General features: G+C 42.8%; 4 protein-coding genes across 4 annotated transcripts in view; 3 read left to right on the top strand and 1 right to left on the bottom strand.

The window, feature by feature from the left end:
- The window catches only part of DBI (diazepam binding inhibitor, acyl-CoA binding protein), a 3,024-nt gene extending 1,934 nt beyond the window's left edge, over positions 1-1,090 (top strand). The window contains exons 3-4 of the mRNA XM_030952314.1: positions 4-66; positions 798-1,090. Coding sequence (XP_030808174.1) covers positions 4-66; positions 798-871 — 137 coding nt within the window. The 3' untranslated portion in view covers positions 872-1,090. The remainder of the gene's footprint in view (positions 1-3; positions 67-797) is intronic.
- Positions 1,091-9,546: 8,456 nt separating this feature from the next.
- On the top strand, positions 9,547-13,718 carry TMEM37 (transmembrane protein 37). Its single transcript, XM_030952441.1, has 2 exons — positions 9,547-9,621; positions 10,440-13,718. The coding sequence occupies exons 1-2, from the start codon at positions 9,601-9,603 to the stop codon at positions 11,010-11,012; spliced, it is 594 nt and encodes a 197-aa protein (XP_030808301.1). The 5' UTR covers positions 9,547-9,600; the 3' UTR covers positions 11,013-13,718.
- Positions 13,719-18,226: 4,508 nt separating this feature from the next.
- On the bottom strand, positions 18,227-37,903 carry SCTR (secretin receptor). Its single transcript, XM_030952365.1, has 13 exons — positions 37,779-37,903; positions 34,109-34,235; positions 29,818-29,928; positions 25,857-25,960; positions 25,465-25,562; positions 24,358-24,490; positions 23,383-23,536; positions 23,234-23,294; positions 22,621-22,690; positions 19,880-19,971; positions 19,648-19,786; positions 19,432-19,473; positions 18,227-18,420 (listed from the first exon to the last, which is right to left on the bottom strand). Exons 1-13 carry the CDS (start codon positions 37,818-37,820, stop codon positions 18,244-18,246), a joined length of 1,350 nt encoding a protein of 449 aa, XP_030808225.1. The 5' UTR covers positions 37,821-37,903; the 3' UTR covers positions 18,227-18,243.
- A 5,639-nt stretch (positions 37,904-43,542) lies between these two features.
- CFAP221 (cilia and flagella associated protein 221) lies at positions 43,543-60,964 on the top strand. Its single transcript, XM_030952547.1, has 24 exons — positions 43,543-43,678; positions 44,098-44,198; positions 45,198-45,284; positions 45,390-45,485; positions 46,375-46,475; positions 47,404-47,507; positions 48,410-48,569; positions 48,979-49,099; positions 49,186-49,297; positions 49,517-49,625; positions 50,354-50,441; positions 50,937-51,026; positions 51,890-51,985; positions 53,165-53,255; positions 54,804-54,931; positions 55,376-55,456; positions 55,868-55,975; positions 56,093-56,248; positions 57,687-57,845; positions 58,237-58,331; positions 58,857-58,946; positions 59,154-59,273; positions 60,057-60,086; positions 60,691-60,964. The coding sequence occupies exons 1-24, from the start codon at positions 43,543-43,545 to the stop codon at positions 60,812-60,814; spliced, it is 2,583 nt and encodes an 860-aa protein (XP_030808407.1). The 3' UTR covers positions 60,815-60,964.
- Positions 60,965-70,215: the final 9,251 nt, after the last annotated feature.

Below are 70,215 nucleotides of genomic sequence, written 5' to 3'. Positions count from 1 at the left end.
CAGAGCGCCCTGGTATGCTGGACTTCAAAGGCAAAGCAAAGTGGGATGCCTGGAGTGCATTGAAAGGTAAGTGTCTGATTAAAGAAATTAATAAAATTACCACTGGCAAACTAGTCAGAAAGACGTGTAGTTCAGGATAGAAACAGGATAGTGTTGCCTTTTAATACAAGAGTTCTAGAAGTTCAGAATGCCATGATAATAAATTTTAATTACCTCTGTAAAGCAGAAGTAATCCTGAAAAATATGGCCTGTGTGAAGGGGAATTAGGGTGCAAAATGCCCAGCTGGCCTAAGATGTTAAATAAAGAATAACAATAACAGCAGCAGAAATCTAAAGTTATTTTCCTGGTCCCAGCCTAGTACCCCAGAGACTGAGCTCTCCCTCCAGCTGTTATGCATCTTCCAGTTAGGAAAGCTTGGGAAGACAGAAATGAGCTCTCAGCTCTAAATGAGGAGCCAAACGAGCGATCTGATCTGTGACAATGGGGCTTTTTCTGGTGTTTTAAGGAATAGCTTTCCTGTGATAATTGTCAATGGCATTAATAGAACTAGTACACTGGTTAGTTGCTGTCTGTGCAAAAACAACTTTGCTTGGAAGCACTGTGTTTTCATGACTGATAAATTTGTTAAATTTATTTTATAATTTGTTAAAACTTCAGCAGTGGATTCCCAGCCAAGTGACCTTCCTGGCTCCTTTGCTCTTGGGTGGCACAGACCAGAGCAAGGAATTGTGTCTTGTAAAAGGTAATTTTTAATCTGTGAAAGATGTCTGACTGCTTCCTGTGCTCTGTCCTTCAGGAATGTCCAAAGAAGATGCAATGAAAGCTTACATAGCAAAAGTGGAAGAACTAAAGGGCAAATATGGCATCTGAGGACTGGATAAATCAGCTACATGCACGCCTGAAACCTGCCTTATTTCTAATGTGGGAAACTGGTTTCTAAGAGTAACGTTAGATACCTAGTATGTCATAGTCAGTTCTCCTCATGCCTGTAGTTCAGGAGAAATTATGTACCTGGCTAATGTACTGACACGGTATAAATTCCTTCTGGGAACAAAATCTGGAACTCATTAAAGTGCATTTGGTACTTTAGCTGTTGTTCTGGTGGTCCCTTGGCGCTCACGGTGAGCTCAGCCCGTGAGTGCCGCCGAGCAGAGCCGCCTCCCCCGTCCGTGTGCCGCTAGAGGGGGACGGTCCCCTGCCTTGGGCACCACCGGCTCCTGGCCAAACCACTCCTCTCGGGCCGGTGAGTGACAGCCCACAGGAGCTGGAGCATCCCAGAGCTTATCTGGAAAAGGTTATCTCTAATGCTGTGTCTGCTAGGAACAAGGTGCTCGATACTTATTGCCTGGAGCCTTCAGAGACTTAGTCAACCACTGCCAAATCATCTTTCATAAAACACTTCTGGGACATGTTATTTCCCAACAGCAACGTTGGGCTTCTAGAGTAAAGGCAAATACTGAACACAAAGCCTTCCCTGGGCAAGGAGAGATCCCAGAGGCAGTGGAGCTGATCCTCTTGATGCTGTAAAAGCAAGAGAATCAATTTGATGTTGCCATGCAGTTGGCTGCAGCGAGGGCTGAGTCCCTATAGATTGACTGAACACTGGCAAGACTGCTCAAAGAGAAAGACTTAGTGATCATCAGCAAAAGTTCAGTTACAGAGCACACAGTTGTGACTGTCTCTAGGAGGCTGATTGCTTTGGTCTGCCTACTGTAGTCTCTTGGAGCTGCTGATGATGGAAAAGGAAGATTTTGCTTTAAAAATGCAACATTGAACTATTCCACCATAGAGCATTTAAGAATGAAATCACAACCTTAGACAGGAATAAGGCATTATAATTTTGGTTAGCATCTGAATAGGTGAGGACTTAAAGCATTCTTCAGATAAGCAATTGATTTATGGAACTACGTAGGGATGAAAACTATCATGTTTCTGCCTAGGTAAATACAGTTTCGTAGCTAGTTCTACATGGTGAGTAGTGGATTTAGTGATTACTTCACATGCTTTCAAAAATTTTAACATTCCCATTTACTACTTGTAATGGGAAATGCACTTAAAGCTGCTTTTTGTCCTTTAAAATGTGTTATGATAGAGAGCAAAAAAAAAGGCAGTTTATTCTTGGTCTTCCTTGTTCTTCTGGGTGAGTAAAATAAGCATTTGGGGTTTTTTTACCTGCTCTTGTATCCTCTGTTACTTGAGATTGTCTTAATTAAATTCACTTTGCAAGAGAGGGGTAAGAGCAGATGTTCACCATGAGAAATACTTTTACCTCTTCTCTAGCCCTAAAATCCACATCTTCTACAGCTCCATCTTGACAGCTGTATTTTGTGAAGCTGGTTACCTTTGAAGGATTCTGCCAGCCTTTACCAGAACAGAGCTCACACAGCAAATGCTCCCACATTGCTCGTTTGCTGGAAGCTGGTGCACTGTGAGCACACTGTGCTTTGCCAGCATGTTTTCTGTCAAAACAGGTGTACTCAAAAGTTTTTGACTGCTAAAGTAGTGGAGCTGGGTCTAAAGGATGAGCTGGGGGTAGCAAATTCTATATCCCAGTCCTCATTGTGATTAGTTCCCCCTGTGACAATTAATTGTTACATTGCTGCTCTCCTTTCTTATACCTCTAGCATTAGGAAAACATCACTTTGTACACAGTGCTTATCCCAGAGAGGGTTTGCTCTTAGCCAGGCTTACAAATAATGGTATTTGCCAAGGAATACAAGTGACAGAATTTTGTCTTTATTTGGACACTTAATTTTTTACTGTAGTAACACCTTTCTGCTTGCAGCTTCACCATCCTTGAGAAAGTAACATCAGTGGTCTTACTATTTAGCTTGCCCTTTGGCAATCAACTGAGTCTTTCAGGAGCAAGCTGAAAACTTCAAGGTGTGGCAATAGCTCTGCAGTAAGTGGCTACAAAAGGCACAAGGCAGAAGCAAAGGTACTGGTGGTGGCTGTGCACAGTGTTTGTGACAAGAAGCAGCAACACAAAATTTGGCTGGATGGGTAGTAATTGTTGAAATAGACTGAGCTGAGCTAAGGGGTTTGTTGTGGTTGTCTAGCAGCAGGATGAGTGTCTGTAAATGTGTAAGGATGCTGGGCTGCTTGAAAACGTTGCTGACCTAGTGACCACCTAGTGCTTGCAGGTGAGGTGTGTGAGGCACCTGGGCTGCATAAATAACACCTGGGCAGCAGTGACACCAGGGCAGTGGTGGTTTAAGGGCATCTACAAACAGACTTGTAGGTAGAGGTAATTGCTTTTATTAAACTAATAAGGTGGTAAAAATAGACAACCATTATCATATACAGTCTGGAGATCGGAAGCAGAAGCAGCAAGCCTCAAACCAAAATATAATTCAGAGCCATTGCTCGAAGTACTTGTGGTGGAGGATCAGATGTTTTTGATGGCTGGGCAGTGCTGCAAAACAGGGATTGTTCTGACACCCGCTCAGGGAGTTGCTGCTATTTCCTTTTTGTTAGATCAAAGAAAGGCCAGCAACATCCTGATGCTTGCAGAGTTTGGGAAGGAGGAGAGAAGGAGACGTGCACTGAAGCCAGCCCAACAGGCAGGAGGTCAGAGGCCAGCTGGCACACACACACTCAGCTCTGCTCTGCTGAGTCTGCAGTGTGCAGGACAGAACCTGGACTTTGGATGTGGCAATAATAAATGTTAACTCTGTGTGTGATAAGGCAGTGTTCCTTCTATCACGCTTCTATGATTAGCTCTTGCACAGAGCAACACAGAGCTGATTGGCACCCACTGCAGGTAGAGATAAGAAAGGGGATGATGTTTTCCTTGGAAATCTCTTTCTGATGGGTTTTGCTTGCTTTTAACAAACATGTGGAGGTGCAGCACTAATAGCACAGATTTAACAAATCAGTATTGGTGTGTTGCTTAAGGCACATAACAGATTTTTCAACCCTGTGAAGTAAATTTTTCACTTTGTTTAAAAGGCCCTCCAAGGCTGACTGCAGTGTGCAACTGACTCAAAAATTCTTCAGTACTCATCTGGAATGATCCTGTTTCATGATGGAAGCATTTTAACCTTTGAACTCATATGACCCTGCTGATACTGCTAAAAATAAATGACAATTGCATTTGCTGCTGTTCAAAATATTTGCTCTTCCCCCAAGTGTTCAGAGCAAGCAGTATTGGGCAATACTACTTTGGGGTGACTGACCATCTAAGCCATCTTGTGAGATTGATTATAAATTAGGGAAACAGAAAGTGTATTTTGGTTGGGACAGTTTTCTAAATACCACAGTTGTCACCCCAGAAGTAGGTTACACAGTCTTCTGAGTTGTCAAAGCTGTGTAGAAGACAAGTTGATACTACATTGATAGAAGACATTTGAGTGCATTCACAGTAATAAACTCAGAAGGGTAAAAGTTACTGGAACAAAAATAGAATCTAATTTTTTTTCTTCCCCCCACAAGTCTATGAAGTACCTTCCAATCTATGAATTAGCCAATCAGCTGCTCACTTAAAGTGCAAATACCATCAATCCATTTTAGATGGGTCTTCATTATTTATAGAACGAGCTTGTATTTCTTCTAGAATCAGGGTATCTGTGAAAGTTAAACAGAGCTTAGTTGTGTTATCTGTAGAATACAGAATTCACATGGAGCTTGTCTGCAGTGATCTTTTAACTTTCATTCCCAGATACTTCCTGTACACATACATTTATGAGCTGCATCCAAAGAAGCATCACCACTTTCTTTCTACACCCTGGAAAGAAAAACAATTACATTACTTGGCCAGTGCAGCCAGGCAGACAAGCCTTATTTGTCCCCACCAAATGTGCAAAGCACCAACTTGTGTTTCCCAAAAGGCTGAGGCATCAGCTTTTTGGGAAACACAAACCTGAGGCGTGTCATCTCCTTCTAATAAACACTGCTCCTTTGAGTGAGTTCTGAACTTGGGAGACAGACTAACCAGCTCAATGCACTTGCTGCTTTTAAATCTCCTGATATGACTTTTTACTGATAGAAAAAATATGTGACAGCTGAGAAACTAAATTATTTCCCCCAACTTATGTAGTATTGAAGTATGGACCCAAATTTTTCTAGTAGTGCTAAAGACTTAAAATTGGGTTTGGTTTTGGGTGGGGTTTTTTTTTTGTTGTTGTTTGGTTAGTTGGTTTTTTTGTATTGAATGTATATTTCAAAGGAGATTTGTCAGAATGGTCAGATGCAAATATTTTGAGGTATTTCCTAAGCCAATGTAACTATTAACAGAGATCCCTGAAAAAGGCTGATTCTGAAGCAGAATGAGTGAGCACCCAGTGTTGGATCTCTGCAATATGATGCTGAGGTAGGTCCAAAAACTGATCAGAGGTGAAAACACAATTCTTGCTGGGATATAACATCTATTCCTTCAAGCCTGTCTCACTTAAAGTCTCTCTTTTCTTAGACTGAACTGAGATGAGGGATAAAATCACTGTAATGGAGTCCCATATTATCAGCATGTTTCTAACCCAGCTCTGAGTCCTTCAGCAAGCACTGTTTGGTGTGGGTGGGCAGTAGGACCTAGGGCTGGCTGCTGGGTATGATCACCATGGGCAGTAGGACCTAGGGCTGGCTGCTGGGCATAACTGGGTATGATCACCATGGGCAGTAGGACCTAGGGCTGGCTGCTGGGCATAACTGGGTATGATCACCATGGGCAGCAGCCCAGGGCTCTCCTGCACAGCCAGCGGTGATGGGGCTGCAGGAACACGTGGTAGCCCCCGTCTGGTGGCCAGTCTGCCTTCCTGTGGCACAGCAGAGGTGTCCAGGCAGGAGGCAAAGTGAAACCATCTGGCCCAGGAGCTTTCTCCTCTTTAGTGCTTTTACATGCCAGGATGAGTTTGTCCACTTGGCTGCAATAACTTGCAGAGATGGGAGGGAAATCCTGAGGTAAAGTAGTTGTGATAAGGGGCTGGTCTGAGCTCTGTGGGCCTTGGCACAACCCAAACCCCTTTTGGTAGATATGCTTCTGCCTGGGGCACAATTCACCTAGGATGAGTGCCTGAGTTCCCAAAGGCTGCTGGGCTTGAGCAGCTTGCCAGCAACTTGCTGACTTTTTACCCCATTCCAGAAGCTCTGTTTCAGCCCAGCTAGGCTGAACCCAGCCTGAGATGAATGCAGCTTCTTCAACCCGGATTTTCAGTCTACCACCAGGAAAAAGACAAGGCAAGAGAACAGTGACAGGAGACAATTAGCCTCTTCCTTCTTTCTCACAACACTTTCTACATGCTCACTGCTTTGGGAAGATACAAAAAAATAAGTAACATTTTTTCCCCCTTACCTTGGACACCTCCCAAAGTCTTACTCTGCAAGATACTCAGGATCTATTTGTTTCAAAGATCAGGTCCACATCTCTCTGCAGAGATACCTTGAACTAGGGATCTGACAAAAATGAGGGTTTAAATGCCTCATCAGGTGAGTTGCTGTGCCAAGAATTAAAGATGTGATCAGAAAGAATTTTATTAAATAGTAAAATGCATTTACAGAAGTAACTGGCTTCAAGGTCAGATGAAGCTGGACTGGTGGTGCCTCAGTCACTTGTGTTCTGCTTCACCTCTAAGTGATTTCACTTAGAGGGCAAAATTGGGCAATTCTTTCCTAAGCTCCTGATGACACTCAGATTTCTGTCCTGAACCTTCTGCAGGAGAAAAGCTGGAACAGATGCTTCAGTGTTAAACTCTGCATAGTTTTAAATGAGCCAGATGAACCTATTTCTGTGTTGTACAACAGTCTCTGGTAATTTCCATTATTTATGAACACATTTCCCCGAAAACTTTCTCTCCAGGGATAGGATGTGAAATGCCTATTTAAACAATAGAGAAAAGGGACTTTCTAAACAAAATAATGAAACTGGCAATATACCAAGAACTCTACATTAACACAACCAAAAATACTTCTAAAGTGCTTTAAAGGTCATTTTTTCTGTTGTTATTACACAGGTGATGTATTTTTCAGACAAAAAAATGTGTTTTTCTTTTACAGCACTGAGCTCTTTTTCTTGCAAAATACCATTTTCACATATGATTTTCAAAAATAGCATAGAGACATTTTCCCACTTAATTTTTTTTTTTTTGGTCTTTTAAAGTGATATGTTTGGCTTGTTTTGTAATGAGAAATTAAGATAAACTCATTACATTTCAAAAAGGTGCCGAGTTCTCACAGGCTTTCTAAACCCAGACAGCTTTACCAGAAGGTATCTCCAACCAGGCAAGCGCAGAAATGAACCACTCACTGTTACAACCATCCTCTCCGGGGTGACTTCAGGAAAGTGACTCTGAAAGTGCCTATTCAATGCTCATTAAAATTCCAGGTCCAGTTTCGTTGTCATTTATATTTGGGGAAACTAAATTCAATACAAAACATTAAAGCAATTTCTCCTTTGTAGAAAAGGTATCATCCCCTACCACACTTTTTCCTCGAAGAACAGGTTTGGCACATAACTCTATATTTACTGAAGAATCTAAGTATGACAGGGGAGCAATTTTGGTTCCAAAAGTAACCACTTTAATCTCCTCATTCATCAAAGCTTTTTATGCACGTGTTTACTCATGTGAGCCTTACCATGGGCTTTTGCAGGGAAAAGAAAATCTTGCCCAGCAGAATACCCCTCACCATTAAAAGTTAAGATTTTTAACTGCTGAAGTCATTAGGAAGACTCAGATGTTTTAGATGCAGATCTATGCTTAATGATTTTGCTAATTGTGGGCAAAACTGAGTAATGCTTTGCAGCATTGAGCCAATGTTACAGAAAGCATAAGTAACCTGAGATTTTTGCCAGATAAGAGTTGGTATATTTTGTCAGGTCCAAGTCTGCATTTGCTCAGCATGATTACATGCAAGCAGCATTTATTCAGCTCATGCAACAAATGAGACAACAAAACCTGTTTGTGCTTTTTGTGCCAAAAATACATATATATTGCTGAATTTTGAACTTCGAAGTGGAAGAGTATAAGAGCAAATGCATGTAATCAGTCTGTACATGCAATGCAGAAATGCTGTTTAACATGTGGAATAAAGAGCTCAGGATGTTCATAAAGATCTTCTATCAACTGGTGAACCTAAGATGAAAGGGATGTGGCAAGTATCAAGTTTTCTAGCTTGGATAGCACATTCATAAAAAAATATGTTGTTGACCACAAACCCACAAAATAAGTTTTGACAACAGACCTTGCAAAGATTTGCCATGAGTTGCAAAAGAGGAAAATCTCAATTCTGTGTCTGATAGAAATATAATCTAACATTGCATACAACTTTGTAGAGAAACATTTAAACAAAAGATTCTGTGGGAGGAGAAAAATAAAAACATTTCTTTCCACATTTATCGTTAAAATTAAAATATGAAAACTAAAGTAAATGTTGTTCAGAACTCTCACTCTTGCTAGAAAGTGTTACAGAAAACACCCCAGACAGATCACAGCAGACATAAATGGTGTTTTAAAAGAAGCACAGCAAGCCCTTATGAAATTGCATAGAGATTAAAATAACGAGACAATCTATATAGACAGATGATTAGTTCAGAAATAGAAGTTGCAAGAAGGGTAAAGTAACAATAACTTCTACCACTCCATATTGGAGAAGGAGATTCTTCCAACGCCTTTTGGCTAAAAAGGGAATGGCCAAATTCTGACCCCTGTGAATATGAGGGAGGCCCAGAACAGCGACCCGTGGGGCTGTCCACTGGCCCTCAGGCTCTCTGCTGGAGTCAAAATCAGATTTTGGCAGTAAAACAAGAGTTTCTGATGACACAGCAACACCCAGCTTTCTTGGGCTTTTTAAAAGCTGTTTCAGAAAAAAAGAAAAAAAAAAAAGTAGAGTAGTCAGTAATTCATTAGAGCATGGCACAACATGAGTGAGAAAAAGAGCTAAACTTTATGAGTAGAGAGGTTTTTGCTGACAGTACAGGTAGAGATAGGTAAGGCTGGTAGCGATAAGAGCGCGCACACAGCCCAAGGTGCGAGGCCATCGCCGCCCCGGAGCCGGCGCCGAGCGGCTCCGGGAACAAACCCCGGCGGGGCGCGGGCAGCGAGGGCAGCACGGGCTGCTCCTGCACCCACAGGGGACTCCGGGGCCCGGTGTCACCGCAGCCCATCACTGCAGCCCCAGAGACGCGGCCGGGGGCTCCGGGCAGCCTCCCCGTGCCCCAGCGCTCGGCACCGGCATCGCAGCCCAGGCTGTTCCTGGCGGCAGGGCACACCGCGAGCCCCCGGTGACACGGGGGGACACGGGACGGGGTGAGGCTACAGCGCAGCGAGCGGCACCGCCACCGCCCGGCACACCTCCTGCCCGCCAGCCGCGCTTTGCAGCGGGCTCGGGCAGGTCCGTGCCCCGCCAGAGCAGCGCTGTCCCGGCCGTGCCGGGCTCTGGGGGAGCAGCCTCACTCCGCTCCGCTCTGCTCTGCTCTACTCTACTCAGTTCGGTTCGGCCCGGCCCGGCTCCACCCGTCGGGGCCGCGCTGCTGACTCAGCCGCGGGGGGGCCCGGAGGGCGCCCCGGCCCCGCGGGCGTGGCGGGCGGGGGGGCTGCCCTCCCTCCGCCCTCCGGGAGATAAAGAGCGGCGGCCGCAGCCCGCCCGCGCCTCTCGGCGCCGCCGGCAGCATGACGGCCATCGGGGCGCAGGTACGTCCGCCGCTCGCTCCCGCCGCGGGGCTGCTGCCTCAGCCCGGCCCTGCGCGGCCGGGGTCGCTCCCACCCTGCCCGGAGCAGCGGGGCGCAGCCGGCCCGGTTCCCTTTCCCGCCTTCTCCAGCCCGCGGCAGCTCCCCGGGGCCGCGGCTCCCCCTCCCCGCCGCACGTGGCTCTCCCAGGGGGCTGGGGGCTCTTGGCTCGACTTTGCATCACGTCTCGGGTCACTTGGAGGGTGTCGCTCAGGAGGGGAAGTGCGCTGCCCAGGCGGCTCCGCGGGGGCTGCAGCCGAAGATTCCCCCCGCTCTCCCCCCCCCGAGCCCCTGGGGTAGCTGAGCCGTGAGACCCTGGGGTGAGGACCGAGCTCCGGGCCGCTGCTGCTGCCGGCCGGAGGAGGAGAGACCGGCTGGCTGCAGCTCAGGAGGGCAGTGCTGGGAACTCGGAGCCCCCCCCAGCCCGCTGCTGCCGCCTCCCCCGTCCCAGCCACCGGCCTCCATCCTCCCAGGGGCCGGTGACTTCCTCCAGCCCTGCCCCAGCAGGAGGCTGGGGCAGGGACCTGGTTCGGCCAAGAGCTTTTGTGATCCCGGTCCCAGGCCTTGACGTGGGAGCATTGTTTGTGCAGCCAGGGAACTGGGAGAGCTTCACCCACCCTTCCTTTCTCCTGTGTATAGCCTTCCCCTGCGAGAAGGAGTTTGATGTGCACAAGTAAATATTTTCAAATACTGAATCCCACAGCTTTGTCCCTCTGGCTTCGTTTCACCCCGAAGTAGCACTGTTAACTCTGTTACATTTTTTCCTCACTCTCTCCTTTCAGGTGCAGCAGCTGCTGGCACACAGGAGACCACAGAAATCCTTCTTTGAGACACTCATCAGGAGCCTGATCATCCTGTGCGTGGCCATAGCCGTGGTCTTGTCATCCATCTCCATCTGCGATGGCCGCTGGCTCTTTGCGAGGGGGCAGCTCTTCGGACTGTGGCACTTCTGCACCCTTGGCAACGACAGTGTCCTGAAGTGTGTCACAGACCTCAGGCTGGCCCAGGTGGAGGGGCTGAGCGTGGGGGTGATTCCCATCAGGAGCATGGTGTCCTTTGCTGTTGTGGTTGCCATATTTGGGTTGGAGCTGCTCATGGTGTCCCAAGTCTGTGATGATGCCAACGCAAGGCGGAAATGGGCAATGGGTTCCGTTCTCATCCTCGTCTCTTTTTTGCTGTCAGCCACTGGTGTTCTGAGCTTCTCCATCCTGGTGAAGGATCACCTCACCTTCACAGGCTTCACACTGACATACTGGTGTGAGTTCGTTGCTGCCTTCCTCTTCTTCCTTAACGGAATCAGCGGACTTCACATCAATAGCCTCACACACCTCAGGAGTGGGGTAGGCAAAATCTAGGCACAAAGGATGTACCTCTGCCTTTGTGTAATCAGCTTTGCCAATTAGACTGGAAGAAAGAGAGTCTAATGAAGTTTGAAAAGGATGCCCTGTGTTAATTTGCGTGCAAGGAGGGGAAGCATGAGTCAGTCTTGATGCCTGTAGAAGACATACCCACCCACTGGTCAGTGTGGAGAGCTGAGCAGAGACTGGGACTGGCTGCTCCTGCAATATGGTTTTCTGGAGAAGTGGATCAAAGCAGAGGGTGTCCTGCTAAATATGCAGAGATCTGGAAGACTGCAATCTATCCCACATGTTGACCTGAGGCTTGCACAACACCAGTACTGCTGTGGATTTGGTGTTGCTATGCTTTTCCTCATATTCTGGAGCCTGTGAAGAGTGCGATACAGCTTTGGTGTGTCTCATGGGTTTGTTTTGCCTCAGGGACAGATGGTTTCTGCCTGGCCGTGCTCACTGGTGTGAAGCATTGAAACTCTTCACTGGATCTTACTTCTTCATTTTTCTTTCAAAAGAGAAGGCACACAGAACTTGATCTGGTCACAGGTTTTGTTTCCTTCAGCCACGTTCCCTTTACCTGTTCTGTTCTTGGTCAGTTTTTTGGGGACACTTCAGACAGAGTTGCTGACCTGGAGGCAGGGGTAGGTGTTGGGTGATACAGGTGTAGAGGGAAGGGATCTGCTGCTTCCCTCAGGCAGCAGTGCATATCCCTGTGTTTGTGGCCTCTCCCCAGTGTCGCCACTCTCCTGCCACCCCTGAAGGACATGTGCCAACTGGTCAACCTGACTGTCTCACAACCCTTGCACAGTTTACAGTAACAGGGCATTGCTCTTAGGTTTTTTTGGTTTTTAAGGGCAAGAGGGACAAGCTCTGCAGAGGTTTCATGGGCTGTTGTGGCTGGGTACACCATGCAGAGACCACCACAACTCCTGGGATGTGTTTTGGTTATCACGGTTTCCACTGGGGCAGTGCTTATCCTGTAGCTGAGTCTCCTTTAGCATTTCTTGGGGGAGGAGAAAGCCCTAGATCCTCCTGAGCAGATCAGGTCCTTTTCTTCCTCTGACTAACAGTGAGCCAGGGAGGAGAAGCAGCCCGTGATTGCCTAAGGAGGGGCTGATGGGTGCAGCTCTAATCTGTCACCACTGGTAGAAATGTTGAGAGACCTGGCCAAAATGATTATACTAAGGCTGGCCTTCCTCCTGCCAATGTCTGAGTCAATATCTCTAAAATTGCTACAGCTTTGAAGTTCTCCATGGTGTCTTACGTAAAAGGAGAGAAGACCTCGTTTGTAGAGTAGATTGGCCTACATGTGTTCTCCATGTCCAACACACAGCACTCAGCTGCTCACAGTTAAAAATGTCTTCAGCATATTTCAGGGTTTCTGGTTTACTGTTTGCTTTGTATCCACTGGTAAAGCTGCTTATATCCTTGTTTTTGAACAAATGTTTCTACATGTTTCATCCCTCTACCTTGTCTGTTGAGCAAGGTTTTAGTTTCCTGTGCAACAAGTTTGACACAGTTTTTCACTGAAACAGATGCATCGTAGCACAGAGGTCAAAAAGCCTGTGTGCGTGAGCCATGAGTAAACAGCTTTGTCTTTGAAAGCTAAGAATCTTAGGCTGTGTCTGAGCTGGAATGTACCACACTGATAAATGTGCTCCTGTGATTGCTTTCAGGACAGTCTCCATTCCTCCTTGGACTTCTGTAACTTCTCAAGACAACACTCCTAACCCCATTTTGCAATGCAGGTTCAGACTTGGCTTGCTCTGGACAGTGCCAGTTGTACTTTTGCACGTGAATCTGCCCATCTTTCTGTCTGCATGATGCAGAGCTGTGCTACCCAGACAGCTTCTGATGCTCTTGTGATGTTTGGGGCTTTGATGGGGTTCCTTGACCCATTCTCAAGGACAAGGACTTGTGCCCTGTCTCTGGAAGACGGCACTGTGACTGTGTCTGTGTGTGAAGGTGCCTTTGGTTTGCTGAATGGCACTGTTGAAGACATGCTGCTGGGCTGAACTTGCACCTGCCTGTGTGAGCTGGTGCTGTTGGCTTCAGCAGAGCCATTTAGGCCAAAGAGACCCTGCAAGTTCTGGTCCCAAACTGTTGCACTTTGGTGTTCCCAGGTGTACCAGGAGTACCTTAAGTAACCAATGATTCACCTGTGGTGCCTGGGGGTGCCCATGTCAGGCAGGACAGTTCCCCTTTATGTAAGGGTGTTTATGGCTTGTCTAGAAACACGAGTGTAACTTCAGAGCGACCCTTTGGTGACATCCAGACTTGGAAATCACTTCTGAGTGTACATTCTCTCATGCTAGCAGGAGGCTGTGCCTCCATCCCTTTCCTTGGAAGGCAGCCACAGCCAGACTGGGTTCCAGGCTGGTGCCTCCTGCTCGGGTTAGAGGGAGACTGGACAATTGGCCTTTGAGTTCACCCTAGACGTGGTGCAATTGTGAATGATTTTTAGGATGCCCTCTGCCAGCTGAAGAAGAGGCCTTTTGTTGGGAGTAGGGAATCCTCTGGGGAAAATGGAGTAACTTTTTTTTCCAACTGTTTTTTTTTTTAATAGTACTGCTCAATTATGCTGGGAAAAGATGCATTTTGACAGCTAAATATTACAAAACAAGAATTGATTGTCTTGGAGATTCTTATATAGAGCAACCTGTGCAGCAGTTGGTCAACCTGTGCAGCAGTTGGTCACTGTTCATTTTCTGAAGCGTTTAGAAGTGTCAAGCAATATTCCTGAAGTTTGTTAAATAAATTGATTTGAAATAAGTGCTGTAATTCACTTTTTTTATCTTTTGATATTGGGGTGCAGATTTAAGGGGATGAGGGAGGTTTTACATAATCTCCCAGGCACCATTCCGTGTGTTTGCCCAGCTAAAATGATGAAGAAATAACTGCTTGGTGCTCTGCCAAGCTCTGAGCAAGGGAACTGAGGCCACTGCACACTCCCCTCTCCTTTTCCCTCCAGTGTCTGCACCAGCCCAAGAAGCCAGCACTGCTTTCTTGTCTTGCAAAACAAGAAGGGCAGTCAGCTGTGTTTCTTCGTGGGAATTTGAGATAACCTTGTAGGCGCTTTAATGATTTCCTGCTGTTGCATGTGCTCTGTTTACCATCTAAAGAGCTCTTTCCTGTGTCCTTCACCTTCCTGTTCCCACACTGCACCCTGTGTCTGAAGCATCCTTGCTCTTTTCCTCAGCTCTGATTGTTTGGCCTGCAAGGAGTGGTATCTGAGTACAAATGTATTTGTTTTTCTCAGAGCTCACTGTATTAGCAGGTTTGGTTAAGTGTCAGGAAAAGAGCTTCCCAGCTACACCACTGAATTAGTTTATGTAATCCCAAGTTAATTAGCACCTGGTGTTCTCTTTCCAACAGGAGAGGTCGTTGGCCTGTCTCAGTTTAACATCTCTTAAAAGCAGGGTAATGAACATCACTTCTTGTTAATGAGCCGTTTAGACTTAGCTACTAACTTTAATTAGACACTTGTACAAGTGTCCAAGCCATTGCCTGTGGATAAGAATAAGGAAATGTTGATACAGGGCATGCTAGCTAGGGAAATTTCCTGCCTGGACTGTGTTTTTCCAGAATCACAGAATGGTTAAGGTTGGAAGGGTGCCCTGGAGGTCATCTAGTCCAGCCTCCCTGCTCTAGGGCAGGGTCCTCTAGAGCATGTTATTTTGATTTTAAGTCTCCAGTACCTTCATCACCTGTGCTTGTAGGGACGCCAGGAATGAGGTTGAGCCTTGCTTGCTTTTGCAGGCCACAGGAAGGTGATTACAAAGATATATTGCATGACTGTCCTCACCTGCTTTCTCTTTCCCTCTGCTGGGGCCTGTGGTAAGCTGATAATAGTCCTTCTCAACCTTCTAAGACAGCTGGCACATGCAAGAAGGGCCTCCTTTCTGGGTGAAAACAAGGTCTGCCCCAGGCAGTGTCCTGGAAGGGGTGTTGCCTGAATTCCTGAGGCCTCTCACCTTCACTGAACCCAACCCCACTGAATCGGTACCAGCTCTTCTGAAACAGCCCATTTCAGCTCCCCTGGCATTGCACAATGTAATTATTCACTGAACAACTATTGGTTTTTGCTTCTGACAGTTTTGCTAGGAACTTCCTTGTTGCCAGTGTTGGAAAGAAAATCCATTAATGACTTCCTCTTAAATTCATCAGCTCTTAGGCTGCTGATGCTCCTGCTGGCTGGCAGAACAACAACTGGCTCCTCAGGGCACCTGGGCTGAATAGCCAGAGGCTGTCACCAGTGTCCCTGAACAATGACAACTACTTGAGTGAAAGGTGGTACTCAGGTCCTGTTTACTGGTAAAGCCACCATATTACCTTGAATACCCAGGAGCAAGTGCAATGAAAGGAAAGTGGGTGGGCTCCATGAATATGGAGTTTGCGTTCACCCTCTGTGCCTTCATTTCCTGCTTTTGCATTGCTCCCTGAGATCTGCTTTCCTGCTCCTCTTCATCTGCTTACAAACATGTCAATGTCCCCAGAGCTAAGCAGCTCTTCCCTCTAGCATCCTTCAGCACAGATAAACAAGCAAGGTCCCCAGCAGTGCAGGGAGCCTTTGTAGTGATTGCCCAGGAGATGGGGGAGGTAAGAACCCATTGGTGGTGCTGGTTGGCAGCAGCTTCCAGGACAAGAAGAAGTTTTCTTGCCAGCACAAACCAGGACAAGGTCACAGCACCATAACTCCAGGGGCTTCCTGCTCCTGGTATCTTCCCAAGTGGACATGCTCTTCCTCAAGAGCTGAGGGCTCCAAATTCCAGCTGACATCCAGGAGTTTTTATGGAGTTGTTCAGGTCTTCATGCAAACAAGGCTTATGCTGAAGTGAACACGTTATACAGAATCTGGGAATAATTCATTTTTCTTGGTTATTTTAGGCAAGACAAATAAAACTGAAATGGCCATGTAAAACAATAATTTATGCTAGAACTGGGGGTTCTTAAATATAAAAACCAGCAGTATTTTTTTCTGGGGCATCTAGCATGCCCCTATACAAATAGGTATCATGCTAAGCCTGGTCTCCTCCCAATCTTGTGCTGGTCCTCACTATGCACTGCAGGGCTGAGCTCTTACACTGGCTCGTGTGAGAGCCAATAATTGCATCAGATCTAATTAATTACATGTTATTGTATCTCTGAATCTGTATTTCTTCATTTATGCTGGATGGAGGCACTTACATTTAAAACAAACAGCTGCTTTGGCTTGAAGGATGACTGTTTAATTCTCAGAGAGGGAACATACAAGTTATTTCACCCTCCTTGGTCTCATTCTTAGGAAAGAGAGAAAAATTGGGTTACATTTTTTCGGAATGTCTGACTTGGTAAATGAACTGGGACAGAGTGAATCCCTAACAAGTTTGGAGGCTCTGCTTGGCTTGGGTGAGTCAGCAAAAAGCAAGATCTTTAATTCCAAACTTCAGGGAGGGGCTTTCACTTCCCCTTTGGTCATGGGACTGATCCTGCTTCTGTTCTTCCTTCCACTTGTCCTGGCTGATTTTTAAAGGACAAAGCCGCCTTGAAACCCTGCTATTTCCAAAAATATCTTAAAGTAATTTCTTAAAACACTTGCCAGTTTACAGCTTTACATCTCGTTGGTTTTTTCCTGGTTGTAAAGAGGTTCAACTCTCCTACTGCTGGGTGACCTGCATGAGCCAAGAAAGCCAAGCAGGCAGGAGCAACCACCAAGCTCTCCCTGCTGCTGAGTGCCCTTCCTCTCCTGGCTGCCCTCCGTGTGCTGCTGCCTGCAGCATCTGCTGCACCAGGGAGGCTGTGGGATAACTGTCAGCACTGCCAGTGAAAAAAACACTTTTTTCCTGAATCTCAGACTTTCAAAGAGAGCTAACATCACTCAAAAACCTGCTTCAGTACAGGTAATTTAAGCTTGAATGTATCCTTTGAACTTCTCTGCATGTTTGTCTTCTGATAAAATGGCAGAAGCCTGCCATGTAGGCATTTGGTGTGATTAAAAGCTCGTTGGAGCAGTTTTGGCAGAGGGGGTTGGGGAATGCTGCTCAGGCAGCATTTGACATGCCATGCATGTTTTGCCAATGTCTTGTAGGTGATCAGGAGGACAGAGAGGTGATAAATACCATTTGCTTTCAGTTCAAGTATCTTTGCCCTTGAAGAAGCCCAGCCAAAAATCACCCCAGCTAGGGAAATGTGGATACAAAATCAAGTAGGAGATTTGATTTCATTTGTCAGATGGATTATTTTATCCCTTTCCCACTCAAAACAGGGAAATCTGCTTAATTATGTCCTTAAGAGCATAAAGCTGTGATAGCTCAGATACTTTTTGACAGCATATTACAGTGGACAGCCTTGCAGATTTCTGTACACAGAGGGACTGTAGACTCTAAAGAGATTTTTGGTAGCCACTATGGTATGGTTTTTCACCAGACAGTTTCTACTGTCCAGTTCAATTGACCTTCAGATGATTCAAGAGATTTCATTTCTTCCCTTAAAATACAAGCTGGTCAAGTCTCAGAGGTACAGACACAATAGGGATGAGCTATATTACTGAAGTTTTTTTTGGTCGCCCTTGGAATATGTTGTAATAGCTTTGTTACCATTTCAAAATACAGATATCCAAATTGGACCACCATTGTTCCCAAAGTCTCCACTGCTAAAAGAGGCAAAGGCAAAACCCTGTCTGAGCCTGCCACTGTCACTGGAGCAATGGATATGCAGTCAGAGAGGAAACGGGAGCTCAGCTGTGCCTTATGTTCTCAGTGTCCATCATCCATTCATCCATCACCACAACAGAAAGGCTTTGAACCTTGATAAATTTTGGGGATTAATTAATTTTGCATTTCAAACCCATGGAAGCTGGTTTGTAACCTTCATCATACAAAATTCAGTGTCCTCCCAGCTTCTGCAGCAGAAAAAAATAAAGAACATCAGAAAAACACCAGCCTGACTTAGCCTGGAACATGCTGGAGAGCCACATGGAAAATGAAAGGTCACATTTAAGGTAGAACTAGCAGCAGGTGTGGAAAGAAACACAAATTACTGTGGGCAGAAACTCAAGGAAGAGCATAATATTTTGCCCCATCTTGCTTTGCAGAATAACCATGGTGCTGCACAGGATATACACGAAGAGATGTGCTCCAAGAACCGCTGATCCACAGCCGAGTCCCGCTTTGGATACGGACACAGGGCTCCCAGCTCAGCCCATGGGACTCAGCCATGTGTATCTGAGCGTGGGGGTACCCTCAGGTGCACAGAGTTACAGCACACTTGACCTTTGGAGGGTTCCTCTCCTGTGCTCTGCTGGGCTGGACCTCACCATCTGCATCTCTTGGGTCAAGCCGCTCCCTCCGTTACTCGCTGACGTGCTCAGGTGCTGTCGCCAATGCTTCCTTAAATGCCACTGCCTCCACTTTCTCTGAACTTCCAGCTGAACCTAGGTAGGAAGGCCACAAAATACTTAGTTCAGCTAGTTTGTGTTGGAGCCCTGCACTGCAGAGAGCAGCGTAGCAGGAAAATGAGAGTGGGTTACCTTTGGCAAGGTTTGGGCTTATTTATTTAAACCCCAGTTTAAGGGGTTAAGGTAGGGAGTGTTTCTTGACACTTCTAGTGATACTGTTGTTGCAGCCACACAACTTTCTATTTAATTGCAGGTGAAACTGTTCACAGAATCTAGCTGGCCTTAGGAAGGGTTTGGTTTAGATTTTTCCAGAATTTTAATTTTAGATGCAAAAGCAGGACATTTTGGCACTCTAGGGTAAAAAAAAAATAAAAGCAGATTTTCTTTTCAAAACCATTTTTTCTGAACCCTGTTGACAGATCAGTCAGAGTATTTCAAAACCCTCCTTTATTTCAAAGTGACTTTTTCTTAGGCACTGGCTTGCTTTTTTTTCCCCTTCAAATTAGCTCTATATCTTCCAGGTTTGTATGTTTTTCCCCACCTCTACCAGCAGCAGCATTTCAGAGTGCAAGTTCTAGCCCAGTAGCCTGGGAATTGTCATGCAACTACAATGGAAACAATCCCTCTACCAGAAGCTTTACCTTATAAGAATCCTAATAAACTTGGACTGGGTATAGCTTTTGATAAATTCCCTCCTAAGGACTGAGCAAATAAAGCAGCCATGGATGGGGTGGAAGATAATGGTGTCATACGTCAGAACCATGGCTGTCAGCGTGACTGTGTGAGGGATGGTTCTCCCACCCTCAGTTCCCAGACACTAATAATGTTATCTGATTTATGAAAGGGTTGCAGTAGTTGAGAGGTGAAGTTTGCATCTGGCATACAATTACCTAGGCTTGCCTGTTCTAGGAGGAATTTCAAGAGTGATGTTAGGTAGCTGGGAAGAAAACCCTCAGACAAAACGTGTAATTCATTGGGGGATGTATCCCACTGATTAACGAGGCATGCTTCAGCAATAAAAAAGAATGTTATACACACGAAACTCACCTCACCATTAAGAAAACAATAAAGTACAGCCACAACAAAGCCCTAAAAGATAAAAGAACTGTGGTCACAAGATTGCAGTTTCAGCTTTTGAATGGGGATGAGGCATCTCAAGGGAAATCAGCTTGGCTTTGCCATTGAAAACTCAAGTCTGTTGCAGAGTTATATGTTCTACCTCTTTTTCTTATTTTAAAGAAATAATAGCTTGTCAAATATTACCTGGAATGATCCAAGAGCCAATTCAAAAAATAGCTGAATTTCCATTGTGCCACTGCTTGCATCCTCAGGGAAAAAAGCGAAGATGATATAGTGAACCCCAAAGAGGGGGATGAGGAGGAGTGTTGACTTTGCAAGTCTCCTGAGAATGAAAACAGAGGGAAAAGCTGGTGTAGAAGGAGCAAGAAATGCTCAGGTGGCCTTGAATGTCTTATAAGGGATGTGAGGGACATACTTGTATTGGTTGAAATCACTGCTCCGTTTTTCAGGGGAGCTGAGTTTCCTCATCAGGATTCTTAAAATGTTGACAAAGAGAATGAAATTAATCTGAAAAAACAAAAAAACCAAACAAAAACAAAGTAAGAATACAAAAGCAACCCACCAAAGAACAAACACATTATCCACTTAGGTAACTGGCAGGTATCAGCAGAGTCACTTTGGGGGGTTTGGATTGAGCAGAAAGAATAGAGGTGTTGGGGCTGGCCTGCCTGAGTCCATGTTCCCATCCCAGTCTCTGTTCATGCTTCTCCAGCCTGCTTGGCCACCCTTGGCTTGGATGCTGGCTGCTTTCTCTGCTGGTTTGCTGCAGTTTAATTATGGAGATGGTCAGGGCTTGTTATCCAGGCAAATCGCCAAAGGGCAGGGAAACCAGGAGCATCGGTTTGGTCCCACCTGGCTGTGGGGTTCTGACAGCCTCTGCACATCCACTTTGGATGCCAGCAAAGGGGCAGCACTGGAGCTATCACTATCACTTGCTAACTGGGACTACGAGTGCTCTTTGTTCCCTGCTAAAAACATTCCGTGTGGTTTGGGATCACGAGGCAGAGTAGTTCAAAGTGGGGAGCGGCGAGAGTCGACACTGGAGTTCTTCCTTTTGCATTTTCCCCCTCTCGAAGGGTGGATATCAGATAAAAAAGCTGATCTGCTCAGTTTGGGTGCAGATGAGGCAATAGCTGTTTCTGCTCGTTGGACCCTCAGGCAAAGAGTGGGAGTTGCAGGGGAGGTAGAGCCGCCTGAGCGTGTCTGTCTGTCTGTCCCGTGGGGAGCAGCCTCGGGCTGATCTGCCCTTGGCTTGCACAGCCTGCAGAGCTGTACCCCTTCTGCAGCACCCTGCTCGGTGGCTGGCCCTTAGCCCTTCCCTGAGCCGGCAAACACACCATTGCAGAAGTGCATCCTCTTCATGGTGGGTCCAGCGTGCTGGGGGCATGGCAGCCGCGCTCGGGGGTGTGGGTCTCCCTAAAAACCGGGTCTGCTGGAGATGGGACAAACACAGCAAGTCCCTGAGCGCTTTAAAGTTACCAGATGGAAAGGGAGCAGCTGTGGCCGCCGAGAGAGTCTGGAGAGGGCTGGAAGTTTGGGGAAGCTGTGGAGGGAGGGGGAAAGGAGTCGAGCTGGGGGGAGCTAGAGGTGGGGAGCATGAAGGAAGGAAATACTTCAGGGGTGGTGGGAAGCAAAGGAGGTTCAGGTCTGGGTATTCTGGGATTTTTAACCCATTAGGCCAGGGAAGAGCCGTGTAGGTTGAGTAGAGCTTTTCACTGATAAAACCACGGGGGAAGGACGAGCGTTGGGATTCCTGCCCGGAGGAATTGCCCGCAGGCAGCGCAGGAATGAGCGAGAGCCTGGGAGCACAAAGGTGTTTATCGGTGCTGATTTTCTGCCCTTTCAGCTGCTGAAGGCTGTGAGGAATACAGAGATTAGATCTGGGTTTTTGAGATATGTCTGTTTGTTTGGTTACGGGCTTGAGTAAAGCCTCTTTTGAGGAAAACATGCAGTCATGCATGCGGCTTCTGCCCTCAGTAGCTAAACAAGGCAGGATCAGCATTCTGAGGACACTTGGAAGGCGATAGCGGGTGGGGGCCGCCAAAAGATAAACCAGGATTGTGCTTTTTGTCTTGCCTGGGTCTCCATGGCTTTTATATATAGCTGAGTGGCTCCTAGCATGAGGGTTGTTTCATAAAGAAAAATAGATGCCATGACCTCGGTAAGTTAATCCCAAATCACTTGTGAGGTCTGCTGCTTGTCCTGTGGGGATGCAGGGTTGCTCACTGGTCAATAGGAGCAGAACTTTAACCCACCATCTCTGCTGCCTGGGTTTCTGAGAAGTGTGCAAGTGTTGCAGTTTGTGTTTTGCAAACAAAATGGTTCTTACTGGAAACATGAAAACCTCAACCAGCCCTTGGGGTTTCGCTTGGAGTGTCAGTAGGTTACTTGAGAAAACCCAGTTTCTGGGCTAGGGTTTCAGACAGGTCATTGCAGCATGGTCTGACCCAGAGCATCTTCATCGGGCAGAACTATCCCAAGCAGCAGCTCCAGCCCCCTGGTACCTAAGGCTCTGAAGGAGAGTACCAGCAAATGCTCAAAACACAGGTGCTGAGTATTATAGACAGCAAACTGCTCTTGACATCACTACTGCCTTGCACTGGGCAGGCTCACTCTGAGTTTCAATGCCTGTGCCTTAATTCACTGAGCAGTGCCTCAGTGCTGTCCACTAATATGTGGTGCGTGCAGCCTGTGAACTGTTTTCATTCCTGAAAACAAAAGCCAGTGGTCATGTAAGGCAAGTTGGTTTTGGCTTTGCTGAGAGAGGCATTGACCAGCAGACACAAAAGTAATTGTACTGAAATGTACAGCCACTCATTTCTCCTCCGGAGCTTTCCTTGAAACAGTCCAAAACAAGCTTCCACAAAACAGTCAAGTTCATGTGAAATCAACAGGATGTGGAAACCTGATCTTCTTCAGGCACTTGCTTCTTGGGAGCACATTCTAGCTTTTCTTGTGAATTTAGCTTTGGGGCATTAGTTACTAAGTCCTGCTGAGCAGAAGTTACTTAAGCAGTAACTCATGGGTCACACCAGTTCAGACACATGCCTAAGATCAGTTCATTAACACACTTCTAAAGCATGTTGAGTAGATGAGCTGTGACTTCACAGTATTTGAAAATACAGTTTGAATCTGCTTGTCCCAGAAAAGACTTACAAATATAGACACAACTATGGGGCCTCTAATGATCCACCAGGTATTGGCATCAGTGTTAATGTCCCAACACCTGTGAAAATAGAAGGTGCAGTCAGTTATCAAAACACTGGTATCTTTTCAAACAGGTTTAGTCTGTTTTGCACCTTAAATAGGCCCCTATTCTCTTTTCTACAGAACTAATTTCCTGTTCTCACTGAGTGGTACAAAGTGTCTGACAGAAAACTGCCCACCTGCATGGGACGGGAACAAGTCCTTCTCTTAAAGTACAAACACTCTTCAAAATATTGAAAGGGAAAGAGAAAGAAACAAAGTTTCACTGTTCAGAAAGTTAAATACAGATACTGAAAACATGTGGTCTGAATTCATACCTGAATTCATACCTGGCTACCTCCTACCCTTGAAAATGCTCAAATGGAATTGGAAGCTCTTTCTCATGTTGCTTAGCTGTACCTCTACTCACACCCACTCTAAGATCCAGGCTCCCAACACAGCAGGGTGTTGATTCATCTACTTGCTCCCAGCAATTAGAAATGAGCAAGACCCCATGGAACAGCCTGCACAGGGGCTGCATGCTCCCCTGGCATGCCAGCTTCCCCCACTCCACACCACTTACCCAATATTTTCATGGAGCTGCCGAGCAGTTGCCCAGGCAGCCACAAACACCGCTGGGGCACCTGCAATTGGAAAAAGCAGTTAGTGCTTCACAAGTCCATGCCAAAGGCAGAAAAACCCAGTTGTCCTCACTGAAGGGAAAACCAGTACCCCATCCAAGGGCGATGAACCACAAGAGGAACTTCCTTTCCGAGAAGAAGGAAATCACCAGGAGAGTGTGGAGGTACAGTCCTTCCACGAGGAGCCAGCTGTAGTTAGACATGATGCAATACTGAAAGAAGACCATGGTGAGCTTACAGCCAGCCTGAGGAAAGAGAAGATAATTAGCTCCTGCCTGGGTTTGTTCCTACCTTCTAGAAGAGAGAGTGAGCTGTAAATTAATCTTGGCAAATAGAGATTTTATAGCAATTAGGGGACTAAATGGGTGTCCTCGAGACAGGGGTTCACATGACAAGAAAGCAGAGCTGGCACTCCTAAATGCATTAATCAACTGCCTCACTAGAAGAACTGAATGTGTCATGGACACTTGGATTCAGGTTACTGTCTCAGGGGAATTTCACTATTACTATCTTCCTAGTACCAGTAACACAAATATCACCTTAGAGAAGGATATGAATGTATTGTCAATCCTTTTTTTTTTCCCAAGAAAAGCAGTTGATAAAGACAAATTAAAATGTTCTCAAAATGTTATTTTTCTGCAACAAATATCCAGCAAAACCAGTGGGATAAAATAAAACAAAACAAGCCTATTTTTGTTCCTCTCCCTAATTCTTATCTTTTAGTTTAAACCATTGACCATCATCTACAGTGTTGCTCACCCCTCCTCACACCCAAATTTTCAAAACAGTTTGCTGCCAACAAGAAGAAAAAGGCAAAAGCATTTCAAAATTTGGGAGGTCCCAGACTGAGTGCAAGCCATATCTTACTATGAGGCCTCACACTGCAGTGTAAATCAGCAATATTTAACGTGTTCTCAGAGAAGGGACAGAGCATACCTCTCTTCTCCCATAACCCCCCATGATGAACATAAAGCTGGGATGGAGATTTCCTTCCCTGTACACTAAATCCTACTAGGATCCTGCTGGGAAATTGAGGGGTGGAGCAAGCTGGTGAGCAGAGGGTTACCGTGTATGCCCCACAGTAATTTGTGTCCTCAGAGGAAAACAAGACTGCATCCTTGATGAAGTTGGATGAAGCTCTCAAAATGAATGATGTGAAGAGATGCATGTGGATGTAGTTCCTTGTGCAGCGAAGCCTTCTGCAAAAACAGAGAGATCCAGTGAAGTGACATTCCTCACAAACATAAGGAACCAGTGGCTGTAAACAACAGGTTTCAATCCTTAGTAGTGATAAACTGACAAATGAAGAATAGTGTTGTTCTGTCTGTGAAAGGAAGACTAATGCATTTCTCAAGAGGGATATCCTAGAGAAGACCTTAAAAAGCTACAGTCATATCTTCTCTACTCAGGTACTAAAACAAGCTGAATGGTGCCAGGAAAATTGTGATTTCATGCCAATATGCTTGTTCTAGCATCTCTGCCTCCCTCCTTTCTGTAGCAACATGAACCCAAGGTGTTTATTCACACCTGGATGAATTTATTTATTCTGCCAGCACAGTGCACTTGTGCCTGCAGTGTTTTCTGTATTAAATCTTCACATAGTCTGTGTCCAGAGGCTGTGCAGCCTGAATATAAATTTGCAAAGTAGTTGGGTTTCCTTAGCCCAGAGGTGCCGCCCTGACATTTACTGTAAGGGAAATTATTTCACTGAATAAGCAGCACAGTACAAATTCCAGGTTACAGGGATGAGTAAGATAAGCTGCATGTCAGATTGCTAATAGAAACCTGAAACACTTTACCACAAGTCAGTGCAGTGGCACTTAGAACAAAGTTTTAGCCACGGCCTCAAGTGGGGAAAAGAGCAGCAGGGAGAAAGACACTCTGCCCAAGAGACACTGAAATCATGGGAAGACCTCATCAGGGAGTTGGTGCAAATGCCATTTGCAACATGCATCCAGCTATGATTTGGAAAGAAAAGGAGAGCACAATATAATGAGCAGTGCTGACATTTTCTGGGAGACCAGGTTCAGAGATAAATTTTGTACTGATTTCTGTAAAGGTTTTCAGATATACTTCAATTTTTAGCTTGTCCAGAAAGTAAATAGAAGGATTTCTGTCAGCTGAGATGACCAGAAGTCCTGACCAAACACAAACCAGAGATGGTTCTCCTCACCTAAAGGAGGCCAGGACCACCAAAGCTATCATCAACGTCACAAGGGAGGTGCAGTATCCGATGGTGTACATGGTCTTCAGGGTCATGAAATAGGAACGCTGCAGGGAAACATATAATGACATCTTTACCTTGCCTGCCTGGTAGAGATCAGCCCATACCAAATGAAGGATCCCTCCTCCTATTTAATGAATAAATTTTCTTGTAAAATCAGCTACTGAAATTTCACCCTGAGCAACCACTTCAAATCATTTGCAGGAAGTATTCATGCTGAAAACCACCAATAGCAATAACCCCACCTGGGTTAAATCACAACATCAATCAGTCTCTCCTAAAAGTGTTTCTCCCCAGGGCCCCAGAGCAGCAGATCTGTGGTCATGGGCACTCAGACTCACTCTGGCCTCGTTGGTGGTGTCGTTGACATTGTAGCCACAAGCAATGTCAGGTCTCGGGTACGGCTCTGACCAGCCCTCACTCGTACAGTTTCGGTACACAAAACCTGTGTGGTAACAATAAAAAACACAGAATGGGGTATGACCATTTCCAGTTTTATCTTTGCTGTCCTCAGGGTTCAGTCACCATGTAGGGTTGCTTCAAGATCCAGGAGAGCGTGTTGCCCCAGGCAGTGCACTCTGCATAGCTGGAGGCAAAATGCAGCTGAGCTGATTCTGTTGATACTTGCCCAGTGTACTTGTGTGGGTCATAATATTGTTTGCCCACTCAGGGATGACTGTGATGGATGTGTTTTTATTAATTGCAACATAAATAATACTGCTCGGTACATCTGGTGTTTCTTGGCCACTATTCCAAGATCAGCAAACACATGACATTTTCAGCCACAGATTCAAGCTCCATGCAAACCTGATACTCTGCTGAATGCTTCCACCTCCTTACTGTGGTTTGTCATGCTCCAAATAGAACACAAAACTGTAGATGGTCACAGATTTTCAGTAAGATTTAAATGAATACTAAAAGTATTTTCCCACACTGGGCATTATTTTACACAGTTGATTTCCTTGCTTACTTGCAAATTAAAGGTTAGGAAGAATTTCCCCTCTTAAGCTCAACTTCTGGAAAGCTGAGTACTGGAGTCCAACTGTGTCCCTTGGGGCTGTCTTCAGAGAAAAATAGACATTTGCAGAATTCAGCTCATTTTTCGTACTAGTATCCACGAAGGGCAGTTTGTCTGACCCTTTTTTGCTGGGATGTCTGACTTTTAGACTCCTAATGCTGAGTGAGATGAATGCCCAGCAAGTTGCACATGGCTGAATAGGATAGTTTTGAACTTGTCCACATTAATATTTGGCTCTAAAGTGAAAGTAGGAAGTCCTGCCCAACACCACTTACAATGTCACTGGAAGAAAGTGGCCCTAGCAGGCATGTTTGTTACATGCTGAAGAGAAACTTTTACAAAGAAGTAAAACAACTTCCCACTGTCCTAATCTCATTGATCTGCCTGGTAAGAATCATACTTCAGAAACATGGAGTGAAATCCTGGCTTTGTTGCAGTGAAGGCAATGCTAGCAGGCATTTAAAGGGGACGTGAAACCAGCAGTCCTTCTTAGTACAAGCCTTGCCAGAGGGCACCATGAAAGTCCATTTTTTTCCCACACATTTAGCCATGAGGACTTTAGGGTGTCTGGCTCTTGCAAAACACCCCTGCAGTGCTGAGGAAACTGAGGGAGATGCATATCCAGCAGTGTTTGGCAATGGGTAATCTTCTTTGGAGTCCTGCTGGAATTGTCAGGACAGAGTCAGGGCTCCTGCTACTGAGCTAATGCTGGTGACCTGACAGCATGTCTGCACTTGATTTGAACTCACCTCTGTAAACCTGCAAGGCACAGCAAACAGGCTTAGAACCCTAAGTGGAAAGAGCTCTGGGTGTGTCCTTATCAGACTATTATTCTGATGCTGTTTTGAACATCTTGTTCCAGCTTAGCGTCTTTGAAAGGGCCAGGCTTGCTTTATAAGCCAGGTTTTCTGTGTTTTGCTGCAGTGCAGCAACAACAGGAAAAGAAGCAGCTCTCCCAAAATGTTCTCCCCAGCCTGTCTTGGCACCCAGCAAGGGGGTGGCATGGTGGGAGATTCTCTACTTCAGCATCAGCTATTAAGACACACTTACTAAACTTGGAACAAAGCACTGTGCTTGTAAACATGCCTGTGACTGTTTTGTGCTCAAGGCTGTCAAAGCAGATCAGACAAGAGGAGGTGAAGTTCTGTGTGGGTGTGCACATGCTATTGCACAAGAAATTGTGCCAGACACATCGTATGGATGGGCACAAGGAAAATTTTTACAATGCCCCTGAGTTATAGGTGACACACATACTGGGGAAACTGCAGCATGCCCCACTCAGAGCAGACTGGGTATCTGCAGTCTGTCTAAAAATTTGGCTTGGTGTTTACTGGTACTTTGGAATTGCCTAGGCAAGAAAGAATGCTGGCTAAAGTGACGACTGTGGAACTGGGGCTATCTGATGTGGCCTTTGCCTCTGAATCCTCACTATTGTCACACCTTCCTTCATTCCTTGTCTAAGACAGAATGCTCAGTTCTGTTACCTGGTTCCAGATAATTTGTTTCTTTGGTCTACTATGCAGAAAAGGACCAGACAGTCTGGGCTGCAAATCCAAGTCTAGAAGTGAGCACAGAGACCAGGGTTTGGGCAGAGCTCAGAGGCATCCACATGGCTTAACATATGGGCCTTTGGCATTTGTGGCTGCCCATCTGCTTTGTGAGTGGTGAGGAGAGAAAACCCTAGCTTTTCTTTTGAAGCAAGAAGATCTTTGTTTTTCTTTTTCAAATTTGTTTCAAACAGGGCAAAGACAGTTGCAGTAAATAAACTCTGGAGTCACAAGCCAACCACAGTATAAAACCAAAGAAGAAGGTGGCCATGAGAATGAGGTTAAACTATTGCTGACTTTGACCCAAAATGCCAGATGCAGAGACTGAAATAAGATGCTAATGATGATGGACCAGGTCTTGGGGTTCTGTTTTGAACACTGTCACTCTGATTACTGTTTATCAGCTTCTCGATAAAGAGGGCAACTAAAGTTTAAGCTGACTATCTCCAAGATAAGGGAGTGAACATCTGAGATGTAATTATGACCTTTGGATGTACAAATTCCTGCTTTCTTCCCCGGTGAGAGGCCAGAGGCAGGGAGCAGTTCCCTCTAGTGGCTGGACCAGCAGGGATTTCAGTTCCTGCGTTTGAGGGCCGGGATCACTGTGCTGAAGTGGCTGCCAGACGGATGGTTTCCTCAGCGATCTAAGCCTTTGTGTAGTTTATCCTTTGGCTTTAAACTAGCTTAAAGGGCTCAAAGGGCAGATAATGTTCGTGTGTACAGAAAGTAGCAAGGTTTTTATTTTAATCTGAGTGGCTCATGTCTGATTTCATTTAAAAAGCACTAAGTGCTTCTCCTTTGAGTTATGTAATCTTTATTAGACAATCTAATACTTTGTCTCCTGTTCCTCCCTTCATAAAATGAATCTGTCTGCTTTTCTGTAAGTACTGGACCTCATTAATCTGTGTCCTACAACTGAAGAATGCAAAACCCTCTTCTCATTTGAATCATTAACTCCCTAAAGAGAAACATAAACACATTTCTTAGGCATTACTGAAAAGCAGAAATGAACAGAAAGCAGGCTTACTTAATAGCTCATGATTACTGTAGTCTACTGGGAATAAATTCAACTTCATTTCTAGCTTAGATATCCCAGAAAAAAAGGACAAAAAACATTGCTTGAGCTCACCTCTGTTTGAGTGAATTGTTTGGTGAGCCATGAAACCTGAATTTCCATGAGATTATGCCACTTGTATGGATCCTGTCACAGGCAAGAGAGAAATCCCCAGAGCAGATTTCCTCTTAATGAAAGCAAAAAGGGGATATTTTCTGCCTGCCTAGCTGGATGTTTTGCCAAAACTCATGTGAACCTAATACTGTGTGAAGTTTTGTCCTCATCAAGCTCCTCTGGGACCAGCCACTGGCTCTAGGAGTTATTAAAAGGGAAAGACAGAAATACACAGAAGTTGAGTGGAGAAAACCCTTTTCCTTAAGAAACCGTGCTAAAAACTTGATTTTCAGGATATCATTCAATTCCTGCACTTTTTTCCATCGGGCTAGAAAACACAAACACTTAAAAGATCTAGCTACTTTAATTCCAGGCTTTTTCATGTTCACTTTAGAGGGGGAAACAGACCTGCTAAGTAACTATTGTTCTTCAGAAGAAGGAGGGAAAAATATTCATTTCAAGTTCAGACCTGAGCGTGGCATCTTTGTAAAGAAATAAAAAATAAAGTGTTTAATAAATAAGTGTTTAATATAAAATATCTAGGTGAGAAAACATCATTTTAGCATTACCTTTTTTCCCAGTCAGCATCTGAAAGAATTCAGGGCAGTGAGCATTGACAGTCTGTCCCACAGTGGATGAAGGCCAGCAGCTCATGTTGTCCCACATTCCAGCACATCTGCCTGGGGGGGCAACAAGGGAATACCATAGAGCATCTCCCAGTGACATAACACCATGAAACTTCTTCCAGCAATGAAACACTGGGGGACATCTCCAAGCAGCACAACACCATCCAACATCTCCCATGGACCAAGGCAGCTACAGGAACAAAGATGCTCAGTGCTCTGAAAAGCAAGCTGGATGAGACAGAGCAAGTCCTGCTGAGACCTGGATAGGACAGAGCAGGTCCTGATTGCTTCAAACCAGCCCCAGCAAGCTCCCAGACTTGTCCCAGTCTTGTCATTGATCCCATTAGTCTCTAGTAGATACACAAAGCATAATTAGAGTAATTCTGAACTTCACATCAGGCCTTTTGCTACCTGTTTGCTGGTAATTACTGAATGGCCCTGGAAAGATGAAGGAAATCAGATGGGAATTTTTTAACTTATTTTCAGTCTTTCTAAAGCTTTCACTTTGAATAATTATAATGTATTCCTTACATAATATTTTTGTAAATATGAAAAAATGCAACTAGATGACCCTGCTCGAGCGGGGAGGTTTGACCAGATGATCCATTGGTGCCTTCCAGCCTCACCCATTCAGTGATTCTCTGACTAGGAGTTTAAAATGCTTCAGGATGATACTTAAACCACAGATCACTTAAATCACAGACTATTCTGAGTTGCAAGGGACCCACAAAGAGAGCACAACTCTTAAGTGAATGGCCCATTTGGGGATCACATGCACAACCTAGACATTATTAGCACTATGCTCTAAGCAGCTGAGCTAATCTCATCATACTGGGGAAAGGATAGAGAGAAACAGCATCAATTTCTTCCTTTTATTAACATAAACACTCCTCTCTTTCACTATGTTCTCAGGCTGCAGTGAAGTGAACAATGCCATCAGACCACTCACTGAGCTTGGCTGCCCAGACTCACCCCATTTCAGTTAGGTGCAAGGGCTGCTTATTTTAAGGATGGGCTTGTCATGGTCCCCTCTCACAGTCAGGGAGGGAGGGAGACTTTTCCAGCTGCACCCTCAGCTTCACTGCATTGCCTTCTGGCAGGGCTGGTAGAGATGCATCAGGGAGCTAATCTGGTGGCCAATGGAGCAGAGTATGATGGTGATCTCTTAGACATCTTGCTTAGGTGCTGGATGCTGGCATGGATTAATTTTGGCCTGAGGTGCACAGTGTTAGGGGAGAAGACCTACATTTGATCTCTTTGTACCAAAGAGAAACTGCAATCCTACCATTTCTTATTTTGCTCGTCTCCAGGTACAGGCTGAAATCATTCAGATTCATCCCCTTTTGCCTCCACTCCCTGTCAATGGTTTTAGCACAGCCTTCTTTGAGGTTTCTGCAACAAAACAGGGGAAAAAAAGGCCACTGGGGCATGTCAGGACTACCCTGTGCTGCTGTATCCCGACGTGTGCCGTCTGCCCTGCATGCTCCCTGAAAGCCGAGGGGAGGAAGTGCTGACCAAGCACTCCCCTCAAACACTTCATGCTTTATTAAGGCCAACCTCCACTAGCCTGACAAAAATATTTACATTTCTGGAAATGTATTGATTTCCTTCTGTGCGACAGTCCTACTCCTTGAAAATACAGAGCTGCTCACAGCCAGGGCAGCACCTCAGCCCTGGTGTCCTCCCTGTGCCAATGTTTATAAGTCTTGGAAAGGATTTACTTCAAAGCAAAAGTTTAAAGGCAAGCAAAGCTTCACCTTGGGTGATATTTTTGACTTAACATGCTGCATTGTTTGGTTTATCTAACTGTCATGCCAACACCACAGGCATAAAACCCCAAAATCAGACCCAATGCACAGAAAAACCTGGCAAAATTATGATGTTGGGTGGTTTCCATACAGGAAGAGAAAACAAAAACCAGCCGAGCTACTCCTCCTGTAGGTGGGCTTCTTGCCACTCCTCATGGATAAACGCTGGATTCTCCCACCCCCAGCTAGATAAAGAGCCTCAGGGTGGAGACAAAGCACATCAATATCTCCCTCACAGAGTCCTGTGCTCTTTGGGATCTCCCTCAAGCAGCACTCAGAGCATTCTCCCGGCAGCAACACACCATGGTGTCACCATGATCAGGGGTTCCAGGTCTCCAGTAGCTTCCCTGCCCTGCTCCTTGCTCCCAAGAGAACTTCCTTGTCTTCACTCATGCACTAAAAAGAGATAACTGTGAATTGGGTTATGTTAATATTACACTGCTCCCTTTCCCAAGCTAATGTTATCACAAGGGCAGAGTCCCTTTTCCCTTTTATGGCTGGAGGATAAGAAACACTCACTGCTCAGGTACTTGGTGCCTGATTCCCCAGCAATGAATTCCTTTGTTTGTGCCATCTTCACAGAGATGTGAGCACTGCAGCAGAGATGGGATGGTGGGAGCTTGTCTCCCACTTTGTCCTTTTTCCTGCCTGTGCCAGTCAAAGCTTCTGGGGCAGGTGAAGGTGCCCCACAGCCTGCAAAGCCACCTTTATTCCTCCCTGCATGACCCACCAAGGGTATGCACTGAATTCCTCAGCTTTGTTTCTCTCTTCTTCAAACTGAAATCCTTGTATGAGATTTTCTCCACACAGACTTCAGGCATGCAGATACCTTTAAGGCTGGAGGTATTTTCAGGTGTGTTATTTCCCAGGATAGAAGCATTACTCCCTAATTTACCAAGGTAAAAAACCTCTCTTAGAGTTTGGTAGAATTTTAGGTAGAATTACCCCATTAAAAATTCCAATAACAAAAGGCCTTGGGTGAATTTTAAGGTATGGATCCAATTGAAAATTGGATTAAGTCTCCACTGAGAAGCTACTATTTGACTGAGATAAAGCAAGACCATCTGTAAAATCGTACAGCCTGCTAATGCTAGTGCAGGTCCACACTGGCGCAGTCCTGTGGAGTTTTACTTGTCTGCATCTGCTGTGGGGCTCTAGTGCCAAGGAAACACAGAGTTGAACATTAGAGCCATATCACAGGATCAAAGCAGAAAAAAAATAGGCTGACAAACCAACCTGCTCTGCACTGAAGGAAACAAACTATACTGATTTATTCATATCATCAAACTTCTTACATGCAATGAGGCAGACCTGCCTTGTGGAGTACCTGGAAGCCTGCCATAAGGTATCCTGTCACTGCCATGTGGCTGTACTGCCCTGAAGCTCACAGCCATCAGTCTGCAAGGGACAGGCATAAAACAGTACCAGAGAAAAATGCAAGGAATCCTAAGAAACCAGACAATAGATCTTCCCTCTGAGATCTGTCCGTGCGCCAGGTCATAGTGAGACTGTTCTGTGTCTCCAACACTCTCTGTTGGAGAGGAAGGCTTTGAAACACCTTAACTAACTCTAGCTCCATGTGGTAGCCTATCTGTGGCCAGGACAGCCTGCACACAGCACATCTATGGGAGCTCCTTCCCTTCTCATGCTGGTAAGAACCTTGCCCATGTTACAGTGGACAAAAGTCACCCAGAATCAGTTCAGTCTGCGGGATTCTGTGAGTGACACAACCCCATCCTCAGTGGTGATGGCTGGTCACACACTAAAAATAGTCCCATGTGTTGTCTACACCCAGTGTTCTCTCTGAGATGCTGACCCAGCAGCTGCCTGGGGGAAATAGCACACAGTTCACAGGCAAGGTTTAATAATCTCTTGCACATGACCCCAGTTGCTCAGCTGTGAAAGCAAAGCTGTCTACATGATGAGGACTCAGTACCACAACTTTCCCAGGCTATAAAGCTCCTTTGTATGATGATAAATCCTTGCTGAAATTCAAGAACTCTGTTAGGTGACAGGAACTTGGAACAAGGAGGAAGCAATGAGGACCTTCAAGCCACGTGATTGAAATGTTGGCTGCTGGTCTTCATTGATTTTTAAGATAAATATAATTAAGTAAATTTGCAGTTGCCAGGGTGACTTTTTAAGTTATCCTTTTCCAAGAAGACATAAGTGCAATTTGCAAGATTTTGTTGCTGGTGTGTTCCCTAGTTGTGAGGATTGCAGTCAAGCAACTGGGTTAGAGGGTTCCCACAATTCTTCCTGTCATAGTAAGGTCAAAATCCCACTCTCAAAGCCTCGTAACAGATCTTACCTGTTTTTCTGCTCTTAAAGGAGAGATGTATTCCCTATGGGAAGGGATGCCAGGGTATCTGAGTTTGAGTACATGTGAGAGCAGCTTTTATCATGTGCATTTGTTCAGCCTTTACCTGAGCTCAGGAGCAGATCATTTTCAGTTGTTCTGTTCCTTGCCTCCAGGGAAAGAGTCTCCACACACTTTTCTTCCTCCCTTTTCAGGACACTCAGAAGGTCACAGACAGGTGGAATAGCTTTGATCTGCAAATTTTAAAAGCAGCGGAATCACTTTTCCTCTTAAAACTTATAAAATCTCCACAGAATCTATTCTTTTTATGCTCATATTCCCCATGTAAATTTATCACTTGATTGTGAGCAATATTTCCTTGAAATACAGACAATTTTCCCAGTTAAATCTGCATTTTTGTAGCAGCAGCAGGCAAACACAGACTGAGTTTATGTCTTCTCCCTTTTGCTGACATTACTGACATTGAGAAAAATGTGTTTTGCTGCTAAATTAAGTACATGAACAGGATGCTCTTCCAAAAGACTGCAGAAACATCCAGGACACTGCTGGAGTCTCCTAGAGTAACAGAGAATTAATCACTCACCCATGGCTGTGTTAAACCATACACCTGGCAGGTCATTTTCCTGGGCACAAGTGATCCAAATATGCCTGCTGGTTGCAGACCACCCAAGCCTGTTTCCCTGCTACCATCTGGTAGCTGCAGGAGCCACCTGAAAGCAGAATCTCACCCAGATTTTCATGAGAACCTAGATGGCAATTTGTCCTAAAGGTCATTTTCATATCTTCCCAGCCTCCTTTCACATAAAACCATGTGGAAATGTTAATGTTCACTCAATCCTGATGTAGCAATTAAATGTGTGTTTATGTTTTATGCAGCTGGACCAAAATCAGTGAAAAAAACAAACAGCTACAGACCATTAAAAGGACAAATATTGAAAATCATCACAAGATTATTTGCAGGACAAGGTCTTAACAGTTAGTTTGTTCAGAAAAAAAGTATTTTTACCCTTTTCAGGGTAAAAGTTCTTTTTACCAGTGTCTATTCTTTTTGACGCAAGAAATCTGAATATAAGTGGATTCCCATTATAATGAATTAGATAATTTCTGTCTAATGGATAAACCAAAAATCTCTATAAATTCTCATTATGGAATTTTTATGTACATATACATAAATGCATACATATGTACATGTATAATGAAGAGATTAGAAGCCAGTCATCAGGCTCTATTAGTTGAAAATTATCAGATAGACTTTGTTTATGTTCTTTGTTCAAGAAAGTTAACCCTGCAGCATCACATTACTGCTCAACCTAATAAATCTTGTAGTATTGCTGATCACTTTCAGATTAGATTTGGGAGAAAGAACAATCCCTGAAAACCTTGTAATGAGAACTATTACTTTTCTACAATTAAATTTTAGCTACCAGACATTAGAGACAATATTCCCACTATATTGGCTGGAAATTTTTTGAGTATTGTATTTCTGAACAAAGTTTGATCTTTTCAGCAGTGTTATCATACCTCATCTAATTGGTCTGGTGTGTAAACTTGTGTTTAATTTCAGTATCCTCCTCCCTTGTCTTTGTGTGTCATGAAATAAATGAACTAGAAATCACCTGGTTTTGCACAATGTCATAAATTGTCTGGAATCACACATGCAAAGACTTTATATGAAAGAAACTCTCTTCTGATGCCAGGATTTGAATGCTGAGCATTTGAAGTAGCCAATATAACCAGTCTGGGTTGTTAAAATGATACTGAACATATGCAAAAATAAATGCAAGGAAACATGTTAACAATGATCTCAAGAACAGGGGAATACTCCATCTTAAAAAAGCCTTTACGTTGTGTGGGCACTATTTTCCTTTAAGAAATGTGGGTCCTAAGAAAGTTTTTGTTTTAGAAAGATTTAAATTCTGTGTTATTTCTTTATGGCTAGCGTGAGGCCACACACTTTTAGCACTCACAGTTGTGAAGAACATTCTGGTGATCCAATACAGCATTACTTTCTTACACTAAATGTGTTGTTCAAGCAGGAGTACAGCATAGGCAGTGCCTTAAAATTACTTTCTTACACTAAATGTGTTGTTCAAGCAGGAGTACAGCATAGGCAGTGCCTTAAAAAGTGATGTCCTCCTTATTCTTCTAATCAGCTGGATACCCCTTCATGGGAATAGATGTGCAACTAACAGGATTTTAAGCCCAGGGAAAGCAGAGAGCTTCCAGGTGTGGGTTTAAAGACCTTGTTTTCCACCAAGCCTGTCCCTGAGCCAGTCTGTGCCAACACAGGCATCCAAGGGAGCAGGCTGGGTGTGCGCGCTCGGATGTTTGCGGAGCGATGCGAAAGCCGCTTCCCATGGCGCGGCCGGATAACCCCACTCTGCCAGCAGCTGTGCTCAGTCTCACTCTTGTTTACCATCCACAAGTGGGAGCAAACAGCCTGCCCCCGCTGCTTGAGAGTGAGGAGGAAAAGGGGCTCCTCTACGTGCCGTTTCTATGTCTCTTCCTAAACAGTTCCCTGAAACAGTTGTGATCTCCTTGACACTTCACCAGCCACTAAATTAACTCTATCCCAACTGAAACCAGGACAGAGAGAAAGACATCCTCATATTTTGTTTAAAGACAAGATACCAATCCCATTCCAAACAGAGATAACTGTGATTAACAGATCTCCAGAACAGGCAAAATTCTGCAATATTGACAGCAACAGCCAACACAGTTTTTAAAGTGTGAAATGAGTGGATCTAAACATTATCCAGAATTCACAGCCACTTCATTTTAAAATAAGTGGATTTGGTATAATAAGCATTTAAGGATTTAAGGAGCAAAAGATGCCTGGCAAAATCAAAACAGGTATTTTGAAAGATTAGAAGAACCAATAGAAATAGGTGCCCTTGGGGACACCCTGAGCAATGACATGTGTTTACAGAGTCCTTTAGGTAGTACTAAGAACAAGAAACCAAAATTACAACAAAACCATCACAGTCACGATTTTTATTGCAGAAGATGATCAAAAGGCAAAAGGTTTGAAGATTGCATCCACTCTGCAATTAAAATGTCTAGGTGGAGCTCAGGTTTTCTCACAGTTGGAGCCAAATTCCCTACTGGGACAAATAAATTGATTTTTCCATTTGTTGTAATGAGACAGTGATTTGATCCTTTCCTAACTTCTCACACCCAAACCAGACATATTTCACCCTTTGTTTTATATGCATTCAAAATCTGAATAACCTGAGCAGCACCTGGAGATCACAGCCCAGGTTCCACTCTCCTTTCTGACTGATCCCAGCACCTGGAGCTCAGCAGTGACAATCTGCCACACAAATCTCAGTAAAGTGACAAAGCCAGAAAAAAAGAGACAAACTTTGTGGTATAAACATTGCTTCACATTCCTTTAATCTGAGTCCAGGGAGGCACTGCTAGATGTGGGCATTGCCCCTTAAGGGATTGATTGCTGGTATAAATCAGTAAAGCTTCTCTGAATGGAGTTAAATCTTTTCTCCTTCAACACAATACCTGCTGTGTTTGTCAAAGTGTGCTAGTAACACTTCTGTCTTTATAAAGGTGAGGAAACTGAGGCGTCCAGCATCTAGTCATCTGGCCAGTGTCAGTTAGTGCAGGAAGCAGCAGAAGTAAGAAGAAAATTTAAAAATCCCAGGTTCTACACAAATCTCTTTAAACAGAGACACCACAACTTCATGGAATAGAGGTGCTCAGCATTACTCAGATAACATGTGATTCCATGCAAACGGGAATAAATAGATCTGAGCACCTACCGGGACAGCTGAAATCCAGAAGATCGCCCAGATGGTCCACATAGTCAATCACAGTCTATTTTCTTCATGCCTCATGCATCAGAGGTCAGTAGGCTGTTTGTATGCTCTCCAGCGTGGCTCCTAGCTCTTTTCACTTCATCCTTTTCCCTCCTTGCCTTTTTCCCTTCCCAGCTTTGACCATCCTTAGCCAATGTTTCTCTCCAGCTGCTGAGCTCTAGAGAGCATCAGCAGTGACAGGACCCCCTCCTCCCATCCACCCTGCAACTCTCCTCCTCCTCTGCAGAAGCGCCCTGTCCCAAGAATTACAGCACCTCTCTTGAGCATGTTCCGACTGCTGTCTGCCTCCCTTCCTGGCTATTATTCACTGTTATCGATGGGTGTCGCTGGGCAATGATCGTTCCTCATGCTCCCACGATAAGGGACCAAGCAGGACTCCCTTGTAAGTTGTCAGCCCCACAAGGCAGGGGCAAACAATCAAGGGGAAGTACAGTCCTGGAATAAGTGCTCTGCTGAGAAACTGAGTTGGAGGAATGTGCTTCAGGCTGCCTGCACTGCTTCTGCTCTCGGTAGCTCTGCACATGCTTCCCACAGGGAGCACACGTCCCTGAGAGGCAGAAACCAGAAAGCTGGCAGAGTCTGCTGCAGGTGAGCCAGCTGCCTGCATGTCCCACCAAGCCCAGCTGAGCGCAGCTGCCAGAGCCCAAGACAACTTCTAGTCTGGATAAACAGGGTATCTGCTCTTCCCTTCCAGAGAGGACTCCAAATACTCCCCAGATTTCATCCTCTTATCCAGCATCTGAAGAAACAGCCAGTCTGCATTTCATCCAAATGCTATAGGTTGCAAGGTGTCATTGCATTTGGATCCCGCTGGTACCTTGTTGCTGGGATGTAGATTTCAGACATCCTGGGTTTCTCAAAGATAGTTCCTTGGCAAGTCCCCTCACCTGTCAGCAGAGCACTCTTTGTTGTTCCTGGTTTTGTTTCTGTGGCAAAACTATTGTAAAGGGGCTGTGTGCTTAGCTGGGTGTGAGCTCCCAGCTGCCAAGGCAGGCGCTCCAAACCCTTGCTGGTCACATTCACTTCTAGCACAGTACCGAATACAGCTTCAAAAGAGAGCCAAAGTTTGCACTGTGTACCAGTGCTCCTTCTCAAAGCATGACAGTCTTCAGCTTGTCTCAAAATATCTTTTACCACATATTCCAATTTGCCATCACCAGACAGGTCAAATTTAATGAAGAGCTGCCCAGAACACAGATGTGCTTCAGGTTTACCAGTAAAGTCAATAGCTAGGAAAAATATATGGCTAATCGCCTGTGCGCTGAAAATCCTGCCATTGGATTAAACAAGTTGTCTGCTGAGCAGCACAATGGAGGAATTTGGGTTGCCTAGCAAGTGCTGCCTTTTCCATGCCCATCCTGACTCCAGCTCATGTGCTCATGAAGATCACTGAGTTGCAATGCTCCCTCTTGCCCTGCACACCACCCTCATCCCTCCTCACAGTCCCAGAGCAGCAGTCAGGCAAGCGGCAGCATTTGCTTAACCCCACACTGGCTCTGTCTCACTCATCCACCACGCTCACGCAGCATCCTTTCCCCCTCAAATGGCAAATGCTTCAGTCCTTCCCCCAGTCCACACTAAACTTGTAGCGATTTTCATTTCTCGAAAGACATCTGCTTCCCCACAGAGTTTGGCTGAAAATATCAAAGGGTTAAACAAACTGTTGAAAGGGGGTCTGGGAGGCAGACAGACAATGGTTGCTGTATAGTCTGAAGAAACCACACTGACAATGCTGCATCATCTCGGTGGGGCGCCAAGTCCTTCTCTCTCTTCCTTTGGCTGAAGGAATATTTTATTACTCCATTCATTTTGCAGCATCTTCCCCTGAAAGCCAGCACTCTTTCTTGCATTTGTGTAATTGAGAGAGCTTTGCTTCTGAATGTACTTTGGAGTGTGGCACTTTTTCCAAAATAGGCCCAGGAGTCTGGAGAGTCAATGTTGGATTTAAACACCAACAGTGTGAATTAATATTTTGTGATCCTCCCACTTTATTCACACGCAGGCTGAGTGTTTGAAAGAAGATGGATGCAAAATAAAATCTGGGAGATTCTCACCTGTGCAAACCATTGCTTGACTCACAGCAAATGTCAGCCCAGTGGGACAGACAGGGAGAGCTGGGAAACCTAACAGCAGCAGCAGTCTACAAACAATTATTACCAAGATTTCACAGATCCCCAAATGAGATGTTTGTTTAATTCAGCAATAGCTGTGTGCGTTTGCTTTTATACCTACTATGTATACCCCTCATAAATTTGTCACAGCTGGAATTTCTTTCAAGTCTGATATCTGAACCAGGAAAGAAACATCTGAATTTGTTCACATCATTTCAAAAGACTTTTCACTTTAACTTTAGGAGTAAATAAAAGAAATTGCTTTGTACTATTCTGATTGTAGGATTGTTTACTTATCAAACACTTACCAACTTCGATTGTAAATATTTATTTATTAATACTCAAAAATTCCATTAGTGCTTGAAACAACTAAATTTTCTCCTCCCTTTGCTAAATAATTAAATTGTTTGCAATGACTTTACTACAGCTTGACAATCAGGCCACACACTTTTCATCTGACATTTGGAATACAGAGACAAAACTGATGCAAGAATCACCTATTTAAACCCTGGTTAATATTCTTTATTTATATCAGCCTTCCCAAGGAAATCTGAAGGTTTGCTGACTGATAACCCACTCTTTTCACCTACCTTTCCCACTCCTTTGCTGCTTCCCAGGAAACTTTACAGAGTGCTTCTCCAGAGGTGCATCATGTTTTGACCCTCTGATGTGGAAGCAGGCATGGTTTTTGGTTTGCACTCAGCTATCACTGTCCAAACAGACTGATGTACCTGTGAATTAGAAAAACTGAAAGTGAACAATTTTATTCTTAGAATATGAAAGGAAAAAACTCATTATGGGAACAATTCTGGCTTTCTATATTAAGCCTATATTTAAGACATCAGGTCAAGGGTATAGGAATAGTTTTTTCTAACCATAAGCAATTACATCTTACTAAATATGGGAACTGTGTTCTGGGATCTGAATTTTATGATCTGAAGCTTTTCTTGCTTACGTTTTTATCCAAAATGAATGCACTACTTTTGGACACATTTTACTCCTGTGTTAGAAAAACTGAAAATAAATTCTTTTGTTCTTAATCCAGATCACCTGTCTGAAAGGGAAAAGGAAAAAAAATAAGGAAGAAAACTTTGCTTTCTTTGCTTTCCCTTCTCCCCTGTACCCATTTAGGAAAAAAACCCTCATAATTTATGGGCAGTATAAAAAATACACTGAAGGTTTCCAGGAGTACTTTCCAAGGGATGGCTCTTTAGTGCTGAAAGCAAGAACATAAAACTGGGGAAAGGTGAGGGGAGGGAAAGAGAAAAAGAGGGTGGTATTGTTTTTGTTTCCGTTTTTGCTTTAATAATATTGTAATAAACCTTTCAGAATCTGTTTTAAACCAAGTAAGAACAATTTAGGTGTTATTAGATGAGAGCTTTTAAAGGGAAAGAAGCGCCTCTGCTCTGTCTGAGGCCACAATGGGAATAGTGAAAACGTCGCTCACTGGAGACAAGAAAAAGAAAAAAAAAAGGGGGGGAGGTGTTTTTTACTCTTTTTTTGTACTTTTCGCCGTCAGAGGAGCCGGAGTGCCGCTGTTGCAATCCTGCCCAGCCCAACCGCGAGTGGTGCGGCCCAACGCGGCTGCCCCGTTGCCGAGCGACCGCCGCGGGGCCGCCGTGAGGGCAGGGCCGGGCCGGGCCGGGCCGGGACGCGGGGCTCCGGGTGGGCTGGCAGGGAAAACCAGGCTGTGCCGGGGCTCCAGGAGGGCTGGCCGGGACAGCCGGGTTGTGCCGGGTCTCCGGGTGGGCTGGCAGGGAAAACCAGGCTGTGCCGGGGCTCAGGGAGGGCTGGCAGGGAAAACCGGGCTGTGCCGGGGCTCAGGGAGGGCTGGCAGGGACAGCCGGGCTGTGCCGGATCTCTCTCGGGCTGAAGGCTGTGGCAGCGGCAGTACGGGCTGTGCACAGGGATGCATTTTCCAGCCTCTCGCAGCTGGAATGGGCGTCCTTCGGTGTGGTGAGGTGTGCGAGGAGCTCCGAGACGCGAGAAGAGATTAGAAAGCCCAAGCGCTGACAAGGAGAAGGGCGATAACCTGGCCTGAGGGCGTTTGGGGTGAGTTTTGCCATGGGCTCCCAGGATTTCACAGCTCTGTTCACACACACAGTCTCGAAAGACGCAGCTGCCGTGGAAAATTTAAGAACATCAGGTATTCCGTCATTCCAAGACCTTAAGGATTTGTCTTGTATTAGCCCTTTGAGCAACACGCAGTGTGTTATTGAAGCTGGTGAGCCATGATGGCACCGTCACTGTAAATTACTGAAAAGGAGATACCAGGAATCCTTTGAGGAGACTTATGTCTGCCTACACCTTTTCCAACCTTGCATTCCTGATGAGGAATGGTGACCAGGAGAAGGAGGGTGGCAGTGGTGTAAATTAAAGTTGAAGAACACAAGTGGAAAAACTGTAAGCTTTATCCTTGTGTTTAGAAATTTTTTTGCAGTGTTTTTTGTCTGAGTTTGGTCTTGCTACATCAAAAGGAATTTACTCTTGTGCACAATAATGCAGCTCCTCTTGCAGGTTTTCTGTTGTGAGTGGAAAATTTGTGCTTGGTGTTATTGAGTGGAAAATATTATGAAGGCCAGGGTCCTAGCAGCACATTATTTTAAGCTTCTTGCTTATTTATTATTTAATACTGTACAAAATCATAAATCAAAACAGCACTTTATGAGCTTGAAGCACCTCTCAAGTTGTGCCTGAAAGATCTAAAGCAGACTGGAAAATCGGACAAATACCAGAGATGAGACCATAAAACGTAATGGGGGAGGTGGAGTAATGATTCCACTTCGAAACTGTTGAGTGCTGCCTGCTTGAGGGCTGAAAATCCCAGCACAGCTTTTGAATTCAGTATTTGTTCCAAAACTATTATGTCTTTGTGTCCATGCAATTCTCCAGTTCATACAAGAGCCAAGGGCTCTGTGTGCTCTATTTATGAAGATAATTTCTGGTGGATGTTTCATGCCTGGTGTCTTTATTATGTAAAATTTGCACTTGTCATTAGAGAGGTTTATATTCTGATAACTCTGCATACTTAACACAGGATCTGTAATGCCTGTGGCTTTCTGTGTTTACAGTTATCTTCCCTGAACAAATGACCCAGATGATACTATCCAAACGAAATATTCAAATGCCAGATTTCTTATCCCTCATATTAATATTAAAAATTAAAAATTAATCTGCAAGTTAACAACTCAAACACCCAGGAGAGATTGAACGAACATGTCTGCAGAAATCAGTTCAGATAGTGGAATTAACAGAACCTGCTCCCTTCCGCTCTGCTGGGGGACATGGAGGAAGACAGAGGTGTTATACCTGAAAGACAAATGTCCCCAGTAAGCCTTAGAACAGATGCCCAAAATGCTAGGTCTTGCTGTGGGAGCAAGGTTTTCTGGAATCTTTCTCTCCTTGTGCTTAGCACACACAGAGTGATCTACTTCATCAGGGCAAAAAAGTAGTTCCCTCTCCAAAATGTTTTTAGGCAGTTTTAGGCAACAGATACTACCAGTGTGAAAGAAGATATTTTGATCATTATGTTGTTTTCATTTGTCCACAGGCACTGAGGAATTTTAGTGCCATTGAGAGCCTGTTTCTGTCCTAACATGGACCTGGTTCAGTCAGCCTCCCCAGACATCACGGTCACTCGTGGGTCCTTGAAGAAAGTACCCAGTGTCCTGAGCAGCCTCGTGGAGGAACCTAAAAAAAGACATGCTGTCCCCCATCACCTGCTGGAATCAAGTAAGTTCCTGCTCTCTGACTGTTCCCAACCTTGTGGCAATTCTAGGACACACTTGGTTATTTTTTTTGCAACTCCCATCCTGTTGCTTAAATTGCAGCTTCCTGAGAGCCTAAATCATGGGAGGGGTAGTCAGGAAAGAAATAGTGGCTGTGCTGATCCTGGCTGACCCTAAAGTTTTGGGTGGCTTGTTGAAGCCATGATGCCAAAAGATGAACTGGTGGCAGGATCATGGATCTGCTGGGGTAGTGGATGGTGCCATAACTTTCCATTTATAAATTTATGCCGGCTTAAAAGGAGAAATAATATCTTTTTTTTTTTAACTTGATAATAAATCAGTATAGCATAACTGGACTGCTTCAAGTAAGTACCATTCCTGTGTGTTTCTGGTCTCTTTTTTTCCCTGTTTTGTGATCTGTAGAGATTTATTCAGAGCATCAGAGGAGCAGGGTTGTGCAGGCTGAGCCTGCCGTGTTACACTATGGAGGGTATGAAGCTGGAAAACATCACCAACAGATGCTGGTAAGTTCTGGAGCAGGGATCCCCTTGGGGCTCATAAAAGGACAGCACAATCTGAGTTGACTCCTTGTGGTCAGGAGGCCTTTGCCCTGTGGAGTGCTCTTAAAAGCAGCACTTAAATTCAGTGGTCCTGCGGTAACAAAAGAAATGACTACCAGGCTGTGAGCATCACCCTCCTTTATACTCCCTGTTTCCCATGTCTGCATCAGTGTTTGTGATATGTGACTTGCACATCATGAAAAAAGGATTTGGGCTTTAACTCCACAATTGACTTGCTTTCAAAATGTCCTTGGACTGTCACTGTGTCTGTCAACATGTTTACTGGTGGGAAAGTTTTGAAAGCATCTCTGGTCTTTTGCCAAGAGCAATTTATTCTGAGAAAGGAAATTCTGTGCATAGATTTGATTGCCTTTCCTTGTGAATGGTTTGGGTATTTCCTTTTCTGCTCTCTGCTTTCCCTTTGTGTGCCTTTGTTATTCATGTTTTAGGAGTATTGAGACTGAGGTTGGTAGTTATATTGGACTAGGGTCTCTGAATGTAATGAAAGTAAACAAATGCAGGAGGCTTTGCAGGCTGGACTGTCACTGTCCAAAAGTCTGTTGGTTATACACCAAAACAGAACCATGAAGTATTATGTAATTCTTGTTGTTTCAGATGTCCCTAAAAGTGATCAATAAATTGTTTGTTGCAAATAAAATATTTGTTCCTTTTGCATATAAGCAAAACAGCATCAGAATTTGATTCAATAGTAGAATCTTTCTAGCAAAACTAACTGTTACTCCTTGGTTAAAAATTGTGATTTGTTTCCAAAGAATAAAAATGCAGGATGTAAGTTTTGCATAGTTTTATTTTAAATTCAGAGCATATTTAGAATTATTTCTGCTAAAGTAAAAATTATTACTTCTTGCTATGGAAGGTTTTACAAAAAGTATAGTTGGTATTCTTAACTGACCTCTTATATTGTAAGGTGTTTTGTGGTTTTTGTTTTCCTTTGTTCTGCAGAAGCTGATAAATATTTCTACCAATGCAGTAAACCTTCACATAATACCACCCCAGACGATGTATTTTCAGATCAAATACAACAAAACAGTAAGTGCCAGAAAGTCTTCACGCTGCTCTTTGCATGGAGCACAGGTTTTGTGCCATATAAGCAGCTTTTACATGGCTTCTGTCTTGTTCTGGGTCATTTTCTAGCACCGGCTTGTCCCTGGATTGTCCCTTGTGGTTACTGTTGATTTTTGCCCTGATGAATGGAGGTATTACTATGACTGCATCCGAATTCACTGTGAGGTGAGCATTCATTGCAAAACATAGAGTTGTAATGGAATGAAACAAGTATTAGAGCATGATGGTAATGATAAAGGTATAGTTAATCTTCTAGAGACACATAGATTTATTCCCAGTAAGTCTTGATTGGAGTATTTAACTTAAAGCATTAAAAATTTTTGTCTGCAAACATCCCAGAGCAGTAGGCAAGATTATATTACTTATTCTGCTATTCTTTGCCAGTAGATCAGTCTTTATGCCACATTGATGTAATGACTTAGCTGAGCAGCTCAGAGGAGCTCTAGAAAGTTGCATAAAATATGGAAAGACAGAAGGATACTGAAAGCAGGTAGAATATTAATGTTCTGAGGTACAACACAGTGATAATTTTGAAGATGTTTTATGCCCACTTGCTGGCCAACTACTAGAGAAACTTTTTATTTCCATAACAGGCTGAGAAAGTTGGGACTGTTCAGCCTGGGGAAGAGAAGGGTGCATGGAGACCTCATAGCAGCCTTCCAGTATCTGAAAAGAGCTACAGAGAAGCTGGAGAGGGACTCTTCATCAGGAACTGTAGTGATAGAACAAGGAGTAATGGATACAAATTGAAAGACAGGAAATTTAGGTTAGATATTAGGAAGAAATTCTTTACTGTGAGGGTGATGAGACCTTGGAACAGTTGCCCAGGAGAGCGTGGATGCCCCAAGCCTGGCAGTGTTCAAGGCCCGGTTGAATAAGGCCTTGGTCAGCCAAGTCCAGTGTGAGGTGTCCCTGCCAGTGGCAGGGGGTGTTGGGACTGGATAATCCTTAAGATTCCTTCCAACCCTTAACATTATATGATTCTATGATTTACTAATTGTAAGGTATAAATATTTGCACTTGTTAGTTTATTTTTTTGTTTGTTTGTTTGCAGGGAGGTGATACCTTAGTTGTTCCCATGCATGCTTACCCTGCTATGAATGTTGTAGAATTTCCATCATTTATAAATCTGTCTGATGTATCAATTGGTCAGAGGTGAGTTAAGGACAGACATTTGTCTACATTTTGCAAGACATGCCCAAACCCATTTTCTTCTATTCATGCAACATAATGTTGAAAGCCTTAAGAAACTTAGCTACTGTCTGGACTGCAAAATAATTCTGTATATGAACTGTTTCAGGTGCACATTCACTGTAACATAAATGCTGTGCAAGCTAAACATATATGAAAATGGGGCTGGTTATTTTTGCTTCTTGTATTTAAAAGTATTTAATGAGCTAGACTTCATTTTCCTTTGTCTATTGCATGGATACAGCACTGACTGTTCTCATGAACTAATCAGTAACAGTTGTTAATAGGAACTGAGAAGGGGGAAAGAAGAAGGAAGATTCTGTTTATTAGGGCCTAGTTGTGCAGTATATTTGCTATATTAGTTGCAGTTATGGTGATTTCTGAAAATTAGGCCCCAGCACCATTATTTCTACAGTGGTTAAAGTTCAGTCATTCTGATGTGTTGGAGTTTTCAACACTTTCTTTTCTCATCGTCTTTCACGAGGCGAGCCACAGCAAAAGGCTGATTTCTGGTTCTGTACTCATTGTTGCTCCACTTTACATTGTTTGTACTTGCTGGATATTACAGTCTGTAAGAATTTGAGGATGGGCATAAATAACCTCCAGAAAGTAATTTAAAAAAATTTTTCCATAATCAAATTATGTATGGGTAGGAGAAAGTAATGTCCAACATTCAAATCAAGATTTAACTCTTATTTCCTGGGGGAATGAAAGATCTGAAACATTTTGCGATTTTGGCACAGTGAGAAATTATGATTTTCACATTAATAAGTAACCCACTCCTCTGAATGCAGGTAATTTAGTGTGTGGTGTGTATAATACAATTTCCCAGCTTGTAAATGATGAACGACTGTACTTTGATTAACCTAATTTTTCCTTTCTCTCTTTTCAGTAAGGAGTATGTTATCCCACTGCAGTGCAGCTGTCCCATAGATTTTGAATTCCACATTGATATTATTCAGCCTCACAGAGCCTTTACTGTCCAGCCGACATTTGGTAGACTGACTTCTTTAAAATTTTAAATGTTAAATCTGTATTTATTAAGTGTAGTTACTTTGACAGTGTATTCAGTGCTGTACAGAAAAAACCTTTTCCTCAGGCAAAGCTTTTGCAGGTAAATGCTGCCAGTCATTTTCAGCCTCATGGCAAATAGCCATCTTGGCTGTAAGTTTCTTTAGGCAATGCCCAGCTTTGACAAAATCCAAGATGTTCCAAATGGTCCGTGCAGCTTTTATTTTCCCAGAAGAATATCCCCGAAATAGGATCATCCCAGCAAAACTTAAGTCAGAAATTTTGGTAGCCTGAAACTAAGGCTGAAGACCATCTGAGAAGCTCTAAAAAGTTTCAGCTCCTACTCAAAGCCATTGTGCTCAGAGTAATCATAGTATCATAGAATCACTTAGGTTGGGAAAGGCCCTGAATGTTTAGGGATGTGAATAGTGGTTAAAGTGTTTGTGAAAATAATGGAATAAGTAGTAAGGAGATAAGGTCAAGCAGAGACAGGTAATGTATCAAATCCAGATGAGTCCCCTAGCTCGGAAAAGCTCAGAGGAATATGTTTATAAATGCTTTGCCCATGAAAGCAGAAAGTGCCAAAGACTTAAGACTAGCAGATGCAAGTGCAGAATTTCTACATATAAACAGGCAGTCATTTTCACAGCAGTATGAAGTATTATAGCCCTACTGTCAAGTCTCTCTGCTATTGCAAAATATCTTCTATTATCTTGCAGCAGGACATAGTTTTTGAAAGATGCTTTGAGACCAGAAAGATTTTCCATGCCTACTGCTATCCATTCAAACAATTAAGTTGTTTAAAAAAAGTAGCCCAGAATGAGTTCCAGTACACTTAAGTGGGCTCATGTTATATGGACTCTTACTGTTTTTTCCTCTAATCACAGGAATCATTCCAGCCAATGGAAAAGTCAAAGTAGCTGTGAAGTATTCCCCACTGGAGTATGGAACAGCACAAATGGCAATGCAGTTACGGATTTTAGAGTTTCACTCAAAACCCTATGTGTGTGTATTCACAGGAACATCAATACCACATGTGGCTCTGATGTATGTGTGGCTGGCTGGTCTTGGAGTGGTTTTGCCCAGTTCTAAAAGATATTAATGTAATAGGATTTAATACAATTTTACTAAGATCTTTTTAAGCATTGGTTTCTTTGGAGACTTACAATGCACTGAAGTAATTCTACTGTTGATACATGTACCTGCTTTTTTGCACTGTTTGATTAGAACATCCTTAATCTACATTAAATTAAAAAAAAAAACAACAAAATAAATATAATGAGAAGTTACATATCCTTAAAGAAATGTGAACATCCTCATCTTCTATCATTCCCACTTGTTATTCTTATTGTTGAGGCCTTGCAAGATGCAGGGGGTTTTGAGCCTTTTGAACTGTAGACTTATATGTCATTTAGAGAATGCTTATGAAAGGAATATGTGTTCTTCTGACATCTAGAAAAGAATATACTGATGAACAACAAAGTCATCCAGAGAAAAAAGCTGTGTCTGGAAAACCTGTGTTGTGGAGAAGAGACCGGCTCAGCCAACTACAGTCAAAGCCTGTTCAAAAACTAAAGGTGTGAAAAGATAATAATTACAAGTACTTTTCTGGGCTGGAAATCTTCCATGTTTCAGTTTGTTCCTATTAATTTATATCTCATAGGAAATTGAATACCAGAACCTCAGATTCCCCACAGACTTGTCAAATCCGTATGCTGTAGCTACTGTTTTGATTCAGGAACCAGGCAAATTGAAGTTAAAGGACGTAAAAGAAGGTAAAGTAATTAAACAGCATAAACTTGATCTTAGCATTATTTGTAGCTCTGATGAGGAGCTTGGCTTCAGAATTGCTGATGAGATGTGACTGTTATTTCTGTGAGAACTCTCTCCTTAGCTTTATGTATTAATGGGTACAGTTGTCTTAATGGATGTTTTTTGCAATTAAAAATCCAATCTATACAGAGGTGTGATATGGCTTTCTGATGTTCCTGCAGCCCTGTCCCAAGGCAAAGAAGGAAAAAAACCAAGGCAGATGAAGGATGCTATATTTCAACTAAAAGTGAAACAAAATGTTCAGGAAGAGGAAGCAAATCATCTAAAGTGGTAAGTGCTAGTTAACCATGTTAATTAACCATATTAACAAGACTGGGATTTGCTTAACCAAGGCCTTTATGAATGATGTATACAATGTCCACTAGTGCAGAATGCTGCCATTTTGTGTCTCAATATGTTTGGTTTAAGCCTAAATTACTGATATTTTTTTTTTTTTGTCTTCTGCTTAAGAGCAGACTCAGCAGCATCCATAGTAGTACCCAAGGAGGACTTTGATTGCCTTATTGTTCCATTCAAAAAGAAAGCTGCTGAAAACCTGCTTTGCCTAACCTTGTTCTCAGGCATCTCATCTTGTGCCCTTAAGGCCGAAGGAAGATTTTGTCATGGCTGTCAATAAATTGAGGCTAAAATGAATAATGGAATAAGAGCAGAATTACACTTGGAAGTGTTCAAAAAACATGTAGACGTAGTTCTGATAGATGTGGATGTAGTTTAGTGAAGTGTTAGGCAGTGTTAGGTTAATGGCTGGATTCAAAGATTTTAGAAGATTTTTCCAACCTTAATGATTTCTTTATTCTATTGTACATCAACTGGTGCAAAGCAGAACACAGTTGGAACTTTAAGCACATGATGGTTTCATTTGAAATCCACAGATCATCTCCTATGAATGTCATAGACACCTAGGCACCTCAGGAAGAGGGGACTAAGTCTGCTTGCCTTTGAATAAAGCAAACTGTGCATTAAGTGAAGCATTTTTCTTGTCTCCACTGTAAATGCAGGCAAGTTCATAAGGGAAGTGATCCAATCTCTGCAGAGTTTAAAAAAGAGATTATTGAAAGCCGACAAAGGGAAGAAGAGCAATACAAGGTTAGCCTTTTATGTTTTTTTCTGTAAATTTAAAATCTTATACTTTAAGATGATGTAGTGCACTGTGAATTGTATCAAGCTCTCTACATGTTCAGTTTTTCTTCATTAATCAATGCAAACCTGTGCTAGTTGTAATTGTTACTGCAGTCATATCTTTATTGTGCCTGTGCATCACTGTTTCAGGGATGTTTTTATTTTGAAGGTAGACAGAGAGAAGGGTAAGGTATTATCAGAAATGTAACAATATTTGCCCAAGTGAGCAGATTTGCACCCATGTTTCATTAGGACAGAGATTTGATTGAGACTCAGACCTGAAAAGACATTATTTTACTTTATTTGACTTGCTTAAGGGTTGCAATAATCACACCCTAAAAGGGAATGAAGTCTGTGTTTCGTTAAACACCTCCAGAGTCTTACATTGTGAGTTTCCCTAATTATAATGGAGGAAATAATTCACTGGATGCTTTGTGCTAATGTGATTTTTCTTTAAATTAGCTCCAAAGAGGAGATCCTATCATAGAACAGGAGTTTCAGAGGGGTGAAGTAGAAGTTTCCTTCAGACGTGTTACCCGGCATGTTGACCAGGTTTGTTCATAGAGCCTGCTACGTGCATGCTAAATTATCACCTCCCAAGCTAACAAATAGCCATGGATATTTGACACTGAATGCTTTTCCTCCTGATATGCCTATTTCTGTGTCAGGGCCTTATTTCCCATTTTACTTTTAGGTAGGGCAAGCTCCATACTATATGCACAGCTCATCTTCTAATGTTCTGGTCTAATATGAGAGTCAAGTGGAAATCTGCAGGCCTAACCTGAGATTTGTATTGCTTGTTTCTGAAAGATCTCTCAGGAGAAGCTTTCTTATGCCTCATTGTAAGGTTAAGCATATCACAAGATTTCCAACTTTTACCTGCAGGTCAGATTGACAGGAGCCCTTCTGGTACTTAGATTTTTTTGCCCTTTTCTTTGGTGTCTTCCACTCTCCTTTGGGTATGTGCCATTACTGGAGAAAGGATACTAGTTTTGCTGGGTGTCTGATTTGAGTCCTTACAGCTGTTTCAACTTCATGTCTGTGCAAGATAAATTGTGTTTTTGTTAGAGCCCCTGTCCATTCTTTCTGCTGCCCAACTGCCCATGGAGCGCACTGCAGTCCTAGTCTGTGTTGGTCATTTGCGTGGATGCAGACCATGCCACACTATCTCTGCATTCCCCATACTACATCTGCAAATACTTGGTGATAACCTCCCATTAAGCCCTGCAGTGAAGGCTTCTGGTTAAATACCAATGCTGCAAATATTTTCACTGGACCATTTCCAGTATTTAGAAGTAACATACAGATTCAGGCCAAAGTATGGCTTGGGATGGAGAAAAGTTCTACCTTATCTAGTTGTAAAAAGGATTGTCCTTTTTCTTTTCTGTTTCATTTTTTAAAAATACACTGTGCAGCAACCAAATGTCCATCCCACATTCGACTTGCTCCATAATGACCCTTGGGACAGCAGAAAGAGGATGTTCAGGAAATTCCAGCAAGCAGCATACAAGGTAAAGTGAACAACCAGAATGCAGTGTGAGGGCATGAACACCTGTGAGACAGCACAAAAGAACATGCAACCAGTGTGGGAGGACTGTTCACAGCTAGCTAGGGATTTGGTAATTTGATAAATATGCCCCTACCTCACCAGGAAATAAGGATCTGGAGTAAGTTTTGTATTCAATTCATCTTTCATATTGCAATTGATGCTAAACAAATGCAGATAAATTCAGATTTTTTTTAAAGTAAAAAATACTTCTGTACAAAAAAGATTTGAAAATGCATATAGAATGCTGCACCCTGTTTTGGGCCCCTACTACAAGAAAGAATTTAACAAGCTGGAGTGAGTTCCGTGTAGAGCCACCAGGATGTTCAGGGCTTAGAGCATTTACTCTGTAAGGAGACAGTCTGGAGAGGGAAAGTAGAGGGAGAGAACAACACCTTCCAGCTCCTCTGAGGTTACTGATGATGGAGGATCTTTGCAATGGTGCATGATGGGAACATGGAAACAACAGGTAGAAATTCAAATAGGGGAGGTATAGACCCGGAAACTAAAGGACCAATCAGTAAAATAATTTATTTCATTTGGTTTCAATATTATCTTACATCACCACTGCTCTTTCCTCAGTAAATCTTAATGTAGCAAGCAAGATGGAAATGTTCTGCTCTTCTAGTGTCCGGTTTGGATATTCTTCAATCTATTCATAATACTGAAGTCTTGAAATTAAATGCTCTTTTTTATTGTACAAATAAAGAGGTGACCAAATGGCCCCATCTGATATTAAAACCAAGGATTCTTCATTTTTACCCTGTAGGGTATGGGCAAAAACACAGTGCAGGTTGCTGTTTACTCTGCTCATTTTCAGAGCTACAAAAATTCATATGGTCCTTGTTAACTGTCTGTATATGCCAGTAAACACCAGGCAAAAGACCTAGCAAAAAAAAATTTATTAACCTGTAAGACTAAATTAAAAGATGTAACTGTATTTATTGTGTAATGTCATTATAGAGTTGAGATCCATTCTACATCTTTCCTTCCCACTTTATCTGAACAGAAAACTATATTAAAATTTCTCAAATAGAGATGTCTGAGTGAGCTCTGAAGAATAAATGCAGGTGTAACATATACAGTATTTCTATGTCTGTAAATCTTAGGGTGTTTGACTTAAATTTAAAAATCATTCTCTCAGATTTTGGTTCAGATTCGTCTAAAACGTTTATTGCTTCTGTTCCGTGGACTGTCCAGGGAGGCCAGAGGTGTGGAGGAAGGCTCTGGGTCTGGTAAGGATTAAAAGAACAAGTTGATATTTTGGCCATGGACTGTGATAATTCAGGTTGTGCTGCAGTGTGTCAGGTGCATTGCATATAAACATAAAGACAGAGTCCTTATAAAGGAGTCTTCCAGAAAGAAATAAAGTGTGACGAGGTTGAGGCATAGAGAGATTTGGATTGGATGGCCTTTAAAGGCCATCCAGTCCAACCTCCCTGCAATAAGCAGGGACTTCTTCAATGAGAGCAGCTTGCTCAGAGCCCTCTCCAGGCTGACCTTAAATGTTTCAGGGATGGGACATCCACCACCTCTTTGGGCAACTTGTTCCAGTGTTTTACCATCCTTGTTGCAAAAAATTTCTTCCTTATATCTAGTCTGAAACTGCCTTATTTTAGTTCAAAACCATTCCTTCTTGTCCTATGGCAACAGGCCCTGCTAAAAGGTGGAAATGACTGCAGTCAAGATACATCTATTTTCCATACACGTTTTTTACCATGTTTAAGAAATGCGATTAACTATTCTTAGGAACCTTGCAGTTTATCTACTTAAAAACAGGGCAGAAGCTGTGGATACTCCATCATTGGAACTGTTCAAGGCCAGGTTGGGTGGGGCTTTGGGCAACCTGATGTGGTGATAAATGTTGCTGCCCCTGGCAGAAGGGTTGGACAAGGTGATCTTTAAAGGTCCCTTCTAACCCAAACCATTCTGTGGTTCTGTGTGTAGGCCTGAGGAGCAATGAAAGGACAGATGGGACTGTGTGAGAGACAGGGAGATGAACAGATCAGGTGGAGCCCAAGAGGTGAGAGTCACAGCATGAGAGGAGCTTACTGCAGGGGGATGGAAGGGGGAAAGACACCTGAATGTGATGAAGGCAAATGAGTGAGTGAAATGAGACAGTAGGAACCATGAGACACATTTCCAGGTAGCCAGTACTGGGTTGAGTTTTTGTACTCATTGTTTTCTCATAGAAGTGTTTTTAATCAATTGGGGTTTTTTACATGGAAATGAAAGTGCTGGTCTGGAAAAGTGACTTGCTATTTAACATCATAGAAGAAAACTGGCTTTGGATGGGAGTCACAGCTGGGTAAATAGGAGACAGATAAGAATTTGAGTCTTCTATTTCCCACTCCCTTGTAGACATACAATTTGACAGCTCCTGAGACACACTGTTCCATATTAGGCCTTTTCCTGCTTCTGCAAATAGGCACTTTTAATTCCCAGGAGGTAGGAATGCTGCAAATAGAAGGTGTAATGACAATTAGGGTAAGAGAGGCCTCTGACTTGTCTGAGCCTTGCTGTGAACCATGCTGGAAGGAGTGGGCTGTGTCTTTTTAGGAAAGGGGAAATTAAATCTGTCTGCTATTCAAGGTATTGTGCTCATATCTTAGAGATGTGACATTTAAAGTCTTTAGGAAGTATTACCTTACTTTTTATATTTAAATTACTTGACATCCTGGTTTAGGAAAATGTTAAATACATTTTGTGGTTTGATTCTATTTCTGAAACAGTGTATTAAGATATATTACAAAATCTTAATATTTGGTTTCCACTCATGACAGAAAGCAGGAGTTTCAGCAAAGTAGACAAGAGTGAAGAACATAAGGACTTTTCTTCCAGAATAAGTGAAGATTGTATATTGCCTTTTGAATTCCCCTTTTACAGGTCCCATGAACTACACAATTATTTGGTAGGTACAGTAACTCAAATATTAGTCAGCACTCTAGATAGAATTTTGTTGAAGACATTGGCCCCAGAGCTGATAGTCCTTTTATTAAAATTTCACAGTGTAACTGGTGTTCCAGGGTTCTGGCAAATTAAGTCAGGACTTGAGATTTACTAAGGCTTCTGCTGAAAACAGTAAAAAAATCTTTTCATTCTCTTAATTGTATCCTAAAATTGTGAGCAAAACATTAATCCTCAGAGTTAGTGTAACATCCATTTTTCAAAAGCAAGGAAAAAAATAACTGAAATGCTGGTGTCCAAGAAAGAACAACAGAAATATCAAACTGTATAAAGTAAATATTTGCATAATTATTTCCATATGTTTTCAATTAGCTGTGCTCATGGATTACTGCCAATACAAAACAAAATGCCCACCATATTACTGGTTTTAAATACTGTTCTGTTTCAGGCACCTGATGCTCTTGGCCCAGTTCCTATTGAATCTGTAGATGTGAAAGTTGAACACGTTCTTCCTTTTTATGACTTGAAGGTGAGTCAGTACAGCTCCCTCATGTTTCTCTTTCCTGTGCAGTTAAATGGCATCTGCACAGCACAGTAAAAATGTTGCTTAATAAGGCTGTATGATTAGCATGCTTTTATTAAAACCAAATCCCACCAGTTTCCATAAGTAGCCAACTTACAGCCAGCAATATTCCCCTCTCTCCAGAAGGAGATGAATCACCTCAGCTGAAATTATTGTATCTCAAAGATCAAAGTCCTGGTGAAGTATGGCTTCTCAAAGTTTTGGTTATGTACCATGTCCTGGGAGAGTGCTTCAAGTGTCTTTTACCATGGAAATGTGATGTGTCCATGATAAAGCCAAATGTAACACGCCGTTTATGAGTTAACTGAAAGTGAGTATTGTCACTTTCTGCAGAACATCTTTTTTCTTTGCACTTAGGTTCCTCAGCATTGCAAGATTATGAAGTATCAGCCATTTTGTACACACTATGCAGCTACAAGTTACAAACCTGTAAAACTTTCCCGACCACTGAGGCAGGGAGCCCAGGTAACAAAGTCACTCCCAACCCTACATTTCCACAATTATTTGATTAATTTTGACTCAACATTTTATACTGAAAGATTTACTATACTCTAAAAATCTTTGATGTCTGTGTTTTTCAAGGATGAATTGATTCAAGTGGCTCCTTCTCCTGAGGGACAGGTCTCCCAGAGGAGAGATTTTGACAAAGAAGCAGCAGAAGGGGATATCAGCCTGTTAAACCTGGTTCCTCCGCAAGCTTTAGTCCACCCAAGAGAGAGCAACCCACTTCGCATTTTTGTAAGTAGGACTTGGCTTCCATAAAGAACCTAAGAAAGGAGCAGAAGTGTGCTTGTTTCATCAGAAGCCTGATGTGGAATTTGTGGGCAGTTTTCTTACTCAGATTGGTTTTAAAACTATCCAAAGTGAGAGTAATCCTTCATGGTGCAAGCTCGGATAGATAGGAATCCCAGAGTTCAGAGGGGCACCATTTCAGTTTAGAGTGGGTTTTGATCAGTTCAGGGGAGGGATGATAAGACAAAATTGTAGTGAAAACAGAGAATGGGAGACTCTTCCATTCTGACGCTCCAAAAATGATTGATGATCATGGAATTTCCGGGAACACCATGGAACCCTTCCTTCTTCTCCATTTGTTTCCGCATTTGGATGTTAGAGGAAAGGCCATGATCTTGGCATCTCAGTCCATCTGTAACCTCACATTCTTGCCCAGGTAGGTAGGATAGGTGCAGTCTTTTCCTGCTGTTCAGCTGGGTGACTATAGATCTGCCTAATCCTTGTGTAAGCAGAGAAGTGGAGTCAAACTCTGCTCACGTTGCATCCTGCTGCCTTACAGTTTTTATGAGTTCTCACAGCATCCCAAACCACATTTCCAAGTTGTTAGGCACAGAGATTCAAAAAATCACTGCCGCTTGCATGGGAGGGTTTTCTGTTACTGTTGTCATGTAGATTGTGCTATGTGGCACCAGCTGCAGGAGGTATTTCCCACAGTGCAGCAGAGCCTGGAGGTCTGGAGGTGTCTCTGAGCAGGCAGAGACAGCTGTAGGGCTCAGTGCAGGGCTGTGCATGGGCACAGGCAGATCTCCCACCCAGCGTGGCACTTTACCTGCTGTGGGTGGCTCTGGCTCCCAGCCCTGCTGACTGTGCTGGTCTGGTAACCTTGGCATAACATCTATGACATAGACTTGTCCTCCTCACACACAGCCAGGACTCCAGTGGACGTGCTGATGAGTTCCTCTGTGCATCTCTTTCATCCCTCTGTCATAGCAGTGTGAGAGCCAGGCACAGCTTGATCCCACACTACCCAGCACTGGCTTTATCCAGAAACAGATGCTAATGCAGGGAAATGGATAGCAAAATGTGAAGCCATGTGCGCTGTGGCTTCCACCATAGCAAGTCCATCTTCCTTTCTTGGATTCTGAACTATTCAGAGAATCAGCAATGGATTTCAGAATAATTAGGCAATAGTTTTTTTCTTCCAGACTTGGAGACAACAGCTAAATTGCTATATTTTAGGCAGTAGGGAACATGAATAAATCAGACATTGTAGGATGAGGGGAAGATACAGAAAGTGAAGGATCATACCAAACAGAGCAGTCAGAGTAAGACAAAGCTGTGAATCTGGGGAGACTACGTTAGTTGTAAGAACTGAAAGTTCATTAATTAGATTTTTTATGGTACTCAGAACAATTTATTAAAATAATCTCTTCATTGTTTTTAGAACCCCATTCCAGGATTAGTTCCATTTTTACTTCCTTTGGCCTATTGTGAATCAGATATTGAATATCATCTTTGTCCTCATCCAAAATACATTGTTACCAAGGAATGCCCCAGAGGATCCAGTATTCCGGTCACACAAAAGAAATTTCTGGATCACAAGGTATGGCCTTTTGGGTTTATTGTATGAGTACCTGTCTTGGGTGTGTTCTTCCTGAGAACTTGCTCTAAGGAGTCAAAATGGAAGGTGAAGTCATTCTAGATAGAAAATATTTTCAATATAAATTGTGCATGCACCTAAATAGTCAGTACATGGGCCAGAATAACTAATTCTACTTAGGCTTTGTCCATGTCTCTTACTTATGCCTTCATGTTTCTTTGCTCTTTCCATGTGTTCACTGTTGTATTTTCATGTCCTTACAGTGATGGAAGGATCTTTGAAATATATTCAGCTCCCTAAATCAAATTCTCAGCCAAGATGCCCTGTCATGCAAGCCTCTTTCCCCACAGGATTATGTATTAGAGGTCTGATTGTGTATCACTTGTCATTTCAGGAAGTGATTTGTGGAGTAATGGAATGGAGAAAATTCTCACCACTGGAGTATTCCACTTTTTCTAACATTCCCACATTGACAAATACAGTACTTAGGTAAGAAAGAATTTGAAAATACAAATCCTCTGTCCTGCGCTAGTTTCTGCTGCGCGTAACTGTATTGATCAGCCACTAGTCCCACAGGTGAAAGTGGGCCTACAAGTGGAATTAATTTCTGCTCAGAGGTCTAAAACCAACAGGAAAAAACCTCCTACTGAACTCCTAGAAGGGTAGATTAAGAGCAATATCATTAAAAGAAATGCCTAGCCCAGGAAGGAGAATTCCAGTCTGGGTTTTCTATAACATCTCTCCTGAAAGCTTGTTGACTCAGTCCTAGAAGACCCCAGGAGGTACAAACTCTGTCTGTCTGTAAAACCTTTAACTTATGGACACTTGTACCCAGTGGTAGCCAACATCTCAGGCTCACATTCTCTCATATCACAGCAGTTTCTGGTACAGCCAGATTTTCCGCAAATATTTAAAGGTATATCAGCTTCATTGTAACTGCAACTGCTGTGAAGCTTGAAAATATGAAAATACCATTAGTATTAATACATTAAACTAATACAATTTCCATCACAGGGATCCTTACAGTTCAGATATGCTTCCAACAGATCTACCACCAGTGCTGAATGACTTACCTGAGAGAGACAAGGAGAACATAATTGACCAGTAAGTTTCTCCTCTATTCTGTATATGCTGTTAGTGACTGTGTCTAAACCACTTGTATAGATATGTCAAAATCTGTCCCAGGTTTTTTCCCCTCAACGGCAAAAGCACAAAGTCTCTTTTGCATAAAACATACTTTTGTTCTTGTTGGCTAAAAAAATACTTTGAAAAGGACAAAGGCAAATTGTTCATCATCTTATTAATTTTTAGTGAGACAGATGAAGCTGAGTTCAACATGATTCTTACTCCAGAGATGGTGAAAGCTGAATTTCCACAGATTGAGGGGGCACTCTCAGAAGAAGATGAAGAACAATCAATAAACATAGAAAGGTAGGTATATTTTGAAATAAGAAGAGAGAAATGGAATCTAAAGTCAAGCACCAGAAATTTTTTCAGAATTGCATAGAGAGTCATACTGAGATGCTCTAGAGGCTCCATCACAAGTGCAATGCAGACCTAGTACTTTGAGCAAATTTGCACTGCAAATTCAGTCTCTGGATTTTACTTCAGAAAGCATTGGCCTGGATCTCTGACTACGGTTATATCAGCATGATCTAACACTTGAGGCAGTTTGCTTGCTTTCTCAGAGATGTTCAACATTCTTGGACCAGTGACTTTTGCTTTTCATTGACCCTTTTTGTTAGATATTTATTAATGCTGGCAGAGAAAAGGGCCCTTAGAATTTCGCCTTGGCATGGTGCTTTTTTCTCTGCCTTTTCTCAGGAGTGTTTCATGTTTGCTCTGCTCAAACTTGAGATTCCCCCAACACACATCACAGCAGGCAATGTGGGTGACAAGTGACTGCAGAGCAACACAGGTGAAAGTGCTGAGTTATAACCTTGGAGCAAGTTAATTCATTTCTGTCCAACAGTTGTCCCCTCTTTAAAGTGGTCATGACGTGGCTTAGATATCAGGATGTTCAAGATAACCTCAGACTTTCAGAGCTATCAAGAGATTTGAATGTCTGCTTTACTTTTACATGGGAAGAATTTGCTGTAAAAATATAGATGTGTTGCACTCAGTGCTGGTTTTTACATTTTATGACACTGGTTGTCAGAACATGGGGATTTGGAACAGCTTGAATAACTAAAGAGTGATCTTTTTCTCCCACAGTGATATAGGGCTGGATGGTGCTTTTCCTGGGTGAGTCATTTTATAACCTTCTTTTTTTCTTAAATCTTAGATGTTTTCAGAAAAAAAAATTAAAATAATTTTCAATATTAGACAACTCTGGTTTTTGATATTTACTTGTTGAAATCTTCCCTATTATTTTGGGTTTGTAAAGAGGGAAGCAAAAATTTCTTAGCAAACAATGAAGTCCCAATCCTTTATGTTGTCACTGAAAGGTTCTTTGCTGTTAATTAGGGGGTGGTGTTTCACTGGGTGACAGAGAACATATTGCTTCTCTACAGCAGTTTCAGCATTTTTGTCCTTAAGGCAAACCAGGTTTTCATGTGGCTGCCCTTGTTCTGGCAATCACAGCATGTCTTCTTACATGGATAAAATGTAATACTCAGTCAGTTTGTGTTTACCTGTCAGATGGTTAACTTTTCTGACTGGCCAAGCCAAGAGTTAAGTGTTCTTCCCACAGTTTCAGTACCTTTTCAGTTCTGCATCAGTGATGGAATACCCTGTGTTCATTATGAGAAAAGAAATTGCGAGTGCCTCTTTATTTGGATTTTGAAGACATTCCTAAGTAGTTTCCCTGATTATTATAAATACAAATTATGCTTTAAATTTCTTGCAGAGACCCACAAAATGGTCCAGATGGACATTTTCAACTCCAGAATAGTGAGATCGGAGAGAAAATTCGAAAACATCTGGAGACATTGAAGCTGAAAGCACTTAATAAAACCCTTATTCTGGGATAAAAATAATTTTACAAAGTTCATGGCCTGGCCCTGCTTATCCTGTTAATGTATGAGGCCTTCCCTGTCCCAGCTACATTGACTTTTGTTCAGTGAGGTCAGCACCTTCATATGCAAAGAGAAGAGAACCACCAGTAATGCCACCTCTGTCAAAGACTCTCACTGTGCTCACTACCCCAAACACAATAATTACTCCAGTGAGAAACCTCAGCCTTGCACCTGCTTATTTTGTTGTGATGTGAAGGATCAGAAAACCTTAGTACTACCATGTAAATAGTTTGGTAATTAGTTTACAGCCCACAGTTTTCAAATAAAATGTGAAAAGACCTCATGATCAAAATCTTCTGATTTTGTTTTTTTTAGTTATGACCTGTCCTTGAATTTTTGCAGGTAAGTTGCTAAATCTCAGACTTGATAGTAAACCATATATTTGATATTTTTAAGGAAAAGGAAGCCTTGAACACCATTACTGTCTGCAAAGACAATGTCCAAACAAGTCTCATTAGCTGTTCAGGGATTTAATTCAGTGCACAGGTCTTGGCAAAAGCATGCCTGAGTTGAGTGAATGAACGGCAGAGCCTCATGAGAAACCTATAATGCTCTGGGTGTATTTCCTAGGAAAGGAGATTTCTCATCATATCATCTTGCAGGTGAGATATCTCCTACTTTCTTGTCAGCAAGCTGGACTTCAGACAAAATTGTTTTTATCCAGAGTGAATTGATTGCTCATTTTACAGAGTGGTCTAGGCTATTTGTGCTGAAAAGCACAAATCTTCTGTACTAAAAGGCATGGAAATTGCAGCAATACCCACTGCATTCCTAGGAGCCATGCTTCTTTCCAAGCAGACTTAAAGCGCCTAGGAAAAGAAGTTTATTTCAGAGAGTGATCAGTGTAGACAAGCTGTAAAAAGCCCAGGGAGATAGAAAATGGGAAAGCAGGGTGAAAATGCTGTAGAATAGCCTGTATTATACTAGCTACAAACTATCTCTGCTCACTTCAAAGAAGTAAAAAGCTGTTAAGTTTCTGCTAACTGTCTAATTGACAAGGGATTGTTCAGAATGCGGGTCTGGATATCTGCAGATTTCTCTAACTACAAACAACTGCCTGAACTTGTACACATTGCTTTTTTTCTTCTAGGAGTTCTGAGGGAAGCAGTTGATCTTTTAAGAGATGAGCTAAGAGTTGAGTATGTCTTTTAACATGACCATGACAAAAACATTATCAGAGTTTACAGTGAAAGCATTCACAGTTCATAATTCACTGCTTAGGTAAATCAAACAGATTATTCTTTGGAACTGTTATCTATCAGCTAAATATCTAGTTTAGTAAAGATGGAATAAGTGTACAGAAACAACAGTGATTAAACAAAGTTAATCTCTTTTTCTTACAGCGGTATCACCCTGCCTCCCTTCTCCAGAACAGTTTCCTGGTCATCCCAATGGAAATTAATCATGCTTCTCCATTGTCCAGAGAAAGACACCAACCTTTCAAAGAAATCAACTCCCTTTCTGAGAAGTCGTCCTCCTTTCTATGTTCTAAAGTTTTTAGGGGCCAGGTTTCAGTGTGCAGAGAAGGTAAGAAAATCCATTACCTTGCGCTAAAATCTTCCTAAAATTCAAAGGGACTGCTGGCAGTGTGCAGATGTCTGTGCTTTATATCCCTCCAGGTTATGAAGGTGATAAACCATCAGAGCCAGTCCAACTGTGTCTACAAACATTAAATTTGGCTAAATTATCTGAAGTTTTAGATTTTCATGAGACCACTTAAGTCAACCCCTGGTTGACTACTGAACACTTCCAGAAATGGGACATAAACCTTAAGAATTATATAACCTGCAGTTGGTGGCTTTTCACAGTTCTGTGTTCAGTGTTTGATGAAAAGGACTGAGATGTTACAGAAAATGAATTGGAAGAAAAAGGAGCAATATAATGGAAAATGTGCCTTATTTGGGGAATCTAAGGGCTGCATTTTTACTGATGAAACTGGGAAAGTCAAAATGTGTAAATTGATGTGCAGAATGTGCAGACAAGTTTACTTCCATTCACTGCAAGTAAAATTGCTACTGCTTCCCTTGTTTGGAAAGGATTAATTGGCTAAATGACAATGCAACCGTTTTACTAATTAAGATCTATCCATGTTGCCTGAAAAAACCTGTCCTATTAGCAAGGTTAATAAACACTGACTCACTCTTCAGCTTTTCTCCCTCTTATTACATAAATTAGCACTAACCTCTAAATCAAATAAAAGGTACACTTTAAAAATTAAGGAAATGTTACTGTGGAAATGATCCATGAGTTTAAGTGCTCAGTAACAGGATTATTAATCTCACTTACTGTTCCATGATGAGAAAACCCATCAAGGTCTTTAAAATGTAAATTAATTATATTTTATTAGAAGGCTGTGAGAAAAACAGCAATGTGTCTGATGTAAAGAAATGGGTGAAATTATATTCTCAGCTCATAAGAATATTTCATAAACTAAAGAAACCTTGTCACTTTTAAATTTGTAATGCAGGGTTCAGTTATTCCAAGGTCCAGTTGAAGGTTTTTTTATCATCTAGTCTTTTTTCTGCACAGGTTTTCTTCTGTCTGTGCTCACACTGCATCCTTGGCCTTATGGAAACACCTCAAATGCGTCTCTCCAGCTGTTTAACCATGGAGAATTTTAGCTCTTGCTGAGCCCTCTCCTGCTCTTTCCATTTAGTTGAAAACAGCAGGCAGGTTTATAATTTATTGGGGGATATGCAAATGGTGTGATTTCCGTAGGAGGCTGGATAAAGGTAGAGAATAAGGACTTCTCTGTGTACAAGTGTGGGTAAATTCCTTTGCAAATGTTATTGTAAAGTGCTGCTCTGCAATCTGTGAGTGCATAAATTCTTATGGTTCCTTTAGAGACACCAAACAGCCCATATGAGGGATTCTGTGATCTTTAAAAATCACAGCTCTCACTGATGTACCTAGGTGTTGTGTAGAAGTTATTTTAAGGCAGAATTAGTTTAAAAGTTGGAGTTTTTCCTCTCTGTTTTCTGCTTCTCCTGTTGTCAGTCTGTGTGTGCACTGGGTACCAGTACTGGTTGCTTGGAATAAGTCCTTTTCTTCAAGCAAATGCAGCTTAATAAGACAGCTTTCTCAAAATATTTTTGTTGCTTTGGGATTTTTTTCCTGAAGTATAAAAAGCCTTCAGAGAGGAATCTAAGCAGTGACCAGTGTCTAGAACTGTTTGGTCTGGTATGGAATCAGCTCTTCCAGCCTGAGCAACCTCCTTGGCATCCTCCAGCTCTGCCTGCTGCCAGAGTGTGCTCAGTGGTAGCTGCTTTGGTGTGGGGCCTGGAGAGCCATCAGGAATACGATGCTACAGTCATACAATCCTTCTCTGGGCCTTGTGGTTTGGGATATTGTCAGTAGCAGGGTCTCTTCAGTTGCTCAAAAGGACCTCCTGTCATTCCCAGGAATGCAGTTCCATTCATATCACTCCCACAGAGTGAAGGACTTGGTCAAAATTGTCTTCTGAGTCTTCATTTTCTCAAATAATGTATAATTTCTGCAAAGCTAGAATTGATCAGAAGTCTCCCATAAATATTGCTGTACTGAGCCATTCATTGGCTGTGTTCCTCTGTGTCCTCCAAGAAAGCTGAATTTGGCCAAAAAAGAAGCCAGGCACATCTGACAGGGCTATCTTTACCACTTAACACCTGCAGAAGGTAATTGGTCGTGAGGGACCTACCAGATTATATCTGTATGACCACAGCAGGGACTTGAAAATTAAATCAAGCAGCTCCTGAAAAACTCCAGGTGATTTCAGAGCACCTGCAGGAAGTATTTTTCCAAAGCACTGGTACATCAGAAAACATCTTCTGATGAGTTTCTCACTTGTGCCAGGCATGGTTTAATTCCAGCATGTTCTTGTTTTACCATCCAAAGGTTAAACTGTGTTTAAGTGAGTGAGAGCTCTCCAAGGTGAAGAGCAATAACATGTCCTTCTGCCTTTAAAGAATCAAAATTTCAGGACCCAAACCTATTTTTACCTGAGTACATTTTTAAATGGTTACAGTTTTTCCTTATGTTTCTAAATACTTCAGTCAGTTTCTCTGAGTTTTTAATTGCACAAGAGACCAAGTTAACAGTGCATTATTTTTAATCAGTTCATTTTATTTGGCTTCAGAATTCTGAACCAAATTATCACCATCACCAGCTAATTACTGGTTTATAATAATTTCACAGTGTGGATTCTCCAGTAATCCAATATGCATTGCTTACAAAACAACAATGCACTGTGTCACCTCAGGGATTTTGGCTGTATGTGTTACTGGCTGAATTTCAGAGCACCAGATGAAGAAACCAAGGCTTACTTCCCTTGAGTTTGGATTTGCATGATTACTTCTCTGTATGTTGTCGTGAAAATGGACATCAAGTATCAAGAGAGAATTGCTTTCAAACAATTCTCTTTTTGCTTCCCTGCCTCTGAAGTACCTTTCTCTGCAGGCAGCATCATATTTCAACCTCCTTCCTACTTCTGGTGACACAGCAGGAACAGATGTCCCTGAGCAAGTACTGTCAGCAATCACAGATAGTTGTTTCTCCATACTGGTACAGGGAAGTCAGGGTGCTGCAAAGTGTTGCTGAACTCTGTCCACCAGCAGAGCTAGTGACTGAAAATCTCCTGGTTCCGTGTGTAGGACACAGACCTGAGAATCGCCGATTTCTGAAGTTTGGTTCTTCCTGCTAATAACCCCTCTGTGTCAATGTGAGGAGTATTCCCATCCCCTGCTGGAACACAGCATAATTTGCAGTAGCTGTTTAGTAACACGGGAGGGCAGCTGAAAGGGAACAAAGCAGCTGTGTCTGCTTTGACAGCAAAATCCACCTTGGTCATTCATTTATCGCTCCTGCAAGCACCTGTCCAGCTGCCTGGATGAACCTTTCCCCTGTGGATCCTTCCTCCTGGAAAATGCCGAAAATCCTACTTAGGAGTTGTCTTTCAAACCTGCCTCATAATGCTGAGGTCCTAATCCAGCAAGGTTTTCCTGTCTGCAGCCTTCCCTTTTAATGTCTGCCACTGGAAATAGTGGTTTATGGAACCAGTGCTGTTCCCAGTGCATCATCCATCATCTTACTATCACTCAAATTAGTATAGTCACATTCTTGCCTTGCTAAAAGCAGGGGATACAGAGGCTGTGAGCTTCTGTTTATGGTACTGGTATTCACACACTTCCTGAGAGGAGTGCTCCAAGCTACCTGAACAGTTCCAATCCTGGTAGTAAAAAAGGCTTCAGTGCAGACTGGCCATGAGCATCCGTGTCCAGCATCCAAGAAGGCTCATGGTGCTCACATTTAAATCAACCTTGGTTGAAACAAGCATGGACAGCTTTTTGTGCTGCAGTCAGCCTCCCACCTTAGAAGAGACATGCTTGAAGACTCATTTTGGAGTGCAACTCTGGTTCTTGAGAATTAAAAGTTAACAGTGACTAATAACATACATAATGAGTGATCTTGATTACTCAGTTAACCAACAGGAAAAAAGAGAGGAGATCTGAAAGAGCACCCCTGGCTATCACCATGAAGCTTCAGCTGATGCAAACTGATCCAGCCCTCTGGAGAACACACAGATTTTCTGTATGTTGGTGTAGTTCACATTTAGGCAAAACTGCTACCCAGATTTTAGCCAATGTGCTCAGTAATGCCAAACACAGACATTTAAAGCCCAAGACAGATATCCAGAATGTTGGAATTGTATTTAACCAATCTGTGCTTCTTTCTCCTTTACTTTTGGTTTCCGAGTTGCAGGTTCTGCTCCAAGTACATTTTAAAGCCTTTTCTGAAGTTGTGAAAGTTAGAACCTGGATTTAATTTATATCAAAAGATGTGTTACTTAATCATCTGCAAACCAATTATTTATAACAACAGACACTGTTACTGCTGATGTCCTAAAACTGGTATTTCTTCTCTAGTATCAATCAAGATGAAGCTTCAGCTGAGGACTGGTTTAAGATCAGATCCCATTTTATGGAAATAAATGAGCCTCTGAAGAGCAACCATGTTTACATACATTCTTTCTGTCTGTCAGTGTTGTTTGAGAATAGTGGCTGCCATCCTTAGTGCTTTCTGGTCCATAGAAGGTGCAGTAAGGGAGTAGCACCCCTCAAGGAAACTTCAGCAGAACATCTCTATAAGAAATAAACTGTAAACAGCAGGAGCTCTATTAACATTAAAACTGCTTTTCTGCCATTTCCTGTGGAGACTCTAACACTGTTGGTCACAAGTTCCTGGTCACATCTTGATCATTGTGGCTGTTTCTAGTCATTATTGGATACATTATCCTGATGTATTATTTAGAATATTGTTTATACCAATAGACAGATAAAAGGAAAGTTAGCTTTGCAAAAGCCGCATACTGAAGTGTCTTCAGAAGTTCTGAATTTCAGTTCTGATGTGCCTTGGCTGAAAACAAAGAGCATTGTGTCACTGGCATCAATGCCATTTGCATTAGCCCTTTCACATTTGGATGTTTCTCACTGCATTAAACATTTGCCATGGACACAGTCCTATATTTAAGGTGATAGACTGGAACTTGGTTCTTGAGGGATCACTTCATCCTGCTAGGCTGGAGTTACGCAGAAGGGGCCTGACAATAGCTTGCTTCCCTTGGAAAGCCTCTACTTTGTTCTGCTGTTAAATGCTGCTAAATGTTCTCTGTTAAATCTTGTGTATTTAAGATGGCATCATATGCTGAGGGAGCAGATGGCAAAGAATTCAAGTCCTGTCTCCCTCTGATGCCCCTGGCAATGAAGCATCCAAATATCTTCATAGATCTGAGTGTAAGAGCTGTGCCAGAATGCAAACAAAGGAGTCTTTAATTTCAGGCATTACAGCACTTGCTGATTGTGGACAGTCCTCCTTTCAGCCTCTCAGACCCCACAGGTTGTTTGGGCTTATTGCTCTGGAGTGTTCTAGGCTCTCAAAGGGACAGAGGGACATTACTAATTTATACTAATCACTCTAAAAATAACCAACAAGCTGTGGAAAATTATCAGGGAGGAGACAGTGGGAAAGCACAATGATCCTATCTGCTCCCCTGTAAATATAACACATCACAGTGAAAATCTCCTTTTTAGCAAAAGATGGTGACAGAATTTTGTAAGTACCCTGAAGGACATCAAAATTCCCTACTCTGTGTACTGCTGACATCTCCCATGGGAGAAGTAAAACTATTCTTGTACTCTGAGGAAAGAAGTAATAAATTACTGCTATGCTTATGATCATCATTTAAGTGAATGTCTGTTGCAGGAGTTGGAGATTGATGTACAATTGAATGTCACTGCTGAGGTGGAATTTATGTACTAGATTAAAACAAATATTCAAGATAGGGGGGATAGATAGTGGAAGAAAGTGCTTCCCAAAAGGATGAAGTGAAAATAAAGGCCACAAGAATGGCCCACCTGAAAAATATCTTCCCAAAGGGTCTCTGCATCAAATCAGAATAATCCAAGTCTGATAAAATGTTCATAAAGAAAACCAAAAGGGAGCATCTGTGATGGAAAAAGGTGCCTGTGTTTGATCATTGGATTTTTTGGCTTTATGCAGAAGTTACTGGATGAGACTGAGCACATTGACCATGCAAGAGGTTGTGACAGTCTCTTATCATTAAGATAAGGGAATATATACAAGTCTGTCCCTGTTAAACTTTGCAAATGTGAGGTGATGTTTGCAATCTGATTTCAGGCCTCTGAAAATAAAGAAATCCAGATACAATGAGACAGAGACAAAAATAGCTATTTACATGGGCTATTATTTGAACTCAGATCAACCTAAAGTCATTTATACATAGCTTAGCACTGGAAAGTCTTGCATATGTCCAGACTCTTGTTTGGTTTTATAATTTCAACATTTGCCTGCCTCTTATCTTGTTCCCTTTGAGTATTTGTTGCACTTGCAATGTGTAATAGAAACAGTGTCATGAATAAAAATGTTCCTTGGCATGGAACACTCTTGGAAGGCCTACTTACAGGTAGTGTACCTGAGGTAAATTCTTACCTTGCCTACAGTAGGACAATCGTGGAGTTTCATAGAGAAGACCCTAATAATGTTTTATTTTTTATCACTCAATGTAATACTGGAATTACCAGTCCTTTGATTTCACCCATGGTAGGCAGATCTCAGACAGCTTCTTGGACTGTCCTTCAGCTACAAAGATTCTTGCTCACCTGTAACTCTTGCACCTCTGAATGCTTTAAGGAGTGTTACCTTTTACAAATATTCCCCAGAAGAGTCTTTTTCAAATACCTTCTTCCTGTGACTGACATGTAAAATGCTGGTTTTGCATTTTCTTGTGTTATCCTAAACACTGTCAGGGAGATATTTCGTATTTTTATAAAATCTCTCTCTTTTATCTTTGTTTAAAAATATGATTATACTTCTGGGTTTCTTCTGTGTGGAAAGCCTGACTGTCTCTCAGACCCATGCCTTCAAGGTATCATACTTTCAACTGTTTATTTGGGGATTTAATTGTTTGTTTGAGAAATTCTTTAGTGTGTTTTCTTTCATGAAATAAGCCACAGCAACTCAACTCTAAACACGTCCATAGTTGTACCTAATGAAAGCACCAATATCATCACCTTATTCGCATCTCCAGGCAAGACTTCAATTCACATTACAGGAAACAAATTCTAATATGTGTAAAAACTGCAGCTTTTGACTTGAGTAGATGTCTCACTGGCTTTTAGCAATCTCAGATTGGAGTTGTTCTGATTTATATCCTGTTTCTGATTAACACAGACTAAATATTTTGTGTGACCACTATTAAATACTATGAGACATCTATGAACTTAGAGACTCCATGGGTTGTAAAGTGTCTCCAGCCAGGCCCTGAGAATTTCTAGTTGATTTTAATATTTGGCTTGATTGATTTCATTAAAAGGCAGAAATTACATCAGAAAACTACTTGAAATAAGGCTGACTGTCTCTGAGCTATGTTTCTAATGCATTTTGAAATCTTTTAACTTAATGTATTTTAGTTTGTCTGCAGCTACTTGAGTAATGTAAGAGGGAACAGCTTGTTTCCTTTGGAATGGAGATACTATTTGTGAAATAGCCTTTCTATGAGTGAGTCACTGATGAAAGGAGGAAGTTCATTTAATGTGCTCTCAGAAAAACTGCAAAAAGAAAACTGAGTTTTCAGTTTGTCTGAAAGAAAACAAAGGGTTGATAAAGTCAGGCAGCATTAAATATGGGATCTTCAGCTGACACATGATATAAACTCTTTCCTTTTGTTGTGAGTTTGATAGCACTTAAAGTCAAAAATGATGTCTGGAATGTCAAAGATTAAACATCTCAAACTGCTGAGCCAAACTGAGTCCTTGCTAGAAACAAGTACTGCATGAAGTACTTGGTCCAGTCACATGTAATTA

The sequence above is a fragment of the Camarhynchus parvulus genome, chromosome 7 (genome assembly GCF_901933205.1).
Source record: "Camarhynchus parvulus chromosome 7, STF_HiC, whole genome shotgun sequence".
NCBI lineage: Eukaryota > Metazoa > Chordata > Aves > Passeriformes > Thraupidae > Camarhynchus > Camarhynchus parvulus.
This window is presented reverse-complemented; position numbering and strand designations above follow the sequence as displayed.

What these genes read in the sequence shown, in the direction of transcription:
- SCTR (XM_030952365.1), bottom strand. Translation starts at nt 37,820, where the DNA reads ATGTGGACCATCTGGGCGATCTTCTGGATTTCAGCTGTCCCG. An exon ending in ACACCACCAACGAGGCCAGA is followed by an intron (nt 25,563 to 25,856) that starts GTGAGTCTGAGT and finishes GTTTCCCTGCAG; the next exon opens with CGTTCCTATTTCATGACCCT. An exon ending in AGTGATTTCAACCAATACAA is followed by an intron (nt 19,787 to 19,879) that starts GTATGTCCCTCA and finishes TTTCATTCTCAG; the next exon opens with GAGACTTGCAAAGTCAACAC.
- CFAP221 (XM_030952547.1), top strand. Translation starts at nt 43,543, where the DNA reads ATGGACCTGGTTCAGTCAGCCTCCCCAGACATCACGGTCACTCGTGGG. An exon ending in CCATCACCTGCTGGAATCAA is followed by an intron (nt 43,679 to 44,097) that starts GTAAGTTCCTGC and finishes TGTGATCTGTAG; the next exon opens with AGATTTATTCAGAGCATCAG. An exon ending in CACTGAGGCAGGGAGCCCAG is followed by an intron (nt 55,976 to 56,092) that starts GTAACAAAGTCA and finishes GTGTTTTTCAAG; the next exon opens with GATGAATTGATTCAAGTGGC.
- TMEM37 (XM_030952441.1), top strand. Translation starts at nt 9,601, where the DNA reads ATGACGGCCATCGGGGCGCAG. An exon ending in TGACGGCCATCGGGGCGCAG is followed by an intron (nt 9,622 to 10,439) that starts GTACGTCCGCCG and finishes CTCTCCTTTCAG; the next exon opens with GTGCAGCAGCTGCTGGCACA.